This window comes from Ursus americanus, chromosome 17 (genome assembly GCF_024610735.1).
Source record: "Ursus americanus isolate L20-20 chromosome 17, mUrsAme1.1.p, whole genome shotgun sequence".
NCBI classification, from domain to species: domain Eukaryota; kingdom Metazoa; phylum Chordata; class Mammalia; order Carnivora; family Ursidae; genus Ursus; species Ursus americanus.
In genome coordinates, this window is record NC_142143.1 from 18,532,345 (window position 1) to 18,604,433 (window position 72,089).

A 72,089-nucleotide genomic window follows, 5' to 3' on the forward strand; every position below is an offset into this window, starting at 1 on the left:
TCTAAGTGGTCCTATTCACCTGACACTTTCTTCACTTGAACATTAAAGACAAAATGGTTCCACACCTTCAAAGATAAAATGATCTCACTGTCTCATTTGCATTTGTTACTTCATCTTTCATGCAATGCTTGTTTTTCATAAATCTGAGTTGCCTTATCTAGAAAACAGCATTTTCATCATTATTTTTAATACTATAATTTTCTTTAGTATTTAGAGCCATTTCCTACAGTAGACAGAAAACTGCAAAAGGAAAATTTTAAATATTGTAAAAGAACTCTTTCTTCTTCCTCTTTTTTTCTTTTTCTTTGAAACTTAAATGAGGAAACCACAGAAAGATCACTTACCCTAATAGGCCTCAGAGAGCAGTGGTTAAGAACATGAACTTTTGCTAGACCACCCAGGGTCAAGTCCTGGCTCCACCATTTACTAGCTTGTGCCCTTGGGTGAGTTCTTAACCATTCATTGTCTCAATTCTTCATCTATAAAATGGAAATATTAATAGTTTTGACTTGATAAAGTTGATAAAGTTATGGCAGAGATTAAATCAGATGACCTACATAATATGAATAGAACGGTTTACATAATAAGCACTCAACAAATGCAGCCACTGTTTTTTCTCTTTTCACTTCTGCGTTTGGAGGGCATCTGTACCATGTGCTTGCTCTTTTTTTCTGCCACGAAATATGCTCTGAAGTTTCAGAGGACCTTCTCAGAGAGCTGCAATCCCATCAACTGCAGTGTAGATGTGTTGGACTCACCCTAGGAAGTCAAGATGGTCCTCAACCAATGGAAGCAAATTTGTAATAACTCTGCTTTGACCTTGAGAAAATTTCTTAAGCTTCAGCTACACATCTTGGGTAGCCTCCTTCTACCCTGGGGTGTTTCCAAGGCAGTTAAATGAAACATTAGGAGGATCATAAACCTGTTAGCACCAGTCCATTTAGAGTATTCCCATCATGACTAAAGCATGAGTATTTGATGGTTATTCTTATAAGTTGGCTTGTTATTGTTGATTGTGCTTCATTTCTGCCGTTATTATTACCTCTACGAAGATAGCTTATGTGGTTGGAGTCAAAGCCTCTCACATATACATTTGGAATCTTTTAACTAAAGTCCAATTTTCCAGCAGTCACCATGCTTTGTAGTCTTGAGCCGGGTTAGGACACCATATAGCGAGTCAGTCTTGTCCAAGAGACTGTCAAAGGGCATTCCAATTTCACTGGAAAGGTAGTCCTTCAGTCAGGTCCCATGTGTGAAAGTGCTTTGAAAACTATGAAGCAGGAGGCAACAACTATGTACAAAGTACCTACTCTGTGTCTGGCAAGAACCACACTGTCCCATAGAACTTCCCACAATAATGGAAGTGTTTAATATCTGTGCTGTCCAATTCAGTAGTCACAAACCCCATGTGGCTGTTGAGCACTTGAAATGTGGCTAGTGTGAATGAGGGACTAGACTCTCATTGTATTTAACTCAATTTATTTAAATTTAATTAACCACAATGCAATTATAGAGCATGTCGCATGTTTTAAAACAAAAGAGCCTCGCAGAGCAAGCAGTATATACCTATTCTCCTTTATAAAAGGGGGAAATCTCAGAGAAGGCAAGGACCTTTCCAAGAGTCACAGACTAGCAAGTGGAATGTGGTCAGGCAGGATTTATTATCCCCAGCCCCATGCCATGCCCATATATCAAACTGTATAGCATTGTGCTATAATATTGTATCATATTATATTATATATTATATTTTACTGTTATTCTTTTGAAATCTGTCATTACATCAACTAAATATTGTTTTAGGCAGATAGAATCACTCTAACGCATTCTCTCCAGAAAACAAGGTTAGCTAACGTGACTTGTGCCTATGGAGAGAATTCACAGTTGCTTACGGATAATCCAGTATCTACTTCCCTTTGAAGACACTTTGGAGTAGGTCTTACCCGTGTTTTTCCATCCTCACCACTGAGACAATGGGCGATGACCTCAAAAAAAAAAAAAAAAAAAAAAAACCAGCTATCACAGCAAGCTGGTAGTTTGGGGGCAGCAGCTCATTTCTTCCAACAAAGTTACACTGAATTGATTTCCCAACACATGTTTATAGATGTGCTCTCCTGAGTTCCACACACAGAGAGCCATTTCCCTTTTCAACAGCTTGTCTGGTTACATCTTGTAGTAATTTATCTGCGCGCTCCCTGCCAACTGGTTCGTAGGGAAAACATGTTTGATGCATAACAATAGATCATTTGGGGCTAAATCAAACTCTTCATGAAGTCCTGCTTCTCTTCAGCAAGGCATTCCACTCAGAAGAGTCTCTCCTGGGCTCTAGTGACTTGAGGAAAGGGAGTGTGGGTGCCCCAACCTTTGAAACAAGTAGGTGCATAGAAAGCTGGTTTTCTCCAAGACAAGACTAACGACACAGCATCCCTGGGGTCCCTTCTCGTGGAGTCCAACTGAAACCACTGAAGTTGGATTGGAGACTAAAGCCTGGAGACGGTTCAGATTAGACCTATGTTTGGAAGAAATGAGAGATCTATTTTGCCCAAAGCCTCACACTTTCCTTGGAGGAATGCCATGACCGCCCACACACCCTTGTCTTTCCCAGTTCCTGTAAGGAAAAAGAAAGTTACAAGGAGATAGAAAGTAAAAAGAAAAAGGAGGAAAGAGAATTGAAGAAATTGTGAGCAGGAAGAAAGAAAGAAAGAAAGGAGAGAAGAAATACATAAAAGGTTTTCATTTAAAACTCTGCTATCATAAACATTGTTACCAATTAGTTCTAGTAGGGTCCCTGCCAAGTACCAGACACTATGCTAGGTGTTCCTAGAATCCTGCACAGACAAAGTGAAACTTAGCTTGAGAAAGCAGTAGTTAAATCCTGCAAAGCCCCTATCCTGAGAATCTACGCCACATATGCTACTAAGTCTCTGATCTATCTTGCAGCCATTTTATTCTGGATATCCAGAAGCGAAGGAGTCGGGGCTGAACAGTGGAGAGCAAAGCAAGATGAGGGAGTCAGAATAACTGATATAAAATTTTTAATCATATCAGTCTGTCCTCATTTGAGGACACACATCACCCATAGACATGCTTAAATGCCAAGTAAAACACATCTTGTGCTTTGAGTCTGAACTCGTGAACTCCCCCTGGGAGCCCTGCAGGGGCTGGTATACGCTTTTCATGGAGTTGGGGGTGCACTTAAAGCTAAATTCTGAGATTGTTTTCTAAGGAGAAAAATGAGCTGTGCTGGTGCTTTGCTTTAGTGAATGAGGAACTCTTTCATCAAGTCAACCCCTTTCCCCAGTCTTCTCTGGCTCCCACTGCCTCCAGGATCAAGTCCAGACCCTTTGTCCTGAAATCTGAGGCCTCCCCCAGGCTGGCCCCGGACGGCCTTATCGACCGTGTTCTCTACCACTCTCCACTGTGAGCTCTCTACTGCAGCTAAGGCCTGGTCCATCACTCCCCTGTCCCCACAAACATACACATTCTGCCCCTGAAAGGACAGAGAACAGCTCCTTCAGCCCACTGCCTTTGTGCCCAAGGCTCCGTTCACCTGGAATGCCCTTGTGCCTCTCAACCTTCTCTAACTCCTAGGCAAACTTCAAGGCCCCATTGAAGGCTGATCTCCTGAGGAAGGATTCCCTGACCTCCCAAATCCACAGTGACCTCTCCCTTCTCTGCGCTTCTTGATACTCATTTTTGGTATACGGCGATGGCCACTGTGGAGTGTCATTCAGGGATGCCCTGAGTCCCTGCGAAGGGGATCATCCACTTTGTCCTGATATGCTTCTCTTGCATTCCTTTTCCATCTCCTCCCCTCATGTCCATCAACACTGCCCTTTGTCAGTGCTCCTTGTAAATTGCTACCCATCTATCTTCTCTCCTCCTGTGTTAGGAAGCTGGATTACTAGCCTGCCCCACCCCAATGGAGAGAATGGCTCCTGTCCCTCTCTTCCCTAAGGACTCTGACCACTGGCAAGTAGTCACTGCAGTGTTTATTCCATTCTGTGCTATGCCGTAGCAATTCAGGTACGTGTCCTTTGTCTCCATTCAGTTGTAAGCTCCTGGAGCATAGGGATTTTGGTCGTCTTTGTTTTCCTTTTAGTACCTACCTCAGTGGGTTGTGTATAGATCATACCCAATAAATGCTCAGGAAATATGTTTCCATCATTACTGCATTTCTCCCTTGTGTCTTAAATACAGGTAAATATGCTGAGTGAAGACTTAAAAAATACAACCATTTCAAAAAAATAAGAAACATCTGAAATATTTGGAGGTAGGGTGGGGTTGTTTTCTCCCCTATGTATAAGGCTTCATTCTCAGATGGGCTTTTCTCATATGGTGAGATGGTTCACTTCAGGACATTGAGGTCTTGTTTCCCTAAGAAGAAGGGTAGATATAGGACAAGTGGGGGCAAGTTTCCCCTACCTCAAATACACCCAAGGATTAAAAGCCAAGCACATCAGGTCTCACCAGAACTAGAATCGAGAATGACATCTATCTTTAATCTCTCAACCTTTCAGGGCCACCTGGTGTCTTATCATTGCCTCTTTTGATGCAAAAGGTATTCTCTTTTCTTTCTTTCTTTCTTTCTTTCTTTCTTTCTTTCTTTCTTTCTTTCTTTCTTTCTTTCTTTCTTTCTTTCTTTGTATTCTCTTTTCTTAATGAGTTTTCTCCATCTCACAAGTCAGCTTGCACGGGGCTTTGTCTCACTGTGATGCTAAGCGCATTTCATAATCTCTCCAATCTTCTCCCCCACTAGCTGGCAATAGTTATTCAGCTTTCTAATTCCAACATTCTGCGAGAATAATGCGATTACCCTTGCTCACTTTTCTTTGCCAGGCCAGAAGTCCCTGGCAGGCCTCAGGATGGACCACTTCTGAATCAGTTGCCCTCCCTGATAGAGTCAGCCACAGCTGAGAAGTAGACGACTGGTGGGAGGTAACATGGAAAATATGGCTGCCTAAGCCCACCCCATTAACAGAGACTGTGGACAGGTACAACCTCCTTTCATTGGACTTGACCATGAAGGTAGACACTTGCATAACAGAGTAGAAAACACAACTCCTGTAAAGGTCAGACAAAGAATATAAATGAGTAAAAGAGTCTGGTGTAAAATGATGGGAAATGGTGGCTCCAGCAATTGTTAACATATGGAAATGTTGCCGGATCTTTCCGTTTTTAAAGAGAAGCTATAAGTATAGATTTTAGTGTGAAGTTCCTGAGTTTTAAAACATGGTGCAAACCAAAACCAAACTTAGCTGTGAGCCATATCAGGCCTGCAGCCTGTCAGTGTATGGCTTCTACCTCAAAACCCAATGTGCAGGAGCAGATCTGAAGGTAGGGAAAACGACATATGAGCAACGGGCCCATTGTTGTCACTCATTTTCTTTCACTACAGTTATTTGCATATTAATCCCTCATTAGATATCTACTGACTCATTAAACTAAATTATTTGCTCTGAATTGTTTGGACATTAACACTTGCACTTGCATCATTTCAGAACTTCTTGCTCAAGCTCACATGACACTATCTTCTAGTAGGAGAAAACAAGGCTGTGGGGGGATTTTACTTGAGGTTTTCATAAAAGGTCAGTTTGGGGAAATGATCCGGTGTTAATGACCTTCTCCTCAGATTTCTCAAAGACCATCCAGGCCCCTGGCTTGAAGATAAATCCAAAACTAAGGACAAGCAGGGTAATCAGGAGAAAACAAAGTGCATGCAAGTTTGGGCACAGAAGCCAGGATGATGGCCATGTCTATATGGGTGGGGAGGTGGGGGATAGGTAAGATGGGGATAATGATCCCTACTGCATAGAGATGTTATGACGATTCATGAACTAACCTAAGTAAAGTGCCTTCATAGTAAGTACTCACCCAGTGATGGCAATTTGCTTTTCACAACGCCCGGCACAATAATGAGGGCTTGAAATGTCGCTCTTACTGCTGGTCTTGAAGGAGGTGGTCTAGATAAAATTATTATTATTAATTTTAAGGAGCTTACAATCTAGGAGAAAGTAACAAGGCAAACACATAAGAAGTTTAAAGAAGATGAAAAATTGGGGGCCCCTGGGTGGCTCAGGAGGTTGGGCATCTGCCTTTGGCTCAGGTCATGCTCTCAGGGTCCTGGGACTGAGCCCCACATCAACCTTTCTGCTCAGCAGCAAGTCTGCTTCTCCACCTCCTTCTCCCTCTCTCTCAAATAAATAAATAAAATCTTTAAAAAATTTAAAAAAAGAGAAGATAAAAAATTGTTCTTACAAAAGGATGCTTCTCTGAGCTGGAGGTCCTACAAGAATTAGGATTTTAGGAGGGCATGTGTGGTGATGAGCACTGAGTGTTATACACAACTAATGAATCATTGGACACTACGTCAAAAACTAATGATGTACTATATGCTGGCTAATTGAACATAATAATAAAAAAAGAATTAGGCTTCTAAGAGGTAAGCACTAAATGTATTTCAGAACAGATAAACTAACATATCTAAGCACTTGGCTTATGCCAGGCATCGATATAACATCGTCTCTTTCCATACCCCCAACTATGAGGGAGACAGGTAGCACTTGAATTACTCCTATTTTATAAATAAACAGTTAAGTCCCATGAGGTTAAGTAACATCCCCAATGTCACCTGAATATTAATTGGTGGAGCCAAGATTTGCCCCTCTGACTCCAGAGCACACCCTCTTAACATTGGTAACACTGAATGATTTTCTTCAAGTGACTCAAGGTACTTCAAAAGTGAGAGGATCCACTATGGCTTGGGTGAGTTGAGGGACTTCAAAGAGGAGACTATGATTTACCCAGAGTTGTTCAGATTGGGTAGAACTGGACACAGTGGTACTTGGGAAACAACACATACTCATAATACCAGCAACACCTCGGAGACATGATTGTATCTTAGTTCACATAGTGTGTTCACAAACACTCATTCAGGTCCATTATGATGGACCATAAATGTCCTTGTCTCGATGGTCTTAATGTCTATAGCTTCTAATTAAGTCCTGCACCTGCCATATGAGGTTGGTATGATCTCCGTTCTGCAGGTAAGGAAAAAAGACACTGAGTGGCTTATATAAGACAACAACAGTGGTAGCTGGTACTGGGCATCTTCTGGATCTAAGTCTCAAGCAACTTTACCATTTGCTCCTTTAGGAAGATATGGAGACTAGAGTGACCAACTGTTATAGTTTGCTTGCAATGGAAGAGTTTCCCAGGGTGTAGGACCTGCAGGGAAGTCCCCAGTAAACCAGGACAAACTGGCCACCCTAATAGAGACTTAATCATAAAATCTGTGGTCACAGTGAGATGCTTCCTCTGATTGAAGCAAGGGTTTGTGATGCTAAGTGGGAAGTGCTGTTCTCTCTAATCAGAGATCCATTACCCCTCACCGGGCCCTCAACCTGCTCCCTGCTATTCCCAGTGATACCATGGCTATAGGGACAGACCTTTCTTCTCTGAGAGCTGACTGCATTCCAAACTTTTCTCTCTGTTCCATTCTTCCCTCAGAACCTGCGGCAGTGTGCATTGAGAGCAGGCCAGCAATTTCAACCTTTAGTGTACAGACAGATCACCTGCGGGTCTTGTTAAAAGGCAGATTCTGGGGGCGCCTGGGTGGCACAGCGGTTAAGCGTCTGCCTTCGGCTCAGGGCGTGATCCCGGCGATCTGGGATCGAGCCCCACATCAGGCTCCTCTGCTATGAGCCTGCTTCTTCCTCTCCCACTCCCCCTGCTTGTGTTCCCTCTCTCGCTGGCTGTCTCTCTCTGTCAAATAAATAAATAAAATCTTTAAAAAAATAAAAAAATAAAAAAATAAAAGGCAGATTCTGATTCAGTAGGACTAGGGCGAAGTCCAAGACTCTGCATTTTCCATACACTCTCTCATGGGAATCTTGCTGGCTCATGGCCACACTTTGTAGAGGAAAGAACATCCATTTTGAAAATCAGAACAGGAATCCTCACTCTTATCAGCATTTAAATTGGGTGAATCCACGTAAACAGTTTATTTCCCCCTCCTCTGAGACCTTCCCCTGGTGTCTTATAAGTACAAGCTTCATCTCCCATAAATCTGGATTCAAATCTACCACTCACGGATTAGGCTACCTTAGACAAGTTGTTTAATTTCTCTGAGCTCCTGGTCTCTCACCTGTCAAGTCAGGCTGTTATTCTTCTCAGTCTTATTGTGAAGAATAAAGATAATGTCTATGAAGTACATACTATATTCCCAAATAAACATAAGTTGTCTTCATTCTTCACAAAAAGACTATAGTTAATGCTACTGCTAAAAGTTTCCCTGGGTCGGAAGGATGAAATAAGTTTGTGAAGTCCACAGGGTCATGAGTTGGGAAGGCTGAAAACATTACCCATTTCTCAGAGATAATTGCCTCAACGCTCTGATGACCCAAAGAAATAAATCTCAAAATGGCAGCATTCCTGGTTTCCTTCATCCATTTATTCAATAAGCATTTTCTAGGTCATGCAACATGCAAACACAGTAATAATAAACAGAACAAGTAAGATTCTTGCTTTCGCAGAGCTTACTTTCTTAGCAGGGCTTTAACAGTTTCAGGTGGGGACAGACTCTGGGAGAAGAAAAGAGCCTTCAAATCATATTACGAAGGCTTCCTGACACTTAGAAAGGAATCCTACTTCTAATATGGGGGGGTGCCCTTGCGTAAAAAGGCATCATCCTCACACTGCCTCATGGTCTGACTGCCGAATACTCCAGTAGAGAAGTTGACAGGCAGACGCTATTACTTTCATAATAGACCATAATAAATACGAGGTGAATATGGCATCTTAACAATGTTGGAAAGGGGCCACTACTAGGGAATATTTCTTGGGAGCAAATTCTTCTCCCAGCCCTTACTTTACAATACACATGTATGGGCATGGCAGCTGTGTTGCATATGTTCCCATGTGGGAAATGGCAGGCAAAACTACCTTATGTGCCACGTGGAGAGGGTAAAGGGTGGCACAGGCAGGGGACAGTGGTGGGAACTTCTGAGCAGGGAGCTCAGGTTGTTTTGGTTTTTCTGCCTCCCCCAGGATTCCCCCCCCTCAGGAATTTTGCACTTAAAAATATGACTCCCGTGATGTCACTGGGGAGGAGAACTGAATGATCAAATTCATGCGTCCCTGGTAGCGACATAAACAACAACCAGAAGACTCATCGCAGCAAACGGAGAATCCATTTCAAGTTCTGCGACTGGCTGAAGTTTGGCACTCCCTGACAGATACATTCCAGCTGGTTTCAATCCCCAAGAGACGCTGGGGTGTGTGTGTGTGTGTGTGTGTGTGTGTGTGTGTGTGTACGTGTGTACATGTGTACGTGTGTACGTGTGTACACACATGTTTAGGCATCTACATGTTAAAGAAAATGCACTCAGTAAGCAGAAGAGCTCCATTTCATCTTCCTTTTGCTGAAGAGCTGTCTCCCAGGGAGAGAAATCCATTAAATGTCAGAAAAGACTGTAACTCCAGGCAGCCCAAGGAAATGAGGTAGGTAGCTGGCTTTTGCAGGAAGGAATTTAGAAGATTATCGGAACACCTAATTAGAAGAGATTTTGCTAAGCAATCCCTGCCAATTTTCCTATAGATAATGGTTAAGCCGTGGGGCCCCACTCTAGACCTTAGCCATAGCCTCCTCTCGGCATGACGCACCCTGCAAGTTAGTGGAATCCAAGTAAACAACTGATTTCACTCATCTTGGAGGCCTCCCCCTGGTGCCTAATAAGTACAGGCTTCCTCTCAGCATTTGCCTCTTCTCCATGGCTCCCTTATGAAATGTGAGGTTAGCCGTAGAGTTGGAAGGACAAAGGAACTGAGTAAGTATAATTTATTATCCAGGATTGTTTTCAGTCTTTTTCCAATTATACACATTTTTCTTTTTGGCTCGCAGACCTGGGTTTATGAGGCTGTTCTTCTGATCACTAATGGGCTGAAAAAATGGGCCCCAAGTATTCCTTGAAGTATGTGTTATGGCCTTTAGTAATTTGCCATGGCCTTAGCTCTGTTGAATACGGTTAATTAAATGAGAAAACGAATACTGACTCCTGCTTCTCCCCCACTGTCTGCCCTCACGCCCTCCATGTACACCAAGCCTTAACATGAGATAATTTCATTTAAAGACCAGAAAGCTGTCTGATCAACAGAGATGGAAGCCCAGACTGGGTTGCAGTGCTCTCCTAGGGATTATTCATCTGTTCTTACCTGCTGGGGAGAAAATGATTGGCTTAGGGAAGGCAGAAGGCCTCCACTTTAACATTGTGGGGCAAAAAGCCACGGGCTGGGGGACAGGGACCCTAGTTTCTGGCCGAGATAGTATGCTTATTTGATGTGTAACATTGAGCAAGTCACTTTTCTTTCCGTATTTCAGGTTCTTGATTTGTAAAGGAGGAGGAGCAATGATACCTGCCTCTTGGCTTTCGGATTGATTGCGGATCAGAGGCTCATCTCTTTATCTACCCACTTGCCTGTGGGCTTTCCTTGGGATTCAGGGTTTGCACGTTGTTCTTTCCACGCCACCCCTTGATGATCTCACCTCTTCTCATGGCTTTAGATCTGTCATCTATGCAGATGACCATAAAATCTATATCAACAGCTTTGACTTCTCCCCCAAGTTCCAGTCTTTCAGAGCCAAAGTGTTAATTGGATACTTTCTAGTTAAATGTTTTGCTTTATCATATTTACTCTTATTTTATCAGGACTCACATAGGCCACACTTCAATCTCTATATGAGAATCACACACGTGGCATAACTGAGTATAGACTTTGAGTTCTAAACTAGTACTTCTAACTCTGGGGCTTGGAATGGTGATGTTCAGGCTACTGTAAATGGAGACATCTTGGCAGATTAACTCTTTCACAGACATTCAAGAAATAATACCATTCATTCTATTCTTGAGCTCTTTTGGAATTTCTGTAACTCTCACAGTATCCTTTATGTCTATTACACAAACTTTTCAAATAAAGAACAAAGAAGTATATAAAAATTTGACCATGCAGGAACATTCTGGACATTGAGCTTTGTTTTCCCATTGAGTTCCACTACTAATTTGGAGACGAGATTGTCTGGTGACAAGAATAATTTTAAATTACCCTAAATCTATATCTAAGAATCCAGTAAAATCTTCCTAAGCACAGAAGAACCCTGAAAATTTTATGACAAAATGCTAGTATTAGCATTCAAAAAATTAATCACTCCCGTAAAAACAGATAGCCACTTCTGAAATAAATAAGTCCTGGGGATGTCATGTGCAGTATGGTGACCATAGTTAATAAACTGCATTGCATATTTGAAAGTTACCAAAAAAGTAGAAGTTCTCATCACAAGAAACAAAGAACACTTTTAACTACATATGGTGATGGGTGTTAACTAGATTTATCATGTGATTATTTTGCAATATATACAAATATCAAGTCATTACATTGTACAATAGAAGCTAAAATAATGTTATATATCCATTATACTTCAATTAAAGAATACACACACACACACACACACACACACACGCACACAGAGCAACTGAAAATACCATGTCCAAATTGTGGAAAACAGAGCAGGGCAGAAGGTTCCTTCTTCTCATCAGATTTGGGTAATTTTCTCATTGATTTTAAGGTGCTTTGGCTCTGGTGATTTAAAAGTGGTTTATAAAGGCACAGCTTATAACCATCTTTTCTTTCAAAGCTTCCTCAGACCCTTTAAAGTAATGGTCTCTCCTCAGAGTCTGCATTTATACCTTTGGCCACAAGATACAATGAAAACAAGCAACAGCAACAACAACCTAAAGACACCCGAGGAGGGAGGTCGAGCAAATCATAAACGCAGAGACAAGTGGCATTGGTCTGGAAGGCCAACAGTTGCTCAAGTGTGATGAGTAACATTTCTAATTCTCACCTTTCCTCCCTGGAGCCGGTTTGGGAACCAATACCTGTCCAGGCATCCGTCTGTCTTTGTCACTGCTGTAGTCATCATTGTCATTGCGTTGTGGTTTTAGAGCATGTCTATTTGCAGAAACTCAGGGCTTCAACAGTGACCATGAAGTGAGGGTGGACATGCTTCTGTCAAAATTGGTTCTGCTCTCTATTGTGTATGCAGTGTCTTAACAGAAATAGAAATACTGAGCTTAGTGAACTAATGAGGGATGGTGGTATCATAATCTTTGAAATATCTCTATGGGAGATAGTACAAGATATAATATCTACAGCTAAGAAAACCATGAAAGACCAGTTATATATATTTTTACTCACAGCAGAAATGAACATGATCCAGTCTCCTTCAGGGCTGGTTAACACTGGGATCAACCTGGGGCAGGGGAGTCATAATTTCCCTACGAGGGAGAATCCACAGAGCACACACAAACATACATACACAAACATTCTTACACTATATCCCTAACCTAGATGTGATGGCTTAAAGGAAGAACTGATGGAATAAAACAGATCCTCGCCCTGTGGTAGATATCTTGCTTCTCTTTTACTGCTGGAAGCTTCTAACCTTCGAAGATCTACTGAGCTACAGTGGGCATGGGAGCCATTTGGCATATGTACATAGGCTAGGACCTCTACCTCAAGGGAGAAAGACTGGCCTTTACAGAATCTTCCGTAGACATTCTCTAACAACTAGCCTAATGTTGCTAATTTCTTTTTCTGTATTAACAACAACAAAATGCATCTATGGAAATTTGTACTAAAATTTCCCGTTTCTCAGTCTTTCACATGGATTCAGATTGCCAGTATTTTCTTATATTCTGGGAGGAAATATTCAAGGTGGCTGGATACTGTACAAGTGATTCAAGCATTACAAGAGTGATTGGGTTTGATGAACTTGAAGGTCCTTGTCCACCCTAAGATGCTGTGATTCTGTGACTTCTTCTTCTTTCATTCAGCTGTGATGACAACAATCATGGTTCCACATTCTAGAATGTCATTCCTTTAGTACCGTGAAGAGAGGGAAGTGTGTGTGTGTGTGTGTGTGTGTGTGTGTGTGTATGTGTGAATCATTCAGGAGAAAAATAACTAATTTTTACATTTATTAGAAAATAATTGATGGACAAACTAATTTCTATTGGTATTAACACATTCAACTCCATAGGACATTGTATTAAGCTAACCCTGTCAACACCACCCAAAACCCATGTGTCTAACACAAGATGAACAGAATCCTTTTGTAATTGGGAAAATGAAAACTAGATACAAGAGTCAAAGGAAAAGGTTATATGAGGCCCCAGTCTCTCTGGTAATTGTGATCCACAATTTTCTCAGTAAACTCTCATTTCTTCACTACCCCTGATCTGTTGACAAAGATCATTTAGGGCCAAAATTCCAAATTGCATGGAACGGTCATCGTGATGGCATGTGGTAGGCCAGGACCAGGTAGGAATTAACTGTACTTCAAGGGAAAGAAGTCGTCTTGAGTATATTTCAGTGTTATTTATATTTTGTCCACAAGATGGTAGCGTACACTTTCCATTTAATGTAAAGCTGGCCTGTGATCCCAATTTCCCGGAAAGTAGAGAATGGTTTGTGTTGAACCGAGGTCAGCCACTCTGGGTATCGTTCAGTAATTTTTTTTTATTGTGATGAATTGTTGATTTGGAGTATATTTAGCTCCGCTATAACAAGGTGGGGATTCATCTGAAATAAAGAAAACCCAGAAACGCATCGCATTCCAGCTTCTTGAAGGGAATTTGAGAAGTGGGAATACTTCGGACATCTAAAACCACACACCAAGGATCAGATACTGACATTTTTCAAAAACACTACCTTAGCTCATCACGCAGAAGACATTCAGGTTGTCAAGTTCAATTAATCTTGGGTGAAATTCTGCACAGTAACAAAGCTCCTTCCATGAAACTAGTTCAAGAGGGCTATAGGTAGTTTTCCCCTCAAATCCAGGGGGAAAGTTAGACCTTAGATGCTATGAAATTTCCATAAGCTAAATAAGAGGGCAGCATCAGCAATTGGCGTGTTCTTCTGCTGTGTGCTTCCTTCCCTCATCTGGCCCCCATGCCAGAAGGGACGAGAGACAGATGGGAAAAACATCTGGCCCCCTCTGCCTCCATTAACCAGAGGGCCTTCTTTGAGGTTCAGGTCTCAGACTCACATCATCTTTTTATTTGAACTCTTTTTAAAATGAGGAGCTCAAGTGGGATTTCCTTTCATCTTACTATATTATTTTCAAATTAAATTAGGTCTAATGCTCTGTATCAGAACCACAAAAGCAAAGCTCCAGGGTGTCTCAGTGACTTCCCATTCTGTTGTCCAGAACAGCTGAGCTCCCCACCTAACGAGAGAGGGAGATGAGCCAGGAGCAGAAGTTGAGACAAGATAGCAGCAGAGGTGCAGGAGAGGAACGCCTGCTGCTGCAAATGTATGGTTGCTTTTCCGATGGGCAACAGAACTAAGTCAAGATTCCTTGGCCCTCCACAGTCTGGCCCCATCTTAGCTGTCCATCTTATATGCCCTACCCTCCAATAGGCATCCCCTGATCTAGCCCAGAGGCATCACCTCACTGTGTCTTTGATTCTCACTGCCTTCATTCTTACACCTTGTCCTACATAGCGTTTTTGGCTCTAGTAACTCTGACCTGAATCAGAAACCCAATGTTTCCAGCTTGCACAGGAGGAGGGTTCATACATCAAACTTTCTCTAAGAAGCAAAACAAAGGGTGAAAGTGGTTTTCTTTTTTTTTCCAGGAGATAAAAAAATATAGAGTGATGATGAAGAGGAGAGGGCAAAGAGTAAGGCGATAGAAATAAGCAACTTTCAAGACTATGACTGTGATTGAGTAACTTCTGCTCTCCATAAACACTGGATATCTTCTCTTCTAGATTAATACCTTTTGTCATTACAACTGTTTAATTATATGGAAAACTCAATGTAACCCAATGGAGTTCTCTGCTCCAATTATTCTTGGTAAGTTTTTTTTAAACATAAATAATATCATAAATTATATACGATGGACTAAATATCAGTAAGAAGAGTTCACTTCAACAATGCCCCACTCAGAAACCTCTGGAAGCCCAAGCCTACTCCTGTGGAGGTTTGTAAAGGATCTATTTAATCCAGGGTGGAGTTGGGATGGTACAGAAATGTGTAAGAGGATGGAAAAACCATGGAGATAAAGAGAGAGAAAAACCAGAGGAAGAGGGGCTCTAACTGACCATCCATGACTCAGTGAATGGACTGGAAGGAAACAATGGTGTTGCCCCATACCCTGATTTCTCTGCATCTGCATTTTTGTGTTTGAGTAATAATAGAACTATTTTTCTTCTAGAAATGCTTTGGTCTACTTGTCTTTCTAGATAGTGTAAAGCAAAACAGGTTATAGAAACACAGTTCCTTAGGGTGGAATTAAGTGTTTTGAAGAGCTCTTTAGTATTTTGAAGCACTTATCATCCTTCATGCTTACTTTATCTATCTATCTATCATCTATCTATCTATCTATCTATCTATCATCTATCTATCATCTAATCTATCTGGATTTACAACATTTATTGTCATATAACCTCCTCTTCATGTGACTGAAGCTGTCTGGAGATGTAGTGAATGATCTCAAAGACATTGTCATCCCCTTGCCTGGAGAGAAGGAAAAACATAGGCTGGACCACACATATTGAGGAAGAACACTAGCCCTGGGTGGTTGAGGAGGCCATGACTTCTGACTCTGAGAATCTGAGATTCCAGCTGACCGAATGAACTTCCAGTCACCCAAGCTGGAAAAGGCAGGAGGAAAAAGCAGACAAGCAACATTACTGTGAGCTGTTGTTCAAGCCTTCTCAAACTGTGGCCTTTTTCCCATTGGAAAGGGAGTCTTAGTTTTACGCTCAAAAGGACAACATGTGCTTGGCCTCACAGTCACCTATGAAGGCAAGTATCAGTTGACCTAAGTTCACACAGAGATTTATGTGTGGGAAAGTGCTGTGGGTACTGTATGAAGCCCACACTTCAGATTCACAGATGTTCAATGTGTAGTATCATTCTTCTGTGTGGTGGAAATTAAGAAAATGTTCCACTCCTAACTCAGGGTCTAAGTGGAGTCGCCCAGCAGGAGGCACGGCCCAAAGAGAGCCCACGGACATGGGAGGTGGGCCAGGCCTGGACAGAATCACTCGTGCAAGGGACTGACAGCACAATTAATAAGGCTCTTCGTGCTGCACACAAGGTGCAGCAGATTGTAAATATTATTACTATTATTATTAGATGTCTTCATTTCTCCTCTCACTCCAGATTTTGTCTTTTTCAATAAAATATAATTTTTCTTCCATAGTACTTAAGATGAGGCAAGCAAACAGGCAAGCAACAGGTTCCCATCTGCCTCTACTCCCTCCCATCCATCAGGCACGGTGCTGAGCTGGAAAAGGGAAGCAACAGGGAAGATCCCAGGTGGACTTAAGAGGCTGTTTGCGCTCACTCAGAAACAGAGGACTGGGTTAAGGTGCCAAGAAGAATAAACCAGAATGTGCTTCCTTCCATGACCCCCATCCTTTAAATCCAAGCTTCAGTTCAAATCAGTGTTTACTAAGCACCAATTCAATATCCTGACTGTTATGAACTTCGTGTTTGTGCCCCTCTAAAATTCATATGTTGATACCCCAATCTCCAATGTGATGGTATTTGGATATGGGGCCTTTGGGAGATAATCAGGTTTAGAGAAAATCATGAGGGTGGAGCTCCCATAATAGGATTAGTACCCCTATAAAAGAGGAAGAGACCAGAGCTCTCCCTCTCTTTCTGCTAAGCGAGGACAGAGCCCGAAGGTGGCTTGCCTGAACACCAAGCACCAAATCTACCAGTGCCTTGATCTTGTACTTCCAGCTTCTAGTACTGTGAGAAATAAGTGTTTGTTATTTAACTCACCCAGTCTATGGTATTTTTTTACAGCAGCCTGATCAGACTCAAACAGGGACTGTACTAAAAAGCAAAAATCAAAAGATTAATTCATTTATTGATTGATTCTACAAATATTCATTGACTGCCTACTGTATGCTAGGCACTATGATGGACATTGGGAAGACAATGTTGAAACAAACAGATGTAGGATCTATGCTTTTCATGAATCTTTCCATCTGGTAGGTAATAGAGATACCATATTAAAAGTAATTTTAGCATTTTAAGAAATATCATTATACCGTTCTCTTTCTCATGAAAGTTCTGAATCAGAGAGGTGGAGGTCACAATGCCAGCTTTATGACTGATAAAATTGTTTGGAGCCTGTGGCTTACCTAGTCACGTAGCTTTCTAATATTCCCTTGAGCTGAATTTTCTCTATAAAACCACAGGACTTCTTCACAGTAGTTTAATCATCTGACTGAGAGTCCCTGTGGGAATACAGAGCCAAAAATCATTTAGGTCCTCTGCCAGTAGCATCCACTGCAAACAATCTACGACCACCTTCACCTTCTCCTATCTGCCCAGTAGCTAACCCAGGGTGGCCCTGCCAGTTGGCTGGTCTCCTCCATGGAAGGGGAGAGCCACACTCCCAGCTAAGCCCAGTGGTTAAGGGTACAAGAAGCTGGGAGGGAATAAGAGACCAAGGTTATCACCCTAATGGAGATCCCTCCACATAAAGCCAGAGAGTGAGGGCTACACATATTCCTTATAATTATGATGAGTTCTCAGACAGGGAAGCTCAGGGCATTATGGGAGAGCACAACATGGGGACCTAACTTATTTCAGAGATGGGCTGTGTGATTAAGGCAAGGTTCCTGTTCTCGGGTAATTTGTAGGTTCATTAACAGGGAGAGAGAATAATCATAAAATAATGAGGATAAATTCTGTACTAGCACCATAAGTTGGGTACACAAGGAGCACTGAGGGGGAAACAATTGATGTTTGCTAACCATTGTTTACTGTTCTTTTAAATACACCTCTTATCCCTATTCTCTCTAGTGTTAAGAGATAATGTCATGCATTATTTCAATGTGAGAATAAATCAGTTATAAACTAAGAGTTCAATTATATTAGGGACAAATTTCAAGTCTAAGTGTTTGGAGGTTTGGTTTTGTTTTGTTTTGTATTTTGCTATTAGATCTGTTGATTTGTCTAATAAACTACCAAATCAATTGAGCTTTATGATACCATGTAAACAAAATCCTAAATCCGCCACAAAGTGCAAACACATCTGAAAATACTTTTAAAAATCTGTTTTTTATTATGAAATTAGTGAATATTGGTTACATATTTTAGAAAAGCCAGAAATCCCATTATTCAAGCTCATCCATGGTTACCACCTTGATGTACTGCTTCCTTTGCTTTTATTAAGTTTTTTCTTCTACCGACTATTTATTTTGTTTTCTTAGTTTGTTTTGTTTTGTATGTATAACCAACTCTCAATTATCTGCAGTGGGTCAGCTAATTTGTGGATTGACTATCATTCAGTCTAAGACAAATAATCGTGAGAAAATATTAAGACTATTACAAATCAGCAAAAAAGCTTTATTCAACAGATATCTAATGAATGCTTATTCTGTGCCAAGCACGTAACTACAGAGCAATCAGCTGCTACGCATGGAGGTGACTGTAACACAGAAAGCCCCATCTCCTCCTTCTCCTACCAGAAAAGGAGCCACTCCAGAGCAGGGCCCCTCTGCCCCTACACTCCCGCCGAACATGGGTCGGTGGCTCAACAAAGAAAACACGGGAGGATTATATAACCTCAAGGCTAGAAATGGAAGGATTATGTAAAAAAGAAGAGAGAGGAAACACACCTCAAACCCACTCCAATATTTGAAAAAAGGCAAAGCAGACCTTTATTTTTATTTTATTTTTTTAAAGATTTTATTTATTTATTCGACAGAGATAGAGACAGCCAGTGAGAGAGGGAACACAAGCAGGGGGAGTGGGAGAGGAAGAAGCAGGCTCATAGCGGAGGAGCCTGATGTGGGGCTTGATCCCATAACGCCGGGATCACGCCCTGGGCCGAAGGCAGACGCTTAACCGCTGTGCCACCAAGGTGCCCCCAAAGCAGGACTTTAAATGGAATTTAATGGGATCCAAAAACAGAGAAGTTAGAGTTTTTACTACTTTGTCATCAGTTAATGAGTTGATTACACAATTATTTTAACAACTATTTTAATTACAATTAAAATAAATGCAGTATTGAATTGGATACCTCAACTGGTTATTTTTACTAATTTTGGGCGTCAAGCTTATGAAACTTTACAGATCAGTTAGGAAACCTTTCACTTTTTCATATGCACAACAGTTTGTTACTAGTATAGGCATTATCTTTTCTTTAAAAGCCTGAAGGAAATTACCAATAAAATTATTTGGCCTTTTAGCCTTTTGTGGCAATTCTTTGATAACTTCTCAAAGCCTTCACAGGTATTAATCTTTTGATGTTTTCTCTGTCATCTTGAATTAATTGTATTAATTGATGTTTTTGTAAAAAATGTTTATATTTCATTGAGGTACGTAATCAGACATTGCGTTTATTTAATTGTATTTGAAATAGTTATGTAAAATAATATCTAGGTCAAACTCCCTGTTTAACTGATCTTAATGCTTATCTCCAGAGTTTATATTATATTTAATTCATGATTATGTTTTTGATTTTGACTCATTTTTAGTCACCTAGCAAAAATCATTTGGGATTTTTTTTTAAGACGTGCACAGAGATCGTATATTTTCTAAGCCCTTATATACTGGAAAATTTTTTAGCTGTGGAAAATTTCTTTTGTTGCTTCTCATATGAATTATGACCTCATTATGTATAAAATTATGGGTTACACTTTTCGCCTCCAAAATGTACTGTCCCATGAACTGCTATTATTTCACACCCAAAGCAGAAGCCAAATAGCAGTCTAACTTTTGTAGATTTAAATGTGGCAGATACTGACTCAATATGCATTCTCCTTCCTTACTAACCTTTCTTATTAACTAAACCCTAAGTCAGTTGGGTGTAGAAATAAGCACAGCGAAAATTACACTTCCCAACCTACTTTGCGGAGAGGGTGGCCATGTAGCTTGGTGCTGGCCAATGAACTAATTATAGGAGTAAGTCCCCAAATGGGGGCTTCTCAGAAAGGTCCCTAAAGAGGAATCAGCTGAACCCTCTCCTTTGCCTTTTCCAGTCTTCCTGCCTCCACACAGTTGCTGGAGTCCTGGCAGCCTTTCTGAGAGGATAACTTTAAAGCTTTCAGAGAGGAAAGTTAAAAGGAGACTGGGTCCTTGCATGGTCTCACCAAACTTTCTGGCATTACATGCCAGAAAAATAAACCTTATCTTGTTTAGTCATCACTATTTGGATTTTCTGTCTTAGGTAGCCAAACAAGTCCCCAACTAATCAGTGGATAATTGTTTTTATTGTCACATTCTTTGTCAGATTCTCATTTATACTTGTGTGTATATATATATATATATATTTTTTTTTTTCTTAAATATTGACAAGCATACATTATACAATGCCAGAACCAAAATACTAGAGTAGCTCCCCACTTTCTCCTAAGCCTGAGGATCTTTACCTAGGGTACTAGTTCCCTCTGGCACGCTGGTTCTTTTGCTTATCAAAGTCAACTTTCAGGAAGAGAGCCAAGGGTAACTGTCATAGATGTGACAATGACTGAGAGTTGATAGTTAATCTTTCCACTCCTACTTACATTTGCATTTTAATAGGAACAATGTTTTTAAACAAAGGGATTAGAATTTTTATCCTGGAATTTTAAATCTTCTTGGAGAGTTTGTGAGGAGTTCCTAGATGGGGCACAGATTCTTTCCGGCCCCCTTTCCTTAAGCCTTCCCTCTTTTCTACTGAATTCATATTACGTGGACGTCCATCAATAATGCAGACAACTGCATTAAGTCGTTTGCTAGAAATATGTTTTAGGACAAATTATGTAACCCATCTCCGAATTTCACTTTGATCACCTGCAAAAGTAGTAAGGACTAAATTAAGTAACATATAAGATGGTCTATCTGGCCCCTGATGTTAGTTCTTCATCATTCACGACAAGCATTTATTTTCTAGCAATGACTTGAGTGATTCTAATATCTACCCTACAGCCAAAATAAAACTGTGTCCATGGTCATTAATTCATTCTCCCACCAGCATATACCAACAGTTTGCAACATATCTTGTGTTAACTATGGCGAGAAATGCCAAGCAAATTCATGTTTGGGATATTAGGCATGACTTAAAGAGGTTCACAATCTTGGAGTAAGTTTTTATATTTGTTTACTTGGAATTTAGTGGGCCTTTGGAACAATGTGCTGAAGAGATTTTCTAGGCCAAGAAAGTTCTAAGTATTTTTGGTTTGACCTCTGTTCTCTGCCTTCTGTATCCATCAGCTTCCCTCGAAAGCATAACTGGAATGCGATCAATTTGCACAGCTTCCGGCCAGTGTCTACCAGGAACTCACCTAGATCAGTTCTTCCGGCCCACAGTGAAACGGTTGCTACCTTTGTTATTCAGGTCTCTGAAACTTGGAACTGCCTAAGTTGTGCTTTTACCCAAGCTGCTGGTTACCTGTTGCTGAATTCCCGACAACGCTTAGCTTGAGGGAACTCTACCCCCAGAACGCACAGGCACCGTGGTAACACGCTTACCACCACCGCTATCACCACCATCCCATAGCTGACTCTCCTGCTTTCTGGAAGGAACACTCTGCAAAATGAGATTGAAAGATGGATCAGAGATACAACGGTGTCTTCACTCAGGCTCCTGTAACAACTACCATAGACCAGGAGGCCTAAACAGCATTCATTTCTCACAGTTCTGGTGGCTGGAAGTCCAAGATCAAGGTGCCAGTGGTGTCTGGTGAGGGACTGCTTCCTTGTATCCTCACCTGGTGAACAGCAAAAAGAGGAAGCAAACTCACTCAGCTGTCTTTCATAAGGGCCCTAATCCCATCGTGGGGGTTCTACCTTCATGACCTATTTCCCAGAAGCCCACTTCCAAATACCATCTTATTAGGGCTTCACCAGATACATTTTGAGGGGACACGAACATTCAGTCCATAGCAGATGGGGAGTAAGACAACTATGGCTTCCTCAAAACATAGCACTTACCTAATTGAAGCATGGCTACCTGTTTTTTTGATATGTAAAAATCTTGAGTCAATGAGCCAGAGGGCAAACAGTGAGGAAGAAATGAAATATCATTCTATCTGTCCCAGCAGTCTAGGATTTCTTAGCCTTATGCGTGATGCATTGGTAGGCTACTGATTGATTTTTCTCAATCCAACTCCACTGACCAGAAAATCTATGGAAAATTATCACAGATTCTGGCACTACGTTGTGTCAGTAGCCATGTTCAATGTTGTGATATTTTTTTTCTCCAAGCACAACTCCACATATTTTTATACTGTTTTTCCTTGTAAAAAATATACCCCACTTTAATGTTGTGATTTTAAATACATTGTATAAGGTGTCATTGTGCTTTTAAAGTTGGAAGAGACTTCAGCAGGGGCTGTAGAATTATAAACCCATATAAAGAACCCTGTAATAATTCACAAAGTAGCATCCTATTTTATTTAGTCATTTAGTTAAACATTCAGATTATTTATAATTTTTGTTACCACAAAATAATCCTAAATAGTACCATATTGTTTTTTTAAGAAAGATTACCCAGGGTGAGAAAATTGGGTAGAGTTCAGACTATGTTTCAGGCTCTCAAAATATGTTAAAGACAATTGATTAAGCATGTATAAAACTTATTATTTCTTATCACCTAAATTCTTCTTGATTTTTTGCAAAACTTAGGGGAAGATGAAGTCTTTCTTGGCTAGTTTATAATTCTCCTTTACTTAATTTAATGTTCTTAGTAGTGTCATATGATTTCTACGTACTACTCTCAGATAAAGAAATTGTGGTTCAGAGGGGCCATTCGTCCAAGATCACAGAATAAATAATAGCAAGTTAGAGACAACTGCGTTAGAATTATCTTGGGAAACCCAATCTCTTAACCTCAAATCCAATGCTCTTCCACCCCTCTATCCCAAGTTTTCCAATATCCTTATTTCAGAAGTGAAGAAACGAGATAATAGAGTAGATTCAGTTCCTCAATTCTTTATCAAGAACATGATACTATATTCAGGGTCAATTTGTAATAGCAAACAATTAGAAATCCTCTGAAGTATGAGTCAAATACAGTTCAAATACAATCCGCTGAAACTTTGTGAATTACAATGGCGTAACTATGATTGTGGTTCTGTAGCCCGCAGTGCAGTTCCAACCCCTCCCAGGGCACTTCCGACTTCACCTTTCTTCTCTCAACAGAACATCACAGAGTTTTAATTTATCCTCCATCAGAGTTCAGAGTTAAAGGATGGGGCAATCAAGAAAACAGTTTTCAATGACAAAAGAATGCCGAAAAGGAGAGCATCTTTCCTGCGCACCGTGTGATGGGCCAGTCCCACAGCTTTGTCAGTGAAATATCTGTTCTTGGAACGTCCCCTCCTACAACAATGACTGGCTTTCTCATCTTCTATTCAAAACTCATTTACTTGTCATTTTTATATGACTATGGCTGGGGTTGGGGGGTGGGCCTCAAGGCATTTCTCTCTTTATCTTTGGACTCTTTCTGTGTTGTCCACACCGTGCTTTGAAAAATTAGATTCCTGTTGTAACGAATGGCCATCAGTTCCAGAGGAGTTTTCATAGTTTCCCAATCATAAAACATAATAACTTTGCTATGCAAACATCTTTACAAAGACATAAATTAGAAGGCTAATGTCACGATGACCGGATCCACCCCCACTCCTTTTCCCATCTTTACATGGTTAAAGATAAAGAGTATCAGTTGTACAAAAAAAAAAAAAAAAAAAGTCATCCAGGAGGCCACAGCAGTTCTGATCAAGGCTACAAGATAGAAAGGGGATTCCCACGTCATAGTTAAGAGTTTGGGTTTTTTTTTTCTCTCTCTCTAGGACCCGCCCACCACTAGCCTAACGTACTCCTTCTGTCCCCCCCACACAACAGATGCTGCAGCCACACTGGGCAACTTACTGAGTGATTCCCATGCTTTCTGCTTACTTTCCTGACTCCTCTGATCCTACTAAATCTCCCTCTGAAATACCCTGTGGTATCCACCGAGCAAAATCTTACCGGCCGTGATGCTCAATCTCAGTGTCATCTCCTCTTCCAAGTCTTTCTTGAAACTGTCATAGAAAGAACTAATCATTTCCTCCTTTATAATCTTGTTCTCATGGTTCACACAAAGAGACATTTGTGCACTCTACTTGCTTTTGGGTTTTTCCCCCATTCCCCACCCTAGTCTGTAAACTCTTTGAGAACAGGCACAAAGATGTGTGCCTCTTGGTACCTTGCACACCTAGAGTAGCAAACTTTTTCTGTAAAGGCCACATAGTAAATATTATATGTTCTATGGGCCGTATGATTTCTGTTACAACTACTCAACTCTGCTGTTACAGTGAGAAAGCTGCCAGCACATAAGCAGGCACGATACACAATATTTTGTAGCAACCTGGAAAATCAACCCAACCTATCTTCGTCCTTCTTTAGAATTGTGAGTTGTAAATCAGACTACCGCATCCAAACTGGGGTGGATAAAAATTAATTTGAAAATGGTATTCTGTTAGGGTAGCAATTCTAAGACAGATGATTGACATTTGTAAGGATGCTGTGAAGACCGACATCCATTCCTGCTTGAGTTGAAAGATGGTTGTGACCCCCCGACACTGGGTAGTATGGGGCAAAATTCCCAACCACAGTGGGGTGGAAGCCATGGCTGGGAAGCCAGCTCTCACATCGTGGAATAACTAATGATAATGACGATGATGATAAAAACAGTAGCAATAATGATTACAGCCATAGCAAACTCTTCCCGAGGGCTTACTACGAGCCAGGCACTCTTCTAAGCACTTCACGTGCATTAATTCATTGAATCTTCACAAGAATCCTTTGTAAAAGTTATTACTTTTACCTCCATTTTATAGATGAAACTGAGGCTCAGAGAGGTTAAGTAAATTATTCAGGGTAATACGGTTAGCAAGTGGTGACACTGGCGATCTAAAATTGAAGGGCCGTGCGTGCGACATACTGTGGTGCGTAAACGCGGGTCCATGGCCGAGATGTACAAGAACCACCTATGGATATAGACTTCTAGATACCACCCTCAGAATGCCCAAGGAAATCTCTCTCTCTCTCCTTTTTTTAAAGAGCTGCTCTTATGATTCAGATGTAGCTGCAGTGAGTGGAATGGTGTTTCCCAAAAAGATATGCCCACGTTCTAGTCCCCAAAACTGTTGGTATTACCTTATTTGGGAAAAGTTTTTTCAGATGTATGAAGTTAAGAATTTTGAGATAAGGAGGGCCCCATATTATCAAGCGGGCCCTAACTCCTACTTCAAGTGTCCTTAAAAGAGGCACATGGAAGAGACAGAGAAGAAGAGGTAGCAGTGTGACCCTGAGGCAGAGATTTGACTGATGACAGCTGTTAAGTCAAGAAATGCTGACACGCACCGGGACTGGAAGAGGCAAATGATGGATTTTCCCTAGAGCGTCCATAAGCGTGGACTGCCAGCATCTTGATTTTAGACTTTGAGACTCCAGCACTGTAAGAGGACAAATCGCTCTTGTAAGCTACCCAGTTTGTGGCCCATCCCTATGGCAGCCCTAGGAAATGAACTCAGAGCCACTCTCCGTTCCTCTCCCTAATTCCTGAACCCATGGTTGGGGACAGTGGGGACGATAACACATGTCACCATTCCTGATTTGAAGTGTGTATCACACCATGTAAAACAGAACTCCATCCTTCCAGGGCTTGTCTCTCGGCTGGTGCTGTGATCAGTAAGCCAAAGACTTTTCGGTTACACCAGCGGGTTCCAGATGATGGAAGTGTGCCATAAGCCCAGTTAATTTCATGGGTAGAAGCTATTGCTGCGTAATTTTTTTGGTGTGAAATGACCTGCTTAGTCAGACATCATACTACACAGGATACTATGATGGTGGTAGATGAGACACTCTGTTAGCCCATGATTAGTGTGGTGGTAGAAGGCATAGGAAGGTAGAAGGGCATGGAAAGCAAATCCATACCCAGAATATACATCTATTCCAGTGCAGTAAATCTCTGCCCTTCCCATGAGAGAAGTTCAGTGGAAGAAATCCAGAAGAAGTAGCTGTGTCTAGTTCTGTCTTACAAAGCAGCTGGTCAGTGGTCTCAGCCAGTGTGGCCAAGGAGCTAGCTCTCCAGGACTGGACCCCTTTCTTCTATGTGGTATTGCTAGAAGAAAGCTTTGCTTCTTGTCTTAGGGTCCTTATAATAGTTTCCAATTGATTCTTTAATAATTAACACAAATTTATTGGCTTAAAAACACAAATTTATTATGTACAGATCTGTAAGAAGTTGAAAATCAGTTTCACTGGGCTAAGGGTAAGGTTTCAACCTCTCTCCACCTTATTTCTCACTACTTTCTTTCACACACCCTTTGCCTCAATACATAGTCATGCAGTCTGGCCCCTTTACAATTTGTCACACTATGCTCTTTTTCGAAGACCATCCTTTGTGCTCACATTCCATATGTCCCAATTCTTCATCCACCTTAATGCCCAATTCGAATGCTACAACCCCCCAGCTGAAAAGAATCTTCCACTCCTTCCAGCTGCCATTTAAGTCCTCTCTAGGTCCTGGACTCTGAATCTCTTGAGAACAGGAACTATATCTTGTTCATATCTTTTGTCCAAAGCAGGACTGCCATGGATGGTTGTGCAGGTTGTACATTGTGGCTTTTTTACATAGGAAGCACTTGATCATAACTCCCAATGAATGAGAGTTCTTTGATACTGGTATTGTGCTCAGTTTCTTTTCTTTTCTTTTTTTTTTTTTTTTTAAGATTTTATTTATTTATTTGACAGAGAGGGCACAAGCAGGGGAAGCAGTAGAGGGAGAGGGAGAAGCAGGCTTCCCACTGAGCAGGGAGCCTGCTGTGGGGCTCAATCCCAGGACCCTGAGATTGATGAGGTTGTGGGATATCGGTGAGTTTCAGTGGGGTGGGGTGAGGTGGAGTCTGGAGGCGACGACCAAAGACGTCTTTGGTGCAAAATGGTGGTTTATTAAAGCACGGGGTCAGGACCCCGTGGGCAGAAAGAGCCGCTGCCCCAAGTTGTGAGGGGTGGCTGATTATATACTATGGGGTTGGGGGGCGGAGGTTTCAAGAAAGTACTTTCATATGTTAAAGAAGACTCACAGGATACAAGAGGCCTTGCTATTGTCAAGCTAAGGTTGTTTACCCCCCTAACAAGGCCTTAACAAGAAGATACCTGGGAACTTTCCGGATACATTACACTCTGCCAGCTTCAAGTATCTGTGGGCTGCAGGTTATAAAGACATTTAATTGTATTTACATTCCCTTCTGGAAGCTAGGTTATTGATAGAAATGCTTTGTTCTCGTAGACTGCTAAAATGTTTGTAAACTGAGGGAGACTCAAGTCTTGCAAGATTGTGGTCTCTATAAGGTTAACTATTTCTTTTTCCTTTAGGGCAGCCAGGGGTGCCTGAGGAATATCACATACATTCCATGGCGGGGGAGGGGCTGTGGGGTGTCAGTTTCTGCTTTGTCCTCAGCCTGCCTTTTGTTCCCTCATCAATATCATGACCCGAGCCAAAGGTCACCTAGGCACTCCAATGCTCAGTTTCTAATGTAACAAACTCAGATCTTAAGATGCTGAAAAGTTTGAAGTCAGAACTTAAGGAGGAATATAAAAGAGAGACAACACTAAATAGGACTTAAATCCTTCATCAGATGAACTCTGAGGTCTGGACCCCCCTTTTAAAAGAGAATCTGCCTGGGTGGCTCGGTGGGTTAAACGTCTGCCTTTGGCTCAGGTCATGATCCTGGGACCCTGGGATCCAGCCCTGCATCTGCTCCCTGCTCAGCGGGGAGACTGCTTGCTTCTCCCTTTCCCTCTGCCTGCTGCTCCCCATGCTTGTGCTCTCTCAAATAAATAAATAAAATCCTAAACAAACAAATAAATAAGAATCTGATGAGAGCACACCTCCATCATTCTCTCTCTCTCTCTCTCTCTCTCTCTCACACACACACACACACACACACACACACACACACACACACACACGACACAGTTTCTCCTAACTTTGCCTTCGAGGACTACTGTGTAGGATCATGATAGCCGTGCATTGTTTATGTGTCTGGGACAGGCCTGGGACTGGCCCCTCGGTTACGCCTTTCCCTACTCCATCCCATCCCATCCCCCCGCCAGGCAGGATCCCTTTACATGAGTACATCTTACCACTCAGTTCCTGAAGCCAGTACCAGGAAAAATGCTACTAGAAATGACATCCAATGCCAACCACGGGATTTCTTTTCATGGGAACCTACCCTGCCTTGTGAAGAAAGAATTAGAATATATTGTAATAACAATAGTGCTTCATTGCCCAGAGCTCAGATTCTCAATAGATGGACTGTTTAGCTGGATAGCTGCCCTGAAGGACAGCTTGCTTATTCAACAGAACTTTGCCCCTGAATAGGTATCACACTCAGCAGACAGGGAAAACCTAGGTAGATAACAAGCCAGTGCTTTCCAAATGAAACCAGGCCCCGGCCACTTTTGTTACCACTTACGTAGCCAACTGAGATGAGTAAACAAACCAGGAGTCCTGACGGGTATGGGTGTCAATTCACATCCAGATAGCCTGAACAGTTAGTTCCCCACCTCACTGTTCTCTTCCTGACCTCAGGGCCAGAATTAGGACTGCATCTACCCATGCAGACAAGTTACACAGCACCCAGGATGAGAGCAATATTGCTTAGCGTCATGGATTACCAGGTGTTGTAGGTTACCGACTTGGGTTTGAATTCTGATACGTTGCTCACAGGGAAAGTTAATTTCACTTCCTTACACTCCACCGTTTGGGAATGTGCAGTCATGTGATGGGAGGGACGGAGCCAAATTTTCCTTTGTGCTCACAGGAGAGAGTAATGGTTACAAGTAGTGATTCTGGAGCCAGACAGGCCCAAGCTCCACCCCCAGCCCTGTGACTTTCTACTTAACTTCTCTAAGCTTCAGTTTTCCCATCTGTAAAATGGGATTGCTTATCATGGCACTGAATTCAAAGGGTTGAATATAATTTTGGTAAAATTATAGTACAGAGTAAGTCCTCAATAAGTAATAGCTATTATTAAGGAGGGGGAAAAATTACATGCAACGTTACCAAATTAGAACCCATGTTAATTGTCTTTTACCCTTCCTGACTAGCTTTTTTAAATAATTATTTTAAAAGGTAAATAGATCCTGTCTTTCTAAAAATTTTTATTCAGCTCACATGGTTTGGGTACCTACTGTGGGTCCGACCAGGTAACACACTTAACACATGGAAGCTCTTTTATCCTTACTACGGTTATATATTGGTGAGGCAGATATTATTATCCCCACTTCACAGCTGGAGAAATTGAGGCTCTGGGGGTCTAGTTGACTTGCCAAATTCATTAAGTAGATATATTTGAAACTGGGAGTCTAATTCTGAAGTTTCCTTAGTCTAAGACAAATTTATGCTCTAGTAGCCAAACGGAAACCAAAATATCAACTTTATCAATGACCTAATAAAGCAGAAATTGAGATTATTTAGTAAATGGCATTGGAGAACACAAAATGAGACTTTCTACTTTATTTCTAAATACAGACCTGGGAGCCCTGTAGAAAGAAGTGGGTCCTCAGATAGCCCTTCAGTCTACATAACCAGCCAGTCACTAGCCCACCTTAACTCCCAGCTGACCACAGGAGACAGCAGCCAAAAGAGGCTGGTGAAATCCCCACCTGCCCCAGAGAGAGGAAACAAGGATCAAAGGTTAGAGTGCTTCCTGCAACAACAGTAGGAGGAGGCGTGGTCAAGGACCTTTGACAGTGACTCCACCCATTAGCAAAAACAAGATGGCCTAGCTTCTTTTCAACCAGATTTGCCACTCCTCCCCAAAGGACTAGGGGGTGTATGAGTAAGCAAGTACAGAAAACAACTGAAAAGTTCAGCCATGACTCACCATTTTTATGGAAACCTGTTGAAGAAGTAAGGGAAGGTGAATAAGGACACTTTCCTAATGATTCCATTTCCAAAGCTCATTTCAAGCCGTCCGTCACATCTGCCTATTATAGGATTGCATTCTTCTCAACGGATAAACCCCTTCCTTACTGCAATTTATACAGTTATCAGTGCAGCTGTCAAAGTAAACAAAGTCTTCTCTTGGTCAATCTGCCCCATGGGAATGCCATCAGGATCTTGAAGAAACCTCTGAAGAGAAGAAAGGGAAAAGGTGACTTAGAAATACGCACTAAATAGTGTTTTTATACCCCTGGATTCACCAGATGGGAGCCCTGTTATCTTTTTTTTTAATTTCTTATTTAAATTCAATTTAGGTAATATATATTGTATTATTAGTTTCAGGGGTAGAATTTAGTGATTCATCAGTTGCATACAATACCCGGTGCTCATTACATCAAGCACCCTCCTTAATGCCGATCATTCAATTACCCCACCCTCCCCCCTCCCCTCCAGCAATCCTCTGTTTGTTTCCTACAGTTAAGAGTCTCTTATGGTTTGCCTCCCTCTCTATTTTTGTCTTATTTTATTTTTCCTTCCCCTAAGTTCATCTGTTTTGTTTCTTAAATTCCATATATGAGTGAAATCATATGGTATTTGTCTTTCTCTGACTGACTTATTTTGCTTAGCATAATACCCTCTAGTCCATCCACATCATTGTAAACGGCAAGATTTCATTCTTTTTGATGGCTAAGAAACATTCCATTATAAATATATTACGAGCCCTGTTATCTTAAAAATTGGGGAACTAGATTCCTTGCTGCAAATTATGAGGCTTTCAGTGTTGTGGCTAAAAGTATTGATGTCATTGTTAGAGAGATCTGGTTTTGAATTCTGATTCTACCTCTTAGATGTGCAGAATCATTCTTTTTGACTGGCTAATATCCGAAATCTCTTCCGATGTTTGGAAAATGCCCTTCCGTATATGAGTCTTCATGGGAGGTAAGGCCCACCTCCCAGTATGGAAGCCAGATCTCATCTCTCCAACCCTCCTTACAACTACAGTATAAGCAGAAGTTCTAGGATTTGTGTCATCTTCAATTTCTTTCGGCAATATCTCACAGTTTTCAGTGTATAACTCTTTCACTTCTTGGTTAAGTTTATTCCTTAGTGTTGTATTGTTTATTGCTGTTTTTAATTGGATTGTTTTCTTTATTTCTTTTTTAGATAATTCATTGTCAGTGTATAGAAATGCAACTGATTTTTTTTTTAAGATTTATTTATTTTAGAGAGAGAAAGAACAGGGGGAGGAGCAGAGGATGAGGGAGAGAGAATCTCAAGCAAACTCTATGCTGAGCACAGACCTCAACACAGGGCTCAATCTTACGACCCCAGATCACAACCTGGGCCAAAACCAAGAGCTGGATAACCTACTGCACCACCCCGGCACCCCAAAATGCAACTGATTATATATATATACTAGTCATGTATATATATGTGACTAATATTCAGCCATAACAAAAAGGAAATCCTGCCATTCGTGACAACATGAATGGACTTTAAAGGCATTATTTTACATGAAATAAGTCAGAAAAAGACAAATACTGTATTAGCTCACTTATATGTGGAGTCTAAAAAAAACGGAACTTATAGAAACGGAGAAGAGATTGGTGACTGCCAGGAATGGTACATCAGGAAGGGGGTGGTGAGAAGAAATAAGTGAAAATGATCAAAGAGTACAAACTTCTAGTTTTAAGAATAATTTCTAGGGGTGTAATGTATAGCATGGTGACTATAGTTAACACTTTATTGTACATTTGGAAGTTGCTAAGAGAGTAAATCTTGAAAGTTCTCACCACACCCACAAACACTGTGTGAGGTGATGGCTATATTAACTAACATTATTGTGGCAATTATTTTGCACTGTATACATATAGCAAATCATTATTTTATGCACCTTACACTTATACTATGTTATATGAAAACTTATCTCAATCATGATAGAAAAAATAAAATAAAATAAGTTATAAAAGTTAAAAAAGAACCAATGGTTATTTTCTAGTATCATATGGAGTGATCCTTGTGTTTTATAAGTTTTGGGGAAAGAAATTAAAAGACTTCTTTCACTACTACTATGTTCTGGGAATATACCTCTTACCAGTAGATTATAAATATATATTTTTTCACTTTTCATTCACATTTATAAAGCGTTCAGATTTATAGAAAGATTTCCATATAGGTAAAAATAGTATATCATTTCAAAATGCTTTCCTTCTAATTAAAGGAGACAACAAACCAGATTCTTAAATAGAGAACAAGCTAGTGGCTACCCAGAGGTGAGGTGGGTGGAGAAATGACTGAAACAGATAAAAATTAAGAGTGCATTTATCTTAATGAGCACTGAGAAATGCATAAAACTGTTGAATTATTATATTGTACAACTGAAACTAATATAGCACTGTATGTTAATTATACTTGAATTGAGAAATAATAAAAAATTCAAAAAAATAAAAAATAGAATGCTTTCTCTTCCCTGCAAGCAAGAGAAAACAGCAATTTCAACAGCTAGGCATTGTTTCTTCCACATATCAAGAAGTCTGTCTAGGGCGATGGAGTTGTCCAACTACACTGTTGTGGATTTGACAGCTTTTTATCATTCTGCTGCACTTTTCTTAAAGTGATGGTATCATGGTTGTTGCCTCATAATCAAAAGTTTGCTGTTGCACCAACAGGAATAAAATCTATCTGCATTTCAGATGGTAAGTAGAAGGTAGGAAGAACTAAATGCCAAAGAACCATGGTTTTTGAGTATAGTCCTTTGAAATAGTTTTTCCTGGTGTTCCATCCAGTGTTTCCTCCTAGAGCTCATGGAGTCACACAGGCATACCTAATCAAACCTCTGAAAGCTTCTAGGAGAGAGCAAGTTGCAGATGGGGTTGTGTCCAGCACACTACAGTGTCTGCCACAGGTAATAATATAGCCAAAACTGAGCTATATGAAAATATGCCATAAAAAAAGAAGGTTTGGAACCTGCATTTATAACAAAGCTGAAGACAATGTGTGAGGAATAATAACAATAACGTAATGTAGCTAGCAATGACTACTATTTATCTGGGACTTCCTATACACCAAGCACTGTTCAAAATACTTATATACACTACTTCATTTAATGCCTCCAACAACCTTATAAGGTAAGTGTTATTATTATTCCTATTTACTTATGGGGAAACCAAGGCACAAAGAAATCGTACAACGTGGAGGAGGTCCCTCAGTGAGTAAGCGCTCAAGCTGCAATGGAAACACAGCGAGCAAAAACTCTAACCCAGGTTTGCTAAGAAATAAGAAAGGGATCTTTTGCTTCCTTTGCCTTGTCTTTATAATAAGATTTTTCTTACGAAATCAGCAAATGTTTAGCCAATGTAAGACTGAGACTTAAATTTCTGAGTCTCATGACCAAAAATATCAGAATAAGAGTATCAGTCAGTGCATTATTTAGCATAGAACATACCTGATTTAGTATTGATTATCCTAAATGATGGCCCAGGGGGTGAACTTTGCCTTGACGATGAAATTACTACTGCTACTAACGTTAGCAATGTTCTAGGTGTAGGCCTTGTACACCTATAGATAAGAGTACATTTTAGAGCATAGCAGATACGGCAAAGGAAGGGATCCCATCTATGAAAGTGGCCTGAGTGTAGGCATCATCTCCTCACTACCAGAAGAAACAATCCATATGGGCTAGGGAGCCATAACTCCCATTAAACAACACCAGCAACAAAAAGTCCAGATATAAGCTCACCTCTCATTGGTTTAAAGGAGTGTTTCTCAACCTTTTTTCATTATTGATTCCTAGGGAGCCTGTATATATATATATATATATATATTTTTTTTTTTTCCTAATTACCCCCACTATGACATTTAAATACCACAAATATACTGTGTATCTATCCATGTAGTGTGACCCTTAGGAGAGCTTAGAGATCTAATCTTTTTCAGCCCCCAAGAACCAATTTGCAACCACTTGGCATGATACTGCTCTTGCTTAAAGTGCCTGAATTATGACTTTAAAGGTCATTCTGAGAAATAGAGCTGGCTCATGGCCTCACTAACATTCTAACAATGGACGAGTTACTCTAAAATACTTCAACTATAGCCTTGCTGCTCTTGATGTAGTAGTTATCATTGCTATCAATACTTTCGTAGCACATAGGAAGACTGCACACATACTCCCGTGTCCCTGTGTGGTTTGAGGAGGGCCACCTGTCTGCACAAAGAGTTGTAAGTGAAAGGATCCCATATCACTTTCAAATCAGAATGTTCTATTGCATTTTGGAAACTTAGAGCTCTTGTTACCTCTATGCAGTGAGAAGCAACTTTCAAGATGGTAACTGACTTGTCAGCCTGCGTTCCAAAGTGAGAAGGTGTGGAGTAGAGCTTCCAGCTGACCTGTGATGCATAAGAAATAAACACGAATATGTGAACATTATTTGTTATTACAGCACAGCCCAATCTACCCTGACCGATACACTGGGTCATTCATTTACTCATTTAAATGAATGAGAGCCCACTATGTGCCAATGTCCTAGGCACTCATGATACAACAATAAACTAGACAAGTCCTTGCCTTCCTGGAACTTATATTCTAGTGAGATCAAACTCAGCAACTCTTCAGCCCAGAAAGGAAGACATCTACTGTAGAAGAAAATTAACCCTTCTCTTTGAAGACAAGGCTAAATTTAGGAAATTCCATCCTCTGATACACTCTCAACAATCTTTTCTGAAATGAAAGTAAGTCTGGAGGGCGTTGGTCCCTCTGCTTTTCCCCCAGGACAACAAAGGGATGTTAAAATCCTATTTTAATTTTGGATTTTGAAGTTCAATGATTTGGGAAGGTTACAGAAGGGAATCCTTGGAGAAAGAGCAGCATTTAATAAAGTGTGAAGGTGTGGAGGAGTTTTCTAGATTGCAGAAAATAGCAGGCACAGAGATGTCAAAGTGCAGATACTTCTCACTCAAACCAAGTGGACCACAGAAGCACCAAGATATAGGATGAATTAACTCACCAAAACATCAACTTGAGCTCTTGAAAAAAGTAATTTTATTTTGTCTAAGACCCTATATTACTTACAGAGAGATGTTCATTTCCCACAGGATGAAGCCCATTCTTCCTTGAGAGGAATCCTGGACAGATACACAAATAATTAAACTGAAATAGACCATTTTAACCCCACTGCAGTTCAAACGCCCCAGCCATCAAAGCTGGCCAGCCCAAACCAGCTGCTTGGGTTCATCCTTTGAGGTTCAATGAACTAGGGCTTTGTTAGACCAAGAGTGAGAAAGGATTTCAAAGACAAGGGCCCTCCTTGGGAAATGATTTCCTGATGACCTCGTCGAATTACATGCTTTTTCTCATAATACAGTTAGCCCCCTAATCCTTATTCCCTCCACTGTGAATCACTCCTAAGCTCCTCAGCCGGGCTAGAAGAAAATAATGGGAAGAGTGGCTACATCTCCCCAACTCATGGCAAAATTTCCCTGATTAATCTTACACTCCATAATATAAAATGAACAGGAGACAAGTTTTCCTCTGTTTCTAACTGCAAGTTCTGGATAACTTGAGTTTGGGTCTTTATATAATGGTTCACTTCCAAAAATGAAAAGATATTAAATTTTAAGCCTTGCAATTACCTCCTTTTCAGATACCAACATCATTGCCACTGTCTACTTTAATAGCTCCATCTACAGCTATTTCTGAAGATTTTTAATACTTTGGTAATTCTGGATTTTTCAGCTAGAAACAAACACAAATTTTTTGAGTTTTATATCAGATACTGCTTTTTTTCTTCTAAGTTAATAATAATTTTTAAAGGATACATACCATAAATTCAACCGTTCAGCTTTGAGCTAGGATGATTACTATTGTTCAGAAATTTATCAAAGGGTTTTTTACCTAAGGAGTTAATATTACAATACTAGACGGGGCGCCTGGGTGGCACAGCGGTTAAGTGTCTGCCTTCGGCTCAGGGCGTGATTCTGGCGTTACAGGATCGAGCCCCACATCAGGCTCCTCTACTAGGAGCCTGCTTCTTCCTCTCCCACTCCCCCTGCTTGTGTTCCCTCTCTCACTGGCTGTCTCCCTCTCTGTCAAATAAATAAATAAAATCTTTTTAAAAAAAATCACAATACCAGAAGGAAAAAGAATAAGAGTAAATGAATATGAATCAGTTCGTAGAAGCAAACACACACCCTGAGACTCAAATATCAATTATATCAAGAGTGTTCATAATAATCTGTTGTTGAAAAAAAATGCTTGCCCAGAAAACAGGATTGGGAGAGAATTCTGTTTTTTGCCATTAGCTGGTTAAATGGTCTCAGGGAAATAACTTTTGCACTGTCTTTCAGGCATCATACACAGCATTTTTTATGAGTTAACTCATTCATTCTTTATGTCATAACCTTTGTGACAAGTATTATTATTATTATCCCCATTTATGAGATAAGGCATCTGGTGCACAGAGAAGTTAAATAACTTTCCCAAGTTCACAAGTTTCCAAAGCAGAGCCTTGCCCTTAACTCTTTCATCTATATAAGTTCTTAAATTCGTCAAAAATATTTTCTTTTGAAGACTTCAGTCTAAAACCTTAAATGAAATCTTGGGTTTGGGTTAAAATTTTAAAAGAGAGGATGAAGAATGAAGAAGGGGCAAACCTCACTATTTCTTGAACATTTGGCCACAAGGGGATCACTTTTAGGTCTATGCAAGGTTTTACTTACTGATTGTCCTTAAGGGGATTGGGGCGACATCTATCCATTGGAAGAAGCTTGAAGAGATGGAAACCAAGAATTTGACATACAAATATTTATTCATTCACTTATATTATATTGTGTTTTCAAATAGCCCCATTAAACCAAGAATGACCTAGGACCCAACACATCTCATTTTCATTTTAAAACTTAAAAACCGGAGGCATTCTATCATGGTGACTCAGCTCGAGGACTCTGGAGGCAAATGCCTAGTTTAAAACCTGTCTCTCCTTCTTCGAGTGTGGGGATGTTATTTAACCTTTCTGAGCCTCAATGCACTCATGTGAAATGGAGACATTAACGTGTTCTTCTCAAGGTTGTTTTGAGGAGAGAATGCTACAGGATACATATTAGGCACACAATATTTAAGTGATGGCTATTATTCTAATTATTTTATAATTATGAAAACCCATTGAGAGGCTCTAAAATCATAAACTTGTAACTCTCTTGAAGCAAGTATTTTCTTTCATTAACTCTACATACAGGAAAATTAATTATGTAAGAACAGTTTTTGAGCATTTTCCCTAACCCAGACAGACACTATTCTAAGTACTTTAAAAGTATTGTCTCAGGGGTGCCTGGGTGACTCAGTCAGTTAAGTGTCTGCCTTCTGCTCAGGTCATGATTCCAGGGTTCTGGGATCGAGCCCTGCGCCAGGCTCCCCGCACAGTGGAGAGCCTGCTTCTCCCTCTTCCGCTGCTGCTGCTCCCCCTGCTTGTGCTCTCTCTCGCTCTCTCCCTCTATCCCAAATAAATAAATAAAATTTTTAAAAAAAAGTATTACCTCAGATAATCTTCCTTCCAACCCCACCAGGTGGGTACTGTTGTTATACCCATTTTATAAAAAAAGTAATTAAAACACAAGAAGATTAAGAAATCTACCTAACATCACAAAAGCAGTAATTAATTAAACTAGGGGTCAAATCCAAGCCCTTGGTCCCACAGCCCCAGCCCTTCTCTGCTCTGCTCTGAACACCCAATGCCTTCTTTGTACCTACCCGCCACCTGACCCCCATTCAGGACCTTTGCATAACCTGCTTCTCCTGCCTGGATAATTCTACCCTTACCCTCCCCCCAGGACTCAGCTGCTTCCTGTACCACCTCTTCCTCCCTACCAGGTGCTCAGGAGCCCTTTTATACCTCTCCTAATGCTCATTTCTAATCTAGCAGTCACTTTCCAATATAACTGCTGTGCTGCTTGCCATGGTCCCCTGTAGGTCTGTGATCTCCACAAGGGCTGGAGCTGGGCCTTAGTTTTCTTGGCGTTTAGTACCATAATACCTAGGAGCACAGGGTAGGTGCTGAATAAACATGACTGATACCAAATTCATTCATTTATCTCTTTACTGAGCATCTACTAGGCACCTAGTCTTGTACTAGGTCCAGGGAATATATTAGTAAACAAAACATAACGCACAGAATAGTAAAGAAAGGCTTTTAGAGAAGTGGTAGACTATGTATTTTATAACTTCCCCCCGCGGCTTCCACACACACATGCACACACACACAGTGGATTTTAAAGCCAGATTGCTTGGGCTCAAATCCAAGCTCTACCACGTTTTGAGAGTTTGAGCAAGTTATTTAGCTTCTGTGGGCCTCAGTTTCCTCATATATACATATATGACTTTCGTAGGGTTGCTCTGAGGATTAAAAGACTAATTTCATGTCAAGTGTGTAGAACAATCCTGGTCCTTAGTAAGGCCTCAGAAGGTTAGCTTTTACTATGGTTAACTGTCATAGACTTAAAGTTTCACGGGTAGGGCAGGGGAGAACAGACACATCCTGTCCCCAGCTATAATATAATGGGATAAGGAGATATTTGGTTAAATGATATAAAGTTGTAATTTTTGTAGATCAAAAATGGTTAAAAAGAGGCAATTTTATAGGATACAAATTAAAACGCTCACAGAACATAGAGAAGAGAGAAATTAATTTTGCTTGGAGAAGTAAAGGAAAGACTCACAAAGAGGTTAGACCCCGATGGAGCCCCTCTGGGTGGATAAACAGTCACTGAACAGAGAGAAGGAGATGATATTTTAAGGAGAGAAATAGCAGGACCAAAAGTAGTGGACATGAGAAAGCATAACCAATAGATTCTTATGGCTGGAATTCAGAATCCATTGTAGGGATGTCGGAATTGAGACTAGCAGGAGCCTGATTATGGCTACCGTACTTAGCTTGTTCACATTCTGGCCTCAATGTTTTAAGAGATATTAGTGGGTTTTAAAGAGTTAAGAAGGCACTGTGGCATAAGGAAAAGAATATACATAAATTTTGGTGCCAGATAGACCTGCCAGATAGACCTTACCACTTACTGAATGAATGAGCTTGGCCAAGCCGCTTAACTTCCACGAGCCTCAATTTCCCTATCTGTAAAATGGGTTCAATGGAACTTGCCCTGCGGGATGGTTGGAAACATTACAGATGATGTATATAAAGCACTTAGTGGATTATCTGACACATTAATAGTTTTCAATTAGGAATGACCCTTATTAGCAGCATTAATAGTATTCATGTCTGATAGGAACAGATTCACTGGCAACCTGCAGGAACTAATTGCACTAATCATAGTATTCCGGGCAATTAAAAGTAAATACTACAATTCTTCAACCAGAAGACTTTTAAAAAGCCAGGCATTATTGTTCTGAGAAGATGCCTAATCCAAAAATTAACAACATTAACTAATATTTGCATTAACAAATTTCCAGATGTGAAGCACTCTCTTATGCATTCACTCATCTGCTAATCTCAGCAGCCCCATGAGAGAAGTTGATATTAACGTCTCCATGTTAGGAGAAATAAATTTTAGAGAAGTCCTTGCTCAAGGTCCCATGATGACAAGTGGCAGAGCAGAGAGGCTCAATATAATTGAAAAAGTAGACTGTGTCTTTGTCTTCCTTATAAGACTGAACACAGAATTTGTTTTGAAGGCTTAGGAAGTTGTAACCTGATGGACTCAGTTAAAAATGATAATGTGGAAGATTACACAACCATAAAATATTGTGTGGGGTCCATCAACAACCCTCCCTCCTAGTCTTCTCATTTTACAAAAGAGAAAATTGAGAGAAAAGCAATTAAATGACTCTTCTGGAGTCACTTTGAAAATTCATGGCTGTGCTTCTAGTTAGAGATGGCAGATTAACATATGCTTTACATTATACCCCATCTCCAAAACCCACTAAAAAGACAGTAAAGAGATTGATTTGAAAGACATTAACCCATAAGGACAAAAAGAGTAAGAAAGAAAACAACAACAACAACATTTCAGAAGACAGAAAGCAGATGGTTGAGTGGTAACTGGCTTAGCAGAACCATGAAGCTGAAATTTAAGTTGCGGGTGGGGGGGGGGGGCGAAGCCCAGAAGCAACCCTGATTTGTGCTGCAAAACCCCTAAAAGGTTCAGAAATTGGCAGCAAGAAGCACCTCTGAAAGTGGGGATGCAGCTGAAGATGATACAGGATTTTCTGATAGTCTATTTGGGAAGAAGCCTCCTCCCACTCCTGGCAGAAGACTGAAGACTTATTCTCCAGAGAGGCTGTATCAGAAAAATCTTAGACAGAGGGATGACAGCCATTACTGAAGACAGAGATATTCTATTGAAAACAAAGAGATTCCTTGAAAGTACGAATTCTGAATGACGAACACAGCAACGTCCTGTCCCACCTCAGCTCCCAGAACACTAACAACCATGCTTTCAGTCCCTAGGCTGAAGACTGAATGATTTGGGTCTGGGACTCTGACCAGCCCTGCAGTGAAGACCTAAAGATACAAATGCTCAGGCGTCCCCTAATGAAATGGTTCAGCCACATCACCTTGGTGACACCCAGGAGTCAATGAGCTCCGCCCTTGCACACAGAGTTTTCTTCAGCTGCTTTGCGCTCCTCATTTAAGATAGCCAAATTTAGAAAATACAAATATAATATTTGTGACATATTTATGTTAAAAATGTATTCATTGTTTCATAAAATTCAAATTTAACTGAGTCTTAACTTATCTGGCAACTTTATCCTCTCTTACATAAGAATGGACATCCAAGAATCACCAAACATTTGAGGAAAGCCTCAACATGAAAGACAGTGACTAACACATACTAATGGGAAAAAAGGAACATAGACTAAAGACCAAAGAATGCAAAGAAAAAAACAACCTTCAGAAATAGTGCCATTTATTTTCTTAGGAAGTTAAGAAAAGATATTGTACCTTTGAAACAAGATCAGTTTGTTTTAAAAAGAAATAGTCAAAGAACATTATAAAGAGTTATCATTAATGTGATGATAGCAGAAATGAAAAATTAAACAGTCTGAAGGGAAAGCAGAATTGTAGAAAAATAAAACAATGGGAATGGAGAATAAGAAATGATCAAAGAAATAATTCAAGAAAATGTCCCAGAACTGAAGAGCATGCATTTCCAGAAGGAAAATACCCTCTGAACACAAGGATGACAAAATGCCCTCAGTAGGGGAAAAGTAAAAAAGGAAAGACAGAAGGAAGGAGAGAAGGAAGGAGGAAAGAACTTGAACAGAGATACACGTCTATTTAATTCCAGGACACTGGGATGAAAGATGCCTGAGAAGTATTAAGCAATTTGTTTATAGTTGCTTTAGTCTGGAATTAACACAGCAGTTCAGTAAACCTACCAAACTAAGAAATGAGGTCTTGGCACTCCTGGCTGGCTCAATCAGAAAAGCATGTGGCTCTTGATTTGGGGTAGTGGGTTTGAGCCCCATATTACTTAAATAAATAAATCGACTTAAAAAAATTGTTTCTAAACTAAAAAAAAAAATGAGATCTTATAGTAATAACAGTGAATGTGAATATACACGAGGTAGTGAGAAGAACTGAATCAGAGGCACACGTTCTAGTCCTGTATCTGTCCGGTGTGACTTTAGATACATCACTTCACATCTCTGGATGGAAGTTTTATCATTTCCAAATAGTTTAGATATAAAATTATATAATTCTATTTAATTACACGGTCATGAAATATACGATATTAACATGATTGAGTACATAACTAAAATAATTTTTAAAGCCCATATCCCAATAATACTTGTCAAGCACACCAACCTCTTCTTTCTCAAACTGCATTTCCTCCTTTTTCCTTAGATATTATATATTATTTTATTTTTAGATAATAATGAATTCACATTTCCCTTAACACTCCACAAGATTCATTCATCCAGACAGTCTCAAAATTCTAATTGATGCTATTTACAGGTGTGGGGTATATATTAATGAATTATACAGTCATGGTACCTGTGCTCACGAAGCTTTCATTCTAGTGCAGAGTGAAAAAATACGTAAAGTAAAAAAATAAAATAAACAAATACATTTCTATATGGGATAAATGAAGGGAAATAGCTTCTATGAAAGAACATAATAAAGGGAACCATTTTTAGAGTTGGTGATTGGCAGAAGAATTTCTGAGAAAGTGTGTTCCAAATGAGGATGAATAAAAGGCAGGTGAAGAGTGGGAGAAAGAGCTTACCAGGAAAAGGAGGAAGTACATATGAAGGTCTTGAGGGAGAAATCACACCTTCAAGGAAATGGAAGTTTGGCCAGTATGGAGGCATGAGATTCTCCAGCAGATGAATGGTGTGAGATGAAATTGGTAAAGATGCGGAGTCTAGATTATACTGAATCCATGAATCCATGAAATATGGTTGGATTTTATTCCAAGGGCAAGAAAAAGAGATTGAATTATTTTTAGCATTAAAGTGACTTCATCTAATTTACAACACATGATCCTTCGTGCTGTTATTTCATCTTTTTTGATCTTGGATACTATGCTTGGAGGTAAGCAGTGAAGATATACACTTCTTTATTAAGAAAATGAAGGACAGGGGCGCCTGGGTGGCACAGCGGTTAAGCGTCTGCCTTCGGCTCAGGGCATGATCCCGGCGTTATGGGATCGAGCCCCACATCGGGCTCCTCTGCTATGAGCCTGCTTCTTCCTCTCCCACTCCCCCTGCTTGTGTTCCCTCTCTCACTGGCTGTCTCTATCTCTGTCAAATAAATAAATAAAATCTTTAAAAAAAAAAAAAAGAAAATGAAGGGCAAGGAGTTTAGGCGCCTGCCTGGTGATCAGGCCCAGTGGTTAGTATGTAGCAGACCCAGAGCAAGACCCTGGGTTTTCCAACTCTAGTTACCTTTGTACATTGCCTGACATATAATAAGAACTCAATTAATATTTGTTCGATGAATGCACATCACACTAGGACACTCAAGGTACTGAGATCCATGGGTGTTTTGGTAAAGACAAATGTGTTAAATCAGCCACCAGAGGGAGTGTATACTTCCCCCATGTAATAGAAACATTGACCTTGGCAAAGACAACTGGCTGAAAAAAAAAAATCTTTAACTGAACAAAGTGCTTTCTCCAGTTTATACCAAAAAAGATTTCATGAAATAGAATTGGCAACATCACAACAGACCCTTTGTTATGTGTTTGAGCCGGCCATCTGTCCGTGAGGCTCAGCTATGGACAGCCTCCTGACTTAGAGTTCTCCTGACTTTGTTAAAAAAAAAAAAAAGTTCCTCCAAAGTAAAGTGTAATGAAATGGAAGTAGCAATATTTCCTGACACGATTCAAACTGTACATGCTGAACAAAAGACTTATTTTTTCTACCCAACTCTGCTGTTTTGAATTTCCTTGAATTTGCTTCAAAATAAAGTTTGGGAAGAAGAAAACTTTGCCTGTAGCACAGAAATGGTCTGAGATGGCTAGAGGAGTTTACCTGTTGAAGAGGGCTCCAATTGCCCCAAGTAAGATAGGACTGCTTGTTTCCACTCTGCAGGCAGGGAAAAACATACAAGTGCATCTGGAAACACACACACACACACACACACACAGTAAAAAACAATGCTTTGAAAAAGACTTGGATCCCATCTGCCAACTACTTTTTATTCTCATTTAACAAAGCTTGAATTTTGTCAACAACCACTTATTTGACAACATTTTGTCTGGTTAGTTCTCAGACAATATATGGCTCTAGACACAGGTTTGGTCTACACATGTCAGCTTTCACTTGGATTGAGGGATCAAGGAAAGTTTCCGAAAGAGTCTCTTAGAAGTAAATCAACTGTCTATAATTGATCGATGAGAACTGGTCATTCACTATGTGCTCAGAACTGGATTTAATCCTGTGGGAGAAATAAACAAGGTACTAACGCATGGTCCCTGCACTCAATAACCAATTCTTTTTGTTGTTGTTGTTGTTGTTAGTTATTAAGGGTATTTTCCAGTTATTATTATTATTTTTTAATTTGGAGGGCCAATATCCAGGTAGTTGACTAAGTTTAATTTTTTCCTCTGGATGTATAGGATCATGAGGTAATATGCAAAGACCAGTAGGTCTAAATTATTTAAATAGGAATTTATGATCACTCTAAAAATGTTGGTAAGAGTAGTAATCTTTGAGCAGAAATGAGTTTGTTGTGAAAATGTTTATGTGGCATAGTTTCTAGTATTTTCCAGTTAATAATTAAAATAAAAAATAAATAGAAGAAAAATGTTAAGATCTTTCCAAAACAAAATACAAGAAATTAATTATAAAGTTTCTAAGAATATAATTTTTTTTAATTCAACATTCAACAAATATACATTGGGCCAACTATGTAAAAGGTACTAGCCCAGGTACTGTATGAGATTCTAAAGATGTCTACGATATACTCTTTTCCCACAAAGGTCTTACAAACTGGAAAGGAAAGAAGAAGTGAGGCCAAGCTCTCAAAACAGGTACTCTTAAGCTGACAAAGGTCAGCTCAAAACAAGGAAGCTCAAACTAAGTTGTGCAAGGATTCAGAGAAGTGATAGGTTCTACAGCATTTGAACAAAAGTACTTTTGGGGGTATTAAGCAAAAGAAAGAGTAGGGACAAAAAGACAAAAATTGGAAATCATTGGGCATAACTAGGAAATGCCATCTGGTTTGACTAGAAAATAGGTTAATTATAGGACAGTATTGAGAATTAAGCTCGAAAAAATCTTTTAGGACCAACATATGGAAAGCCTTGAATAACATTTTTAAGAATACAAATTTAATTGAGCAGAGAGGTGGAATGATGAAAGACTTTCATTGGAAGTGGGCTTCAGGAAGATTGACGTATGTAAGACAAATAGAAAAGAACACAAAGTCAAGGACACAACCACCCGAGAGATTACCGCAGCAGTCCTTATGAGGAAGAGAATGCGTAAACTTGGGTGATAACAATTGCAACAGAAAGGAGGGAGAGAGGCCAAGATACAATTCAGGAAACAACAGAACATAAAAAGTGAGTTAAATAAACAGAGTGAGGCAGAGCAAAGAGTCAAATATTTTTAGTTTGCATGACTAAGGTAATATTCGCACTGTTTACAAAAATAAAGAAGCAGAAGGTTGAGTAGGTTTCGAGGAGAACAGGATGGTTTAGGTATTGAAAACTCTGTGCTGAGATGCCAGCAGGACACATAAAAGGAGACATCCAGCAGATTCTTAGAATTATGGGTCTGGAACCCAGGAGGCAATTGAGTTTTCTGGAGGAAAGGATTTGGGAATTGATTCTACAGATAAGTGTCAGTCACTGAGTCCATAGCAGTGGCTGACCCTGCTGAGAGAGAAAAGGGGTGGAGTGGGGTGGGGCAGGGAAGGGAGGGAAGAGGAGAAGGGAGGGGAGGGATGGTGCAAAAGAATGGGAGTAGAGGTTAGGAATCCTGGGAATGCTTTTCTTTGTCAGCCAAGGAGAAGCCATTTAGGAAATGAGAAAACTTCGTTGCTGCAAGAGTAGAACTACCACCAGAGTGTACAGGGAGTGTTTTAACAAGAAAGGGGATGTCAACAGGGTCGTATGCCCTGGAGGGGGGAAGGGTGAGGCTGAGATGGAGAAAGAAAAAAAGAAAAACAGCTGACTTTAATGTTTGAGAGTCAAAGGTGAAATAGTTACTTCACCAACTCTTGTAAGGCTTTCAATAACATCGCTCCAGCAGAAGTCAGCTTGCAAGGGTATAAGGAATAAGGAATGAAAGGGCTGAGAAAGTGGAGCCAGTCAGTGGAGGCACTAGTTCAACAATGCCCACGAGGACAGGGAGGAGAAAGACGTGTTTGATGATTTGACATGTTGGTTAAGGACTTTCTTACAACATGGGGAAAGATAACTGTTAGAAAGGATGAAGTGGCCCCCAAATGGAGAGATTAACCAAGAGATAAGATCATGGTGGTGGGGGGGGTGTTTACATTTGATCATCAGCCCTAAGGGGGGGCATTCGGTTTGGTGAGGAGGACAAACCCTTCCTCTGAGGGCAAAGGAAAAGAAGAGAGAGTGCTATCAACAAAGGGACAAAGGAACAAAGCTTAGAGGTAGAGCGTAGCGGTGAGTGGGAACCACAGATCTTAATTCAGTGGGTGAGCCTGGGGCTTTTTTGAGAGTCAGGTGAGAAGGGTGGGTCTGAGGATTGAGACTCATAAAGAGGTTTTAATGCAGCCACTAGGGTGGGGTCAGGGGGCACTGTGGGAGTAAAAAGTGGGGAGTTAAAGGACTGCTAAGCAGCAGTAGATTTCTTTCTCTCTTGGTTCCTGGACTGTTGGCCTCCTGTGAGCTTTGACTTTCAGACCTGTGACTGCCTACCCCTTGCCTCCAAAGCCACAGGGTTGGAACTCATAGCTTGGTAATTCCGGGCAGTGAAACCATGCCACCTGAGACTCCTGTGAGAGGCTTTTCTAGGCCCCTCCTGAAAGAAAAGAGAGGCCAAGAAACAAGGCAAAAAAGTACCACTGAAAAACAGGATTGCACACCCACCATCTTTTTACCCTTCAGTGAACTAACGCGTCGGAATCGGGGAAATGCCAGACCTCCCTTCTTGGGAAGTGTGAGGTGTATATCAAAATACGTAAATCCTAAAGAGCTCATTGTGAAGAGCAGAATCCTAATAATTTGCATTTTGATCACTTTTAAATATTTTTAAAGTGAGCACTTCCAAGGATAAAATAAATAGTCCCATTTTGTGGGGCATTTGATTAAATTCCAAACATATCAATGTTCTGGGGTGTGCCTGGTGACTCTGATACCTTTTGGCAGGTCTGCCAAGAAGGTCAAATCTAAGGGGAGCCCCAGGGAAACAAGGAAACTATTCTCCCAGGAGCAGGTTGCAGGGCTGTGCAAGGGAGAAAAGCTCGGACTCTTGTCTCCCCCGTGACGAGGAGATTAGAATGGAATAAGCTAGCAATGTGGGCAAGAGCTGTTATTATATAACAATAACACTTTGTGCTCCATTCAAGGGACTCCAAGCCCTTTAACAGGACTCTTTGGACTCTAAGAAGGCACTTGCTAAGCACATCCCAGGTCCAGAAAGAAGTGTGTCTCCCATAATATTTTTGCTCTCTGCTTTTTTTCAACCAACTTCTTGCCTTCTTTCCTTTCTGCTCACCTCTGTCCATCCTTCATAACTACGATATCTGCTTTTGTCTGGGAGGAAGCAAAACTGTACTGAGTATCCACTTATAGTAGCAATAGAGACATTCATTTATTGAGATCAGTGTGTGATCATCACAAATACTGTACGATATCCAAGCAATGGTCAAGGAAGAGAAGAATGAAGGGGGGGTAAACAGAAGGGGGAATGAACCACGAGAGACCATGGACTCTGGGAAACAAACCGAGGACTTCAGAGGGGAGGAGGAGTGGGGGACTGGGATAGGACGGTGATGGGTATTAAGGAGGGCACGTATTGCATGGATCACTGGGTGTTATATGCAAATAATGGATCATGGAACACTACATCAAACATTAAGGATGTACTGTATGGTGACTAACATAACACAATAAAAAATTTTTATAAAAATATATTTACCAGTAGATTTCATTCAGCTGCCAACCAATCAGAAGTGATATGGAAGTTGCACTGGAGCCAGCATCAGAGGTACCCACTGTGCCAAGCATTACCTCCTAGGTGCTGGAGTAGGGAAACATCCAGGGGTCCCAGGACTGGGTGGGGCCTGGATGCACAGATTAGCAGAAATGGGGGACACTTGAGTGGCATAAACTTATATCAACTGGTACAGAAGTATGTCAATGTTTAGACAACTAGTACTGTTGAATCTTAGCCCCAGCTTATCTCCTTGGGACAGATAAAAATGGAACCATAGAGGCTTTAAATACCTCACCCAAGGCTGTCCATTGAGTATAAGGATTGGGACCCAGTGACCCTACTGCAAGGCCTTTTCCACCCTTCTTGCTGGCTCTCTGACTACTTTCCTTCATGTGTCACTGGTGCTTAGACATGAGAGTACATAGTATTCTGGAGAGGGCATGCAAGGGCACCCAAGGACTCCCAAGAAACCTTTAAAGCTGCATCTATTAACTCTCTGTTCATCCCATTAAAAGTTTTCTCAGTAGTGTCAAGGTCAGGAGGGGAGAGAGTGAGAAAAAAATTGCCTGAAAAGAAAGCCTGTTATTTCCTCTTTTCCCCACAGAGAGCAAGAACCTTGTTTATTTTGTTCCTTGGGATACCAACAAAGCCCAACATATGGTTGACACCCAGTACAACTTTGTTGAATGAGTGAATGGATGAATGAATGAATGATTTCTTTCCTTTCTATAATACTTTATATTCTGTTATTTCCAATATTTTCCTTTTTTCCCCATAGAGAGCAAGAACCTTGTTTATTTTGTTCCTTGGGTTACCAACAGAGCCTAGCATGTGGTTGACACCCAATACAACTTTGTTGACTGAATCAATGAATCAATGAATGATTTCTTCCCTTTCTATTATACTTTATATTCTTTTTTAAAAAAGATTTTATTTATTTGTTTATTTGAGAAAGAGAGAGACAGAGAGAGCACAAGCTGAGGGGAGAGGCAGAGCAAGAGGGAGAAGCAGACTCCCCACCAAGCAGGGAATCTGACCAGAGGCTTGATCCCAGGACCCCAGGATCATGACCTGAGCTGAAGGCAGATGCTTAACCGACTGAACCACCCAGGTGCCCCATATAACACTTTATATTCTTGTAAAGTGCCTTTACACCTGATCTCATTGGACCCTTAGAGAGTTCAGCAGAATTATAGGGTAAATAATGTGATTTCCGCAGATGAAGCAGCTAAGATGCAAATAGCTGAAGTGGTCTGCCCATATCACAAAACTAACCAAGGTAGAGCCAAGCTTGGGCCCTGCCAACTCCTGGTCTGGGGCTTTTTCTCCCACATCACGGGATTTGCTAAATATGAATAAAAGTTAACATAACTGGAAAGACAAAAGAACTTATAATTTACAACCTATCATACACTTGGTGATACCATGAAGGAGCAATTGGTCTTGTTGTCTTTCCTGCTTGCCCAATGCACACCCCAGTTCACCAGATTATCAGACCCAAGGAAGTCCTGTCACTCTTTCTAGAGCTTAGCCACATCAACTGCATGTAGCACCCAGCTTTATCTTTTTATGTTTTTCTTAAGTGGATTCCCCCGGGGAGTTATATTTGTTTTTGTTTTTTTTAAGATTTTATTTATTTATTCGACAGAGATAGAGACAGCCAGCGAGAGAGGGAACACAAGCAGGGGGAGTGGGAGAGGAAGAGGCAGGCTCATAGCGGAAGAGCCTGATGTGGGGCTCGATCCCATAACACTGGGATCACGCCCTGAGCCGAAGGCAGACGCTTAACCGCTGTGCCACCCAGGCGCCCCGGGGAGTTATATTTGTGACCTATACCAGCTGGCACAGGCCTCCCTTCCTCACTAATTTCAAATATGACATTTAGTGGACAGAAAAGACTAATGTTCATCTAACTGTGAAGAATGCCTGCTCTTACACTTCCCTCTCTGAGGCCTCCAGAAGGTGAGGGAACTGGATGACTTTGGGTAGTTGCTATCTTCTTTTTCCTTTTTGCCTATTACAAAAGTTCCCCAAGCATGGTTCCTGGACCAGAAGCATCGGGATCACCTGAAAACTTCTTAGAAATTCTCAAGTCCCAGACCTACTAGAATCAGAGACTCTGAGGTGAGGTCCAGTGATTTATGTTTTAATAGCCCTCCAGGTGATTCTGGCACATGCAAATGTTTGAGGGCTACTATCTTATTAAATCCTTTTTTTTTTTTCCACCAGAGGCAGGGAGTCACCTCCTGTTTCCATGAGGTTCTCTGGGGACTGCTTAACTCACCGTTTTCTAATCCCTTCTCTCTCCACATGAAAGCCTGTAGTATAGTCTTGTTAATGACAATATTAATTTACCTCCCTGGAGAAAGGGCTGGACTAGATGATCCACTGGGATTTTTTTCAAATTGAGAGGCTCTATTTCTTCAAGGGAACCACAGCTAAGCAGATGCCTTCAAGAAGGCAGAGGAGGACTCCTGCCTAGTAAGCTTCCTCTTGCTTCGGGCCCAGGGTTGGAGTGAAGTGAGGACATAGGCCAGTTGCCAGCTCTTAGTTACAGCCCCAGGAGATCTTTGATGTTCTCCCCTTGCAGTCTGGGGTCCCTGTTTTCAAGAATTTATCAGAATGACCCAGACTTAGCAAACTTGTTCTATGTACCTTGGACGAAATAACCGCTGAGTCAATTCTGTGAGGAGTCTTGGATTGTCAGACTAAAAACCTGTTTATAGTTGACTTCCTCTGGCAAACTGCTATCAGATGCAAAAACTGGTGTCATTGGTTTAGAGTATAGTGGATTATTCTCAGCATTTGCATTAAGTAGATAGTCAATGCAAGAACATTTAGCAAATATAAAAAAGAAAGTCCAGTCCTGCCTCCACATCTCACTCATTCCACCCTTCCCTTCTTTCCAAATCCCCACCCCTGAAAAGACAGCTTGAGGACTCAAAAGGAGGATAATTTATCCACATTCTGGAAATTCTGAAATAGTTAAGACAGAAAGAACCTAATCCCTGTTCATTTGCTGGGTTCTGATATGCTTTTCCTTTTTAAGCCTCTACAATCTACTTCTCATTGATTCATCTTGCCAACCAGAAAAATTACTTGACTCCTAAACTTTGTATATTTCCCTTCCTCCCTCTTCTGGGTTCTTCAAGTTATGAAAGAACAATTAGTGAATGGAGAGATGGTCGAATGGGATAAGACCTAAATACTACAGTCTTCATTGAAGGCAAGAGGTGGAGGTCTTGGAATTGGATTCATGAGACTTGGGTTCCAAGCAGGGCCTTGCCGCTGGTGACCTGAGAGATTGTGGCAAATCACTGCTCCACTCTGGGCCACTGCAAAAACAAAGGGATTGAGCAAAAACAGATCTCTAGTCTGTTTTCCAACTTTCTGATACTGTGAGTAGACACATATGACATAGGTACATCCTATTTAGGGATTTTATTGTCCTTGTCTGAGAACCCAGGCTCGGGGGCAGGAGATAGACTTTAATTTGTTTGCCAATTTGGTCAATTGGTACAACTGTCTGGAATGTGGGACAGGCTGTCACGATTGACTGAAAGGTCAGCCCTGGGTGTGAATGGAGGAAATGGGAGGACCAGGTGTTTATATTCCCAGTGCTTTGTTTCTTTCATAGCTCTTTTGCAACTAGCAGTCATTTTATGTATGTGTTTGTTTAACTGCATCTTAGTTGCCTAAATATAAATACCATCATATCATAAAGTTTAGTGCCTGACACAGAGCCTGTTACCTAATAGGTGCTCATTAATATTTTTTGAATGGATGAATGAGATTAAGTAACTTAAGGGCATGTCCAGAGCAATAGAGCAGCAGCAAAAAAGGACTTCACCAGCACTAGATATGTAGAGAGAAGAGCTCCATTCCATGTATACCCCAAGGGTCCTTACCAACTCTGATTTTTATTTTCTCTAAGACTGAACATCAATTTTCAACTTCGTGGAGAAGAGGATAAATGTGGTGGGAGGAGGAATTTTACTAGGATAGGATTCAATGAATACTTCTTGTGGATATTGTTTCCTTTCTGGATGTTCTCATTGAGAGTTTGAATAGGTAGCAGTTATGTTGAGAAAAGATTCAAAAAGGAGTGTAGCTACTCTGTATGGCTCTGATTTTCCGACTACCAGGTGAATTTTCCTTGAGTTTTGAAGACCTCACTCTGCTCTCCTTTACTCTTCATTTGTGTTGGAGGGTGCATATTATTATAGTTGGGTATTAGACTTTACCGAAGGCTGGAGAGAGGGAGGCTTTCTTGGTAAGCTTGGCTCTGTGGCTTGGCAGCTGCACAATAAAATGACTTTATCCCCAAACCAGATGTTCAAGTTGTTTTAATAATATCTTATGATCCCTCCTCTAAATCAAACAAAACTCACTCTATCAGTATATTCTCCAGGATTAGAAGTTCGATCTCTGCTCTCTGGTTTTACTCACCAGAGGGTAGCACCAAGACAAAATTGGAATAAATCCCTGGCAAAATTCAGACTTGGTTTGGGATAATTTGCTCTGGATTCTGTGTAAAATTACCTGAGCTTATCAAGATAACTCCCTAAATGTCTTGTAAATTTTCAAGGTAGACACTGGTCTCTGTTACCAGGAACAGTACTGGGACACAGAGCAAATCCTCCTAGACTGGGACTGATTCTCATTATCCTTGCACAATCAATTTACCTGGAACCTTAATTCCAAGTAAGCTTTTCTAGTGTATGTGAAGTTGGATTCAATGATTGCTGGGGCTCTTTAACTCAATGATTCTGAGACTGTTTAAAAAATAACTTACCGACTTGTTCAAACTTTCCAAATTTGCATTTAACTGGCTCACCATCATCAGTGGATATTGACTCAAGGGTTTATCCTAAGGAGTCAAAGGATGCTCTACTTGAACCTTTAGTAGGATTATGGGTTTTCTCTGAGATTCAGGGATTCTTCTGTTCAGTTTTATGTTTTCATATAGCACCCTTTCTCTTTCTCCCATAGCAATATCCCAAATTGTGCTTAGACAATTCTAATTAATGTCTACACCCACACAGTAGATTGCAAGCCTCTTATAAAACAGGAACCATGTATGTTTTCTCACCTCAGCCCCCAGAAGAATGCTTACACAGACAGGCCCTCCCTCAATAAATATCTATTGAAAGAATGAACAAATCAGTGGATGCAATAAGCATTGCTAATAAGTATAGCATTAAGCAGTCTTATTAAAATGCTCTTGAGAAGTTGGAAGTAAATTGCAATTTTTTCTTAATTAATTAAACAAATATTTCTTGAGCAACAGGTCTAGGCACTGAGAGATGAAAATTTTTGTCCTTAATGTACAGGCTCAGGGGGGAAACAAACAAGAAATTAGACAATTATAATTGATGCCATATGAAAAAGAAGAGCAGTAGGTTTTGTAGAAATACAGAAAGCAATATCTGGCTCAGTCTGGAAAAGATCGAGTTCTCAGAGGGGGTGATACCCAGTCTTGAAGATTCAGCAAGGGCAATCAGTTCAAGAAATGCCTCTGTTAACAGATCCTCAACACAAGAGGTGACACATGTTTATCCCTTCTTGTGCATAAACTTCCTACAGGATCAGTAGTCAAAGAGGGGAGACAATATAACAAAGAAATTAAGAGCCCAGTCCCTGGCAAGAATCTTGCTTCTATCCCACTCATAAGCTATGTGACCTTAAGCAAGTTAACCTTTTTATGTCTCAGGTTCTTTATTTTAGAATGAGAACAATTGTAGTATTAGCCTCATGGGATTTCATGATGAATAAATGAAGCAAAAACATACAAAACACTTAAAATAAACCTTGACACATGGAAGAACTCCATAAATATTGTTTATTATCACTGTCATTACGGATGAGTACTTCATGGATGTGGCACATGTTGAGGGCTTGGTTTTGAACAATAACAGAGAGAACAATGAGTTAGGAAAGGACCACACTGTTTTAAAAAAGTAACTGTATCAACTATGTCTAAATAATGACCACTAGTTTTAGGCCACTCACCAATTCTCCATGGGATAGTTCTGACACTGTTGATTCTCTGAAGAACAAAATAGGAAATCCATGGATCTCAACATATCACTTTCAAACCTGTCTCCTCAGTTCCTGGAACAGATTAAGAAATTAAATCCACAACAACATCATATTTATAAATATGTGAAGAGCAGTCTACATGTCCAAGTTAAATATTAATTCAAGTCCATTTAATGACCCTTTACTGAGCACCTTCCATATGCATGAGTGTCAAGGATGACTATGACATGATCCCTATTTGCAGAGCTCAGAGCCTCGTGAGGCAGGTGGATGTGAACACAGAAAATTAGAATATAACAAATGTAGTAAGCGCCAGAAGAGAAGTCTGCATAAAGGGCTACTGAGGAATCGAGAAGAGAGCAATACCTTCATCCAGGAGTCAGGAAAGTGTCCACAGAAGAGAAGTAGGGTAAAGTTAAGCAAATATGAGAAAGGCAAAGCCTCTCTGATTCACTTTGCTATATCAACCAGGCTTAGGAAAGTACTTTGGCATAAAGATGCCCAAGAAATAGCTATCACATTGCTGAATGGATGAATAAAGAGGTTAATTTTCCTTACTACCCCATTCTTTTCTACCCCCTCCTCCCAACAACATCTTCCCACATGCTCTCTTCAACCCCAGGGGGAACCTCCATTTCATTACTCATCCCTTTCACTGCCTGGTCTTTTGTAAACCTCTCAAAGGCCTCCTCTAGTATTGCTCAACAAACACAGGTGTCCTGGGTGAAGCATGCAACATTTAAATCATGAGGAAAGCCTGACACAAATGAGCATTTTCCACTAATTTTTCACTGGAGAATGTGAAGAGAATGTGAAGTGCTGAATTGAGGGAGGACAGTGTGTGCTGTGTGGTCATTGTAATAACCATGCCATGTCCCACCTGGCCTTTTCCCCTGAACTCCCCTGCAGAGACAAGTGTCAGGTCTGCTAAGTTTCATACATGTCTACATACAAAGACACAAAACACAGGCTCCCCCTGGAGCTAAGAGGGCTGAACCCAACATACCCTGTGCTTCCTCATCACCTCATCAGAAAAATAGGAAACATTAAGGGAATCTAGGAAATGGGACCCCCAAACCATCCCATGGCTGCAAGCAATGTAATGCTTCACTCAGGACCAAACCCTGCGTTCTGTCCAATCTGTCCTTCCACTCTGCATCAGCCCCACCCCCTCCTCATCCTTTCTGCACCCAGATTTTATTCTCTGCAGTAGATGGCCAACAGTCCAAAAGGTCTTCCAAACAAAATTACATTTCCTTCTCTTTTCATCCCCAGAGCATGGTGTATCCAAACCACGTGGCAACTTCACTCCTCATAAATCAATTGTTTAATTGACAAAGAGGAGATTTGTTCAGAGGCTCCCAAAACTCAAAATTTCATATGACCCATCTTCCCCAAATGCCCAGAAGACCTTGATGTCTATTGTTTTTCCAGGAACTTTGCAACTTCCACAGTCTGGAGAAGGGTCAAGTTCCTGCACTCCAATTTTCTCCCCATTTTTCTTGTCTGAGAAGACAAGAATATCATCTGGGATTTATGGCAAACTATAATCTGTGTGGCCTCTTTGCATGAGGATGAGATGGAATGCTTGGATGAAGAATTTTTTCTTATCCATAGATTACCCACAACACTATGCAGAGAACTCTCTGAGTTTTGGAACTAAAAAACTAAAAACTTCCAAATATTTAAGGAAACATTTTAGAGAGTTCTGGGGAAATAAACAGTGCTAAGGTTATAGGGGAAAAGAAATGGAGAGAGGAAGAGAATTGAAGCAGAAGGAAAAAGAAGAGGACAAGTACAATTATGAGAGGAGGCTTATATCCAGGATCTTCTTCCTTTGAGCAGAACTTCCACTTAGATGCAATTCGAAATTCCCAGAGAGGGGGTAGTCAAAGTCTGTGCACAGATTTCGGTAGGGTGTTTTAGAATATCATGGAAGGAGCGGCCAAGAAGTGAGAGGCAACATGTTCCCAGATGAGCTCTGCTATTTTTAATCAGAGAATGTTGGTCATTGTCTCAGTTCTGCTAATAAACAGATGTTGGGCACATCTTCACCTGGCCAGTTTCAGCTGCACATCTTAAATCTTCACCCAAGTCCAACCACATCTTACCACCATCCCTATGACTACTATTGTCCTTATCACCATAGTCTTCCTCCTGGGGAATTGTAACTGCATCAGAAATGTCTGAAAAGACTATCAGCCTTGGATACCCAGTTGTGGACACATATTAGAATCACCTGGGCAACTTTTAAAAATGCCAAGCCTAGGCCAGCCTGTTAAATGGTTAAATAGACATCTAAGAAGGGTGGCCCTGGGCAGTGTATTTTTTAAAAGCCCTCCAGATGATTCTAATGAGCCTGCCTGGACTGAGAATCACTGTTCTAGCCTCATCTCTGGGAAATTAATTATTTATGTATTCAAAAGACATTCCTGAGTGCCTACAGAGTATCTGGAGCTGTGCTGGGTATTTAGCAGTGAACATGACAAAATTTTTTACGTTCAGCTGGGAAGAGGAAGACAATAGATAAACAAATAAATAAATCACATAGTTCCAGATAGTAATACGTGCTGTAAAGAATATAAGATGTGGTGTAATAGAAAGTAACTGGAAGAGTACCTACACAGTCAGAAAAGATTGCTCTAGAATATGATTTGGGGACTATGAAAAGGATTCTACCAGAGGATTAGGAAAAGAGCATTCCCAGGCAGAGAAATAGCAAGTGCAAAGGCCCTGGGGTACTTGGCAAAGATATTGAAAGGCCAGCACTGCTGGAGCAAAGACCTTCAGTAAAACCGGATGGTGATATCTGCCCCCAAATTATCACACTGCTATGTTGCAAAGATATGTGAGGTGTCAGGAAGCACCTGAGAAAGAAAAGCCCAATAAAAACACCAGGGTGTACTGTTTCATTGTTATCACACCTTTCTAATATAACTCAATGACCCGGATACCAGATGACAGCCCCATGACATCCCACTGACTTAGCTGTGGAACCCAATCATTGCACTGTGATGCAATTCTAGAATCCAGGCCTGGAATTTTCTGGGAAGTCCTGGATAGATTTTGTAGAGATACAGCTATGTTCCAGAAATCTGTGATGAAATGCTGAGACAGGTGTCCATTTATTAGGCTCTACTCCCCTGATGCAAGAGACAAAGTTCAAAGTAAAAATTAAAGTTATTAAAATGCACTGTAGGAGGACGGGTTACCATGTTGCTAAATTGGGTAATGGACTACCCAGATGGCCTCCTCCCTGGGCTACCTGACAGCTTGCCTTTTGCAACATTCCATACCTCCACCCAGCGATGGGAATACAGAAAGTCCAATCATATTACCACTTTCTACTATCCCTGAGAAAGGTATTTTGGTAAAAGGACATTCTTTCTTTCTTTTTTTTTTTGGTTAAAATTTGTTTCATTGGTGTTTCTAATCATCTTTAATCTTGTAAGTAACACACACTTGCATTTTCCTTATTATAAAACCGAAATAGAGAAGGCAGAATTGTCTTTGAACATGACCCCTGATCTCCAGATGCAGCTACTATTAACAGACATAGCCGTGCATTCATGTACCTACGTACATGACTGTTCAATGGAAGACGTGCAGAATCTTTTTCTTTTTATGTAAATGGCATCACAGTGAATGTCTCCAAGGGATCTGCACAAGGATACTTACTGTGAACAGTGGCTGTCAGTAGGGAAATAGTTGAATGCATTGTGGTATATTCGAATTTGGGAATTCTATGAAGCTCTTTAGAGAAATAATGTAACTCTAAGTGAACAGTTAAAGCTTCAAGAGACACTGCTAAATTTCCTTAACCTTTTTTTGGACTTGATTTCATTGTTCATTTAGTCATGTCTCAGAAGTCAGGGAGGTTTAGCCAGTTACATACAGAAAGTTGAGGCATCTGGAGGAAGCAACAGGAACAAGCCTCAGACCTTCCAAGAGAGGTGAGATGGGGAGACACAGTGAGAGAGAAGGTTCAGTTTGGTAAGCCAAGCATAGCCAAGGGTATACAGCAATCTTGTCATAAGTCAGGCAATTTAGTACCAATTGGGAAAGAGCAAAAGCAGGTGAGTTCCAGGAGGTGGGTGAAGTTCAGAAGCAGAGAATCAAAGCAGATGCTATTTTAACATGCTTAGCTGTGGACGGTCCTATTAGTGGTAGCTGGGTTCTAGGGAATATGCTGGAATTCAAGCTAAGGACTGTCAGTCCTCAGAGCGAAGCAAGGAAGAATAAGGTAGGGTCATTGTTCATTATTCTGTGTGTGTATGTATGTATGTATCACCAAACATCTCCTATGTGTTAATCACTATTCTAGGTGCTGCAGATACAGCTCTTGATAAGACAAGCTCAGTTCCTGCCATTATATAAGCACGCAAATAATGTATTTTCAAAGAGTGATAAATATATAAGGACTTAGAGAGGGTCAAGTGCAGACCACATGAGATGGGGTCAGGGAAGGCCTTTCTGATGAATAGACATTTAAACAGACACATGAGTGAAGCGAGGGTTAGAGCCAGATAAATATAAGAAGATACATGGTATGCTTAAATGTATACTCAAAAAGAATCAGAAGGAGATAGATACTTCAATCACCTTGCTTCATTCATTCATTCATTCATTCATTCATTCATTCATTCATTCATCTGTCAAGTATTTGTTGAGGGCCCATTGTGTAAAGCACTCTGATAGGCCTCAGGGACACAATAATAAACAAAGTAGACAGGGTCCTGCCCTCATGGAATTTATATTCTACTAGGGGGAGAAAGAAATAGGCATAAGAAATGTCATGTGCAAATCCAAAGATACGAAAGAGCTTAAGTGTTGAGGAACTGAAAGAAGGCTACTGTAGTTGGAGTCAAGTGAAATGGGTCTGGGAAAGCAACACTGGAGATCAGAGAAGTTGGTAAGAGCAGGGTCTTATAGGATCTTATAAATCAGGACAAGGACTTTGTATAAATTCAAAATTTAATTGGAAGACATTGAAGATTTCAAGCAGGAAATGGAGTGAGGGGATGACATGATCTGGTTCATATTTTAACTCCTATTAAATACAGAGAATGGATTGGAGAGAGGCAATGTGGCAGCAGGGATATGAGTTGGGATGTTGTTGGGATAGCCTGGGCTACAGTGATGGCAGTGGAGACAAAAAGAAGATGGCATATTTAAGAGATGTCTCAGACATGGAATCCAAAACCTTGGGGTATAGATTGGGATCAAGGATGAAAGAGAGACAAAAAGGCTGACTCCTACGTAGGTAATCTGACAGAGGTGGATGCTTGTTCCACATCTGAAATGGACAAGGTTGTGGGGGACTCAATTGATTTACACACATCTCTCCTTCTGCCTCTCTGAGCTACCTACCCCTTTAGATGGTGCCTTTTCAATAACTAATAAGCTACCCAGTAACATTCTACAGTCCTTTCAGATATTTTATGTTAATTTCATTCTTTATTAGTAATATATTACCTGGTTCAAAAAATTAAATGATACAAGTCTTACAGAATAAGGTATACACCAAGAAGTCTAGCTACTAGCGATTAGCCCTCCCCATGCAACAAGCTTAGTGGCTTAAAACAATACTTTATTTAGCTTGTGAATCTGTGGTGGGCTGAATAAGTTTTCTAGTCTGGGTGATCTCGATCGAACTCTGCTGACTGTACTCCATGTTTCTGGGGTTAGTTGGCCACTTGGCTGGAGGCTGGTGATCTAGGATTGGTGTGATGATTACCTTACCAAGTACATTTCCCTTCCCTATATAATTCTGGATTAGGGTAGGCAACATGAGATACTTGCATGATGTTTGGAGGGTAGAAGGAAGCGACTGACATTATGCTTGGAATGTTGGTTTAGGGCCCCAGGCACCACTACTGTAGCTCCTGCAGTTGGTTGTTGACCAACTGGGTCACCCTTTGCCATGGGGCAGTGGTAAGATCCACGTTCCTTCAGCTCCCATGGATTTCCTCCTTCTGTTTTCCGAGTCCTGAACCAGGCACAGGTACATCTTGGCAGCAAAGAAACGTGATGCAATTGGAGACAGACACAGGTTCCAGTTTGTCCTCAATCTCTCTTGCTTTGTGTTCACCTTTTCTTTTTGACTACCTGCCCCACCGACCTTCAGTGACTTCAGGAACAGCATCAGATAAAAAAGAAGCCTTCCATAGATTTCTTTAGCAGCTCTTCTTTGTGGTCTCTGGCTAATGTCTTTTAATTGTACAAGGTCTAATCCCTCTAATACAGCCCTTATTCCATATCACTCTGCAGTTGATAAGCTGCAGATTGGTTGTGGGGGTAGGAAGTGGGTGAACAGTTGGATCATGTGTCTCTGATCATCTATCAGGCTAGCCTGGCCTTCTTCACATGGCATTCAGAGGGTTCCAAGAGCAGCAAGACAAGGCAATTCCCCAATTCTGCTTGCCTCACATTGGCCAAAGAAAATTATATCGTCAAGCCCAGAGACAGTGTGGCAAGACACTATCCAAAAAGAGTGGAGAAAGAGAAGTGTGAGCCAGTGAAGTTATTACTGTAAACAAGTCACATCACTTGTGTTGGTTTCTTCTGTATCCCTCCAGCATTTCCTTACAGGAACACAAGCAAATATGAATATGTAGTTTAGCTTCTTCCCCTAGAAAGTACTTTCCTCTTTCTCATGTAAAAGACAGTACATCACATGTACTACTTAGACTTTTTTTTCATTTACTAACATATCTTAGCAGTATATAGTGTTCTATTTTTTTTTATATAGCTGCATAGTATTTCTTTGTTTGAATGTATTAGAGTTTACTTAATTACTACGTCATACGTGGACACTTTTGCTACTTCAACAATGTTGTAAAGAATCAATTTGTTCCTTGGTCATTTTTATTCATGCTGTCAACCTTTTAGTTTAGCATAGTTTATAGTTTTCTCCAGTGATTGCCTTATAAGCTGAGATCTTTCCCTGCCTTTGTCATATTGGTGTCATACAGTCTGAGCCTCCAACTTACCTCTTGATGCTGGACACTGGAAAGGTCATCTATGTACTATCCTTAGTGAAGACATTCTCAAACTTTAAGGTACAGAACATTCACTAGGGAGTGGGGCTAAATAAACATTCAGATTCCCAGGTCTCAGTCTCCAGATCCTCTGAGAATTAGTTTCAGAGTCGAGCTTGAAATCTGTATTTTTAAATAAGCACCTCAGATCATTAGGAAGTAGATGACCTGCTACACACCCAGAAGCAGGTTTTCCAATACTGGTTACCTGGAAGTATAGGGTGGCAAACATACCAACAGCTCACAGGAGGATGATACATTCTCAGGAAAACACAACCCACAACTTAAGGCAAATGTTACATTTGTTCATTCAATTCATCTTCTCTTGATATTGCCCACCTCCCTACCCCACTGCGTATTATGGGGTAAAAGACGTTATGGTGATGGGATAAAGGTGCAGAATTAGAAGGTAGTGGAGAAACATTGCTTAATTTGGACAGAAGCCCAGCCTATGTACAAGTAGGATCTGAGATGCCAAGAGGCAGCTTGAGTTCAATGGAGTTTTCTAAGATTCAAGCCAGACTGAGTTCTCTCCTTGCTGTGTTCCAGGAAAACAACACTCCAGGAAAACAACACGGCTGGCAGAGCAGCATAGATGCCAGTAGTGGTAACAGAGCCTGAGAACAGGCACTAAGAAGAATTCCCAATACCAGGTGCACAGAGAGAAATGAGATTCTGGAAAGTGGGCAGGCTCTAAGATGTTATTCAACCAAGGGCTTTAAGATAGAGTCAGACAGGCTTCCTCTGACTACAGCCACATCACCTGGACCTTTGTTTTATTAATCCATATCTACTATAAAATAATTACTGATGAGGTTCCTTTCTTATGCACTCTTACAGAGCAATGCTCCTTTCCTCCAGAAATCTTACCTCACACCTTTTTAGTGTGGTTAATTGATTTGCATTTGTTTCTACATAGAAGGCCAAAAGCTCCACAAAAGCAGTCTGACTGAATTTTGCCTCTACTGCTTACCAGATTAACTCACCGGAGTTCCAATGATAGGGTACAAAGCAAAGATTGTATCTAGATGTGAATGTGTCACACTACGCCTAGGTAAAAAGAGACCAGATTTGAACGATACAGAATCAGAAACAAGTTTGTTGAAAGCTTTTCTAATTGTTACACATGTAAGACCGTGAGCAGAGGATTTATTCATTTCTCATAGAATCCTACTTACAACAAACTTGAAAATGCAGTCTTTAGAATTGTAAATGCCACACACATTTATTATATTTCTTTTTTTAATTGGAAAACAAAGGAATGGAATTTATCGTTATACCTATGCTCATAGGGCACAAATTTACATCCGTACTATAAAGTTTGATCAACAAAAATACTATATTTTTTCATTCTCTTTGCAGAAAATATTTAAGAAGGAATAAAAGAATATTCGATCAAAAATTTGTTAGAAAATATATCAATGTGCCAGACAGCTAACAAAAAATGTTGTTTTGTGATATATGTGTGTTATTTGTCAGCTTTAAAAAATCTGTAGTTTATTGTGATTTCTTTTTCTATAATCACAATTTTATACTATTTTTCTGAGTGAGCATCCCCCCCAAATTAGGATCTGCCTGTGAGCACTCCCATGATTTTTCTGTAGGCATTTAGGTAACAAACAATTGTATAATTACTTTAAATTGAGATCATAGTCTCAATTTAGAAAGTTTAATGAGATTCTAAAATGTTAAAAAAAAAATCCCAGAATTGATTTAGAGTTAATTCTTTCCTTCTTACTTAGGGTGCATCTCAGGTTGGAAAACTGCAGTCAGGAAGGGGAAGGTTGGTGGATTTCTTCTATATTTTCCTATCCTATCTTCTCTTCCCTCTCCATCCACTTCCTTCCTGGCCAGCAGTTTCTGACCCCTCAGAGGTAAGAAGGGAGTGGTAGAGAAAGGTCTTAGTGGAACCACATGATCTAGTTTCTTGTTCTTTGAGCCTGGCTGATTCTGTCTCAATAGGGATATTTTGATAGGCTCTCAGGCTCTCCACTGGGTTCCTCTCTCCTCAGATCCCTTGATCCAGAAAGATGCAAAACATGTCTCTTTTGAGTGGTTGCTATTGATTCCTTCTTACCAAAGGTGTTCACCTCCAGATTATTTGTGCTGGGCCCTTCTACCTCAAGGATCAGAAATAACCCATCTCTCTCTCTCTCTCTCAATTGGTCCACGTTTGATTCTTAAGAAATCTTGCATCCCTTGCTCCAAAATGTCCTGACTCCAGTGCCAAAACATTGGGCAACCTTCTTTGTCTTACAGGTTTCCCAGGTAAGGGGTCAGATTACTCCTAATTGCGTAGTGGTTTCCTCAAAATCTCCTCTCACTAGACTAGAGGTGATGTATAGTAGATCACCTTCTGTCTCTCCCTTTTTACTGTCTTAACCTGGCTAAGGGGTCAAAAACTAATCTATCAGTTCCTCAGGATCATTTCCATTGATCAATATGCAATTGGCAATTTGCCACTTCGTTTTGGAATTTCCAATCAATTATATTTTGGGACCTAATTATAAGTTCAATTTTAACATCCTGTTATAGGTTTCATTGCCTTTGCTTCATTTCATGGTATGCAGCTCCTTTGTGTTTTTGACCACTAAATTCATTAGCTGTAAAGAAAGGCATGGTCTTTTTTAAATGTTAGATATTGTATGTTCAAATTAGATCACTCTTTTTCTCTCACATTTGCTCATTTTTAAGTACTTTGAAAGGAATCAAAATGTGCCAAAAAAAATTTTTGCCCAATGGATGCACCCACATACATACAAAATTGATTAATCAATTCCTTCAACATCAGGTATATATTGAGTTTTTGTGCGAAGCACTCTACTAGGCACAAAAAATCAATACAATATAAAACAGGTGAGAGGAGTTTCTCACCTTCTCAACCATCTTTTTTTTTTTTTTTTTGGTCTAAACTCTTCCCAAAATCCAGAGAAGCTATAGCCAGAATGGTAGGAGGATGTTGCTAATGACACATCAATACTTTCCTTCACTACAGTATTAAACTCTCAGTAGATTAGAACTGAGAATCTCTCTCCCTCATTTTCCCAAAAGAGAGTTACCCTCTTAGAATCTTTTGTTCATCATCTCACAGGTGCTAGATTCCAATGTGGTGCCTTTCTTCCCAAGAGTGCACTATATATCCAATGTGAATTTCCATTGCTCTCTGGCACTGGAATTTTCTCCTTTATATCCCACTCGGACACTAATTTTGAAAATTTTTTTTTTAATTAAATTAGGTCCCTGAGGCTGAATGATTTGATAGAATTCTTTACAGGTCCGATTGCTAATACAAGTTGGTGACAAATTCTCAAGTCTTAGAAAAAGAACTTTTTCTATCTTGGGGTTGGGTTTGGCAAGGATCCTTTTCAAGAGCCCTGAAAGAAGACAGAATCCTTTTCTTGAAGTGTTAACTTTCTCAATCAAGACAGGCTCTGTTGAGAGTTGGATCTCTCCCCAGTGCTCTTTGCTTTAGATGGGGGGTGGAGGGGTAAATTGCTTTCCTGGAACCCAGGAGAATAAGGAGTGACCTTACATGTCTCCTCCCAGAGACTTCTGGGAAGGAGTTGCAGCTGCCATTTTAGTTTTCATACAGACAGTATCCTGTGTCTTTTTTCTTTTTCTTTTCTTTCTTTCTTTTTTTTTTTTTTTTTTTTATGGCTTCAAGGAGTAAAATCAAATATATCTTCTTTATGACCATGCCAGGTTCTGCATTTTGCTAAGCACATAAAGGTTTTTTTAGGTCTTAAAACAAGTGTCAGGGGTTTTAATTCTATAAAAAAGAAAGAACTGGATGTTCCAAAGGCAGACCACATGGTCGCCACTTAAAAGTACAAGTTTATAGCATATGGCTGAAACTTTCTAGTAATGCTGAAATGATTTTGTATAAGTGTACTGTTTCCAAATATTTTTCAGGATTCATTTGGGAATGATTAAGCTAATGTTACATCTTTTCAGTGTTATGAAAAAGATGACTTTCAATCGGAGAGAGATTTCAGCAGATCACTAAGGAAATAAAACCGACCTGGTCCTCTTCTCCTGGTATGTGGAGGGAATGGGCTTTTGTTATTAGGGCACCTCAGGACACTCTGGGTGTCTGCTATGTATCCAAAAGAATGAAGAGCATGCACCCTCTGGAACTCCCTGGAGAGTTTAGAACTGACTTTTAGTTAAAGCAGGGTATTGCTATCATGCCCATGACAACCTTGGAACTCTCAGAAGGCATGCCACCAATTTGCTCTGCAGTCCCAGCAAGGATATGCTTCATTGCATTATACAAATATACAAATGAAATGAAAAGGACTGGTCAGAACCATCTGGGAATAGGTCAAGAGAGGAATCTGCAAGGACTAGCTAGCCAAGAGCTGAATGGGTGTTGTGAGGACAGTGTGCCTATTGGGGTGACCCCTGCATGCATTTGGACAACTCCATGCTGACAGGGAGGTCTCCTGGATGTTTTATGTACTGGATACAGTCCCATGAATGCTGGCCTGAAATCATTGATACATGATGGAGAGAGACATAGCTTACCCAAGGTAAATCCAAGAAAGGAAAAAGCAAAGCAGATGTAGATAAAAAATAATTTATAAGTCTCTGGGTTAGTGCCCTCATTGGTTTAAGGAGGGAAGGAGGCAGGGCTGGAGAGGAAAGTCCAGGATTGCTAGAAGACATTTATAGACTAGTCTTATTGACTGTATTAATCCAATTCCAACTTAATACAGTCACATAAATCTTAAGGATATGCTACTTTATGGATTCATCTAAAGTGTGTGTATGTGTGTCTAAGTAAAGAGATTTATGTATTTATTTATTTACTTTTTTTTTTTTAAGTAATCTCTACACCCAGTGTGAGGCTCGAACTCACAACCCTGAGATCAAGAGTCACATGCTCCACTGACTGAACCAGCCAGGCACCCCTAAAGAGTTTTATTAAAAGAAATTGGCTCACATGATTACAGAGACAGACAAATCCCAAGATCTGCAGGGTAAGTCGGCAACCAGGAGACCCAAGAAGAGCCAATGCTTCCATTTGTGTCTAAAGGCAGAAAGAAAGCCAATGTTTTAGTTCGAGGGTAATCAGTAAGGAAGAATTCTCTCTTACTCAGAGGATCAGTATTTTTGTTCTATTTAGGTTCTCAACTAATTGGACGAGGCCCACCCACAACTTGCTTTACTCAGTCTACCAATTTAGATATTAATATAACCCTAAAACACCCTCACAGAAACAATCAAAAGAATGTTTAACCAAATATCTGGGCACCCTGTGGTCCAGTCAAATTGACACAAAATTAAATATCACAACTCTACCCCTTATCAGTTTGGCACCCACAGGAATCTCCTTAAACTGTCCTTAATGTCCACATGAAGACAATAATAAGGTCATAATTCTACCTAACATGATACAACTATCCTGCACACAACCAAAAATGCACTAATCCCTTCCCCAGAAGAGAAAGTAGAATACTTGAGTGGTATTTACTCTTCTTCTTGGTATCCTATTACTTAAATACTATGATGTGAAGTTAACAATACTTGAATACCACCATATAAAATCAATATATCTTATGTTACATGATAAAGGGATTAGACAGAAAGAAAATAAATATATTTAAATATAAACATACAAATATACATGCATATAAACATATTCATAACAAAATAAAGAAAAAATATTCATGACAATCACAATCCTCATTTCTGTAACTGGTTACATGGTTGTAATTGGTATTTATAACTACCTTCATCCACTGTCCATTCTGTATTTTCTTTGCCTTCAGCAAGTATCTCAGCTGGAAGTGGTTCCTTATCTGGTGAGGTGACCCAAACTTTTATTCATGAAGAGTTTGGGCCATCAGTAGTCTTACTTGGACTGGGTTGTTGTAGTTTTCCGTTGACCTTAATCACAGGGCATAGTAATAGTAAGAGATGCCCTGTATTCCAAATATACTTTGCCTTACCTTTATAGTGGAATAATAATCCAATTTCCCCTTGGTAATTGGGATCTATCACCAAATCAGCACAGTAACTCCATTCTTAGACTGTTGATTCAGAAGCATGAGGAGTCCAAGGTGGCAAGCCAGCAGTCTTAATTTCCAGTTCAACGCAATCATTGTTGTGCCTCCTGAGGGAAGAATTCCTCCCTTCGGAGCTGAGACTTCCAGGCCAGCAGAGCATAAGGTCACAGAAATAGGAAGCAAAAATTTGCTAGTGGGTCACTAGAGGTAATAGCACCACTCCTATTTCTACTCCTTAATTGCTAGACCTGTGAATCCTCGCTATATCAGAGAAATTGCACCATATTTAGATGCTGATTCAGAGCATATATGGCCCTCTAAAGAACTTTGCCTCAGCTCTGCAAGGCATTCCCACCTAGCTTGCACTGTGACTGAGTCTTCAAAGGCCATTCCACCATTCTCTCAAGACAGTTGCTTCATGATGGTGGGGAACATGGTAAGACCACTAAATTCTATGAGCATGGGTCCATTGTCACACTTCTCTTGCTGTGAAGTGAGTTCCTTGACCAGAAGTGCTGCTGTGTGTTGGGGCGCCTGGGTGGCTTGGTCGTTAAGCATCTGCCTTTGGCTCAGGTCATGATCCCGGAGTTCTGGGATCGAGCCCCACAGCGAGGTCCTAGCCTAGCAGGAAGCCTGCTTCTCCCTCTCCCACCCTCCTTGCTTGTGTTCCCTCTCTCGCTGCCTCTCTCTCTGTCAAATAAATAAATAAAATCTTAAAAAAAAAAAAAAGAAGTGCTGCTGTGTGGAATATCATAATGGTGGATGAGGCATTCTGTAAGTCCACAGATAGTAGTTTTAGCAAAAGCACTGCATGCAGGGAAGGCAAATTTATATCCAGAGTGTCTGAACAGTATGAACAAAATGTTTCCCCTTTCATGATGGAAGGGACCAGACAGCTGGGTGATGATCCTGGGAAACAGTTCCACATCAGGTACTCAGTGTTGGTCTCTACTGTGGATACATGGGCATTTAGCAGCAGCAGTAGCCTGGTTGAGCTTGCTGAGTTTCGGAAGTGTATGTTGTTGAGTCCATGCATAACCTCCATCCCTGCCACCACATCACTTTCATAAGCCTATTGGGCAATTACAGGGGTGGCTGGGGAAAGAGTCTCACTGGTATAAACAGATTAGATAATTCTATCCACATTGTTAAAATCCTCCTCTGCTGAGGTCACCTTTTGGTGAGCCTTACACTAGTACACAAATTTCCTCATGTTCTTACCCATTCAGAGAAGTCTATTTGCTTATCTCTTCCCCAAATTTCCTTGTCATTGGTTTTCTAATCATATTCCTTCCAAGTCCTTCACCATCCAGCCAAACCATTGGCCACAGACCATAAATCAGTGTATAATCACATGTCTAGCCACTTCTTCCAAGTAAAGTGATCAACCAGGTACACTGCTTGTAATTCTTCCCACTGTTAGGATTTCTCTTCACCACTGTCCTTCAGGGATGTCCCAGAAAGGGACTATAGTATTGCAGCTGTCCCCTTTCTGGTGGTGCCTGCATATAATACAGAACTACCCGTAAGCGAGGCCCGAGTCTTCTCTGTCGACTGATGGTAGAGGACTCTTCTGGGGTACTAGTACAGGCTGAGAGAGAAAAGGTATAGTAGAAGTAGAGACTATGGGCATTTGGCCGCTTCGTCATATAACTCATTTGTGTCTTCATGATCCCCTTGGTCCTGATCATGTATATAAGCACTTGCATCTGATGATGAAGTGCTGCTGTGCACACCCATGGGTCAGATAACACCCAGTTCATGATTGGCATCCCAGGTCACATGGTAATGTTTTGATCTATAGTTAAGTGTCCAGTCTCTACAAAGGTAGCAGACCAGGACCTGTTTCTGAAAAAGAAAGTAGTTATCCACAGAAATGGTAGGACTGTGCAGCAGTTCACCTACAGAGACCTGCAAAAGGCTCCAAACAGCATCCCTATCTGCCACTGACATTCAAGCACCATTGGATCAGCTGGATTAGATGGCCCAAGTGGCAGAGCAGCTTGTACAGCCACCTGGACCCATTGCAGAGCCTTTTTTTTTGTTCTGGGCCCACTCAAAATTAGCAACTTTTCAGGTCACTCAGTAAATGCGCTGGAGTAATACACTCAAATGAGGAATATGTTGCCTCTAAAATCTAAAAAGGGCCGCCTATCTTCCACCTTAGAAGATATATCTTGACATACTTCACACCACTGGGGACCTAGAAATCTCACTGCAGTAAAAGAACCCTAAATTTTAGTCGGATTTATTTGCCATCCTCTGACATGTAACATCTTACCAATCAGCATAGAGTAGCTGATACTTCTTTCCCAATAGGTCCAATCAGCACAGCATCATCAATGTAATGGATCAGTATGATATCTTATAGAAGGGAAAGGGGATCAAGATTCCTGAAAACTAAAGTATGACGTAGGGTTGAAGAGTTGACATACCTCTGAGATAAGACAGTGAAAGTGTATTGCTGGCCATGCCAGATGAAAGCAAATTGCTTCTGGTGGGTCTGTGGACAGGGATGAACAAAAAGACATTTTTCAGATCAGTAGCTGCATAGGTACCAGGGGATGTGTTAATTTCCTCAAGCAATAACAACACATTTGATATAGCAGTTATAATGGGAGTCATCACCTGGTTAGGCTTATAATAGTGCACTGTCATTCTTCAAGGTCCATCTGTCTTCTGTGCAGGCCAAATAGGCAAGGTGAATGGGGATGTGGTAGGAATCACCATTTTTGCATCTTTCAAGTCCTCAATGGTGGCACTAATCTCTGAAGTCTCTGCAAGAATGCTGTATTGCTTTTGGTTTACTATTTTTCTAGGAAGAGGCAGTACTAGTAGCTGTCACTTGGCTTTTTCCATGATAACAGCCTCACTCCACAGGTCAAGGACCAACGTGGGGATTCTGCCATCAGCTGAGTATGTCTATCCTTATCATGCGTTCTAGAACTGGGGAAATAACCACAAGGTGGGTTCAGGGATACACTGGGCCATACTGTTAGATAAACCTGAGCTAAAGTCTTACCAACCTGATCTCCATAAACCCCTACTCTGACCATACCATAGTGATATTTTGGAGCTCCTAAAATCAGTGTCAGTTCAGAGCCAGTGTCCAGCAGTCCACAAAAGTTCTGATTATTTATTTTCCCCCAATGCACGGTTATCCTGGAAAAAAGGCTATCGGCCCCTCTGGGGAAGATTAGGAGGAAGATTAACAGCATGAATTTTTGGCAGTGTACTAGTCCTCAATGGGACCCAGCTTCCTCCTTCATTCAAGGGGTTCTGTAAACTGACTCGAGTTTTGGGATTGATTGAGGGGCTGTGAGTCTGTTTTTATGATTCAAGTTGGGCTTTTGTTCACTTAACAAAGACATTGTCCTATTCTTGGTGAAACTGAGAGGTCTCCTTTCTGTATTGTAAAACTTAGCATCTTTCTTCCTATGAGTTGTGTTTGCTTTTAGTATCCGGTGAGCCTACCAGATTTCCTAGTATCACAGGAGCTAGCATTTATTCTGTGCCTACTATTGACAGGCACTGTTCTGAGTATTTTACCTATTATTTATTCCTTACCCACCTTAGTAGGTAGTGTTGTCTATTATATTAATTTTGCAGATGAAGCAGTTGTGACATACAAAAGTGAAGAAGTTGCCCAAGGTTGTATGGGCAATAAGTAATATAACTGTCGTGTGAACCCAGGGAGTCTAGCCCCAAAGCCCGTGCTTTTATCCAGCCTTTGTAAGCTGGGCAGGAAAGAGGATGGAGAGAGACTTAGGAGTTTTGTAGTTTCTAGGATCTTTTCTCTCTTTTTTTTTTTTTCTGGATGGTGTCAGAAAGGCCATCTATTATAAGGCAAGTGGGCTGTTTTAATTTATGGTGCAGTTGCTTATTTGTATCTGCCCCCAACATACTCCATGTCCAAAGAGGAAGGTTGCTCTTTCTACCCAAGATTAATTCCTCTCTCCTTAACTAAATCCCATTACCTCGTTTCATAAAAAAGGAGGAAAAATCCTTTTGCCTGTATCTTTACTCTTTCCGTCTCTCCAAATTATTGTCCCTTGCACAGGTCTGTTCTACTTTTGGAAACAAAATAAAACAAAAAACATGACAGCAAAAACTTTCCTCAAGCCTGTGTATTTCTCTGAGTTCAATTCTACTACCTTTTCCTTTCCCCTTTGCCAATTGAATATCCATAAATAAGGGTCTACACTTGCTGTCTTCACTTTATAACTTCCCATTTCCTCTGTAACCCATTGGAACCTGTCCTAAACCCCTACTTTACCACCAAAATGCTCTCATCACCAAATACTCCTTTAGCACCAAAATGCTCCTATCACCTACAGTTTCTTAATTCCTGATCCAATGGTCTTTATTCATGTGGCAATATTGGGGCTGTCCTCATTCTTGAAACCCTCCTTTCCCTTGGTCTATGGCACCTCTCTTTCTTCTTTCTTCCCTCTTTCTTCCCTTCTCTCTTCCTGATGCTTGAATCTTGGTGTTTCCTGGGTTTTTGTTCACAGGCTTCTTCTCTTTCCGCTTTCCATGGTAAGCCTTGGTAATGTTCCCTCATCTCCTTGCCTGCAAATCACTTCCTTCCCATTGGTTGAGCTGCCCAAATCAGTAACCTCTTCAGAGAACCTCTTAGCTCTTCCTTCTTCTTTGAATCCAACTTATATATAAACTTTACTTCTTGAAAGTATATCAAGCCCATTCTTTTACCATCCCATTGCTCTGCCTTAGTCATCTCTCTTCTCTCAGTCTCTAATCCACTACAATGATCTTCTATGTCTTCCTGCCTCTGTCTTATTTTCTCAAATCTGTCTTCTGGAGAGACCACTGTAAAATATATTTTGTCACTTTCCTGCTTTCAACACTTTAGTGACTCACCTATTACCTGCAGGATAAAATCCAAACTCTTTAACAGGACATGGAAAATCATTCATGATCTGTCTTCTGACATCTTGCCAAATCGTTTCCTACCAACATCTGCCATCCCAAACTGTTTTCAATTCCTGGAATATACTATGCTATCTTACCTCTCTCTGCTTCATACACACTAGTTTCTCTGTCTGAAATTCCATCATGCATTCATTTGACAACTCTTGAACATCCTTCAAACCTAGCTCAAACTGCCCCCCCCCCCCCCCGGCCAATGATCCTTCCATGACTCCCTCAAGCTGGTTCAGGTCTTCCTTCTTCAATGCCTCCATTTCTATCATAGTGATTCATATACCTATAACCTGTAAGGGCTCTACAAGGCTCTCACTTGTTGTTTCCACAAAATTTTTTCAAACTAGTCACTGTTCAAAGCACTGGGACACAGCAATAGAACAATCATATGAATCCTGTCCTCAGAGTGCTTATGTTCTAGTGGGCTGGGTGGATTTATTTTTTAACAACTGTTT

General features: G+C 40.6%; 1 long non-coding RNA gene across 1 annotated transcript; it reads right to left on the reverse strand.

Moving 5' to 3' along the window:
• Window positions 1–20,287: 20,287 nt before the first annotated feature.
• On the reverse strand, window positions 20,288–34,517 carry LOC148108637 (uncharacterized). Its single transcript, XR_015727118.1, has 3 exons — window positions 34,307–34,517; window positions 29,955–30,202; window positions 20,288–21,785 (listed from the first exon to the last, which is right to left on the reverse strand). It is a non-coding gene; the product is annotated as an uncharacterized LOC148108637 (long non-coding RNA).
• Between the last annotated feature and the right edge of the window lie 37,572 nt (window positions 34,518–72,089).